The 60948-nt window shown below is 39.0% G+C and overlaps 2 protein-coding genes across 4 annotated transcripts; one reads left to right on the top strand and one right to left on the bottom strand.

Annotated features, from left to right (window-relative positions):
* Positions 1 to 4823: 4823 nt before the first annotated feature.
* On the bottom strand, positions 4824 to 29752 carry CRYZ (crystallin zeta). The gene is made up of 9 exons (XM_061186444.1): positions 29644 to 29752; positions 24646 to 24769; positions 22866 to 23018; positions 18676 to 18839; positions 14303 to 14354; positions 9803 to 9952; positions 6547 to 6648; positions 6352 to 6447; positions 4824 to 5913 (listed from the first exon to the last, which is right to left on the bottom strand). Exons 2-9 carry the CDS (start codon positions 24754 to 24756, stop codon positions 5749 to 5751), a joined length of 993 nt encoding a protein of 330 aa, XP_061042427.1. The 5' UTR covers positions 24757 to 24769; positions 29644 to 29752; the 3' UTR covers positions 4824 to 5748.
* Positions 29753 to 29814: 62 nt separating this feature from the next.
* On the top strand, positions 29815 to 54715 carry TYW3 (tRNA-yW synthesizing protein 3 homolog). Of its 3 annotated transcripts, XM_061186441.1 has the most exons (6): positions 29815 to 30045; positions 32590 to 32670; positions 33764 to 33862; positions 34080 to 34151; positions 36729 to 36862; positions 54367 to 54715. In XM_061186441.1, the coding sequence occupies exons 1-6, from the start codon at positions 29872 to 29874 to the stop codon at positions 54593 to 54595; spliced, it is 789 nt and encodes a 262-aa protein (XP_061042424.1). In that variant the 5' UTR covers positions 29815 to 29871; the 3' UTR covers positions 54596 to 54715. The 3 variants fall into 3 exon arrangements, with proteins under 3 accessions (XP_061042424.1, XP_061042426.1, XP_061042425.1); XM_061186443.1 differs by lacking the exon at positions 33764 to 33862; XM_061186442.1 differs by lacking the exon at positions 34080 to 34151.
* The last annotated feature ends 6233 nt before the right edge of the window (positions 54716 to 60948 follow it).

Here is a 60948-nt window from a genome sequence, read left to right as displayed (position 1 = left end):
GTATGAATTACTTTGACTTTCCAGAGTATGAGGGGAAGGAAAATCTTCACATGAATCTGACCAAGAATTCTTTCCTTGAGTGTTCTTCTATGTCACCCAGGAGAGTTTTATAGTTTTTTTATTTTAAGATCCTGTACATTTCTTGTAAATTTGGTCACTTATATTTTACCATTTTTGAATTAGTAATAGTTGTACTGCCATTGTGAATGAGATCTTTTCCCATTACATTTTCTAACTGATCAACTGGTTCTTATTAATTTTTTGTATATTTATTATGCAATTAGCCACCTCTCTGAACTCATAGTTTTTCTATCTGTTCTCTTGCATTCTCCAGGTTTTAAATAACAGAACTGTAAATAATGATTCTTCTGCACACTCCCTTCCAATATCTGATTATGTAAAATTTTAAAAATTTAAAGGATATGCTTATTACTAGTACTTTTCATTAATTTTGCATAGACATAATATATACTATCAGTGAATAAACTTAGCTCTTTTGGTTAGCTCAGTAAAGATTTCCCTAACTACTATTTTTTTCCTGGGTTTTTTGGAGGGGGCACACATAATTCAAAAGTTGCATTTATATTTGTTTTTTGTTTGCTCTATCTTATTTTTTTTTTTCTCATCCCGTTTCTTTACATTTTTGGAGAGGGATACAATTTATCCATATGACCAATGAAGTTTTCCGTAGTCAGTAATGCTGACCTGTACCTCCTATTTGTGAATAGAGAATTTGTGTTTGGGGTTTCCTTTTATTTTCTGCATATTTCAGGATGCTCCCTCTTCATTCCTCCCCTTTTTCTCAACTTACTCTTTATGGCTAATAAAAATGAAAGAATAATTATTTAGACACATCTTTGTGTAAGACAGAGTGCTAATAAGTACTTCATAGACATTAGCTTGTTTAATTTGTACAAACTCTGAGGTAGATGTTACTACCATGTTACATGTAAGGAAACTGAGACTCCAAATCACTAGGTAACTTGCCCAGGACTCCACAGCTAGTCAGTAGTAGAGCCAGGATTTAAAGCCAGGTCTTTTGCCTCCATAACCCATGCTTTTAACCCTACCAGAGGGTTTCATGTGCCCTGCTCTCCTCCCTGCTCATGAGGGAGCTCAGTTCTTTTCAGATATACACCTGGAGTGAGGTGGTCTCCTAAGTGCCTGTGCCAGTTCCAGTGCCTGCTCAACTAGGGCATGAGCATCTTCTGCTGTCACCTACAAATTGGCACTTGCCATCTACCTCTACAAGGATCAAATTATGAGCCACTGCAGCTGCTGACCTTCAACACCCACTGAAAGGAGTTCAGGGTGGGGATCAGGAATGAGGCACTCTGTGCTCTGGGAAAAACTGGCAGAACAGGTCTTCAGATAATTATTTTCAGGAGAAGATTTTATGAGCCCAATTCTTGCATCTCCTCGTATTTAGAAAAGCACTAAAATCCTTCATGGTGACATCTGCTCCTCGTGACTAGCAGTAATCTTCATGAGATTAGCAGCAACCTTCTGCAAAAAATGTGTGCTTGATTGCATGTACTCCCCCTTCACCAAAATCACATATATACTGACATCGCCCCCCTTACCTCTTTGGAGCAGTTTCTCAGAGCTATCTCGTCTCCCAGGCTATAGTCTTCATTCTGTCCCAAATAAAAAACTTAACTCGCAACTCTCACATTGTGCTTTTTCAGTCAACAGCTCCACAATTCTTAGTCTGGTTTTGCTACAGTCAGACAAATGTTCTTTGCATGAGTGCTGTATACTCTCCAGCATTTGCTGCAATCTGAGAGTCGGCTACTCTCCATCCATCTACAAGGCCGTCTCTGGGGTGACTGTACATCCGAGAGTGCAAAGTTCTCCCTCCTGAATCTGCAGTTGTACCAAAAATTGAATCCTGTAGTCTCTAAAGGAGATGAGGGATCCTGAGGGCTGGGCATACGTCCCTAACTGGCTCAGATAATTTCTGTGTAATAAGGGGTTTGATTCTCTAGGCAGTGTATCTCTTGTGGCCTGCGTTAGAGGCAGTGACTGAGTGAAGGCTTTTTCTTACCTACTCTGCAGCTAATCTGGGTCAATAAATCAAATGATTGACACTGAAGTTAGTATAAATTCCCAACGGATTTTGGTACAGGGTTTCCTCTTATCTTTAGTTATTAGTACTGTTGCAGTCTTTGTGGGTATTTTTACATGAAGCTAGCAAAGGATAAAATCCAAGACTGCTAATCTGTGGCCACATTTAACACACAATTAATGAGCATCTGTATCATGCAATCAGTTTGGGATCAGTGTTAGACTCCCTCTTAAAGAACATATGTGGACTGTCCCCATCAACACCGAGTGGTCATTGACACAGGCCAAAGTGGATCTAGATTTCTTTCTATGATACATTTCCTAGGCTCTTTCCTTGGATGGAGGAAGCTCCCACAATATGAGCTATTCCTAAGCCCTATGGATTAGCTAAATTGTCTTATGACAATTTTAAATGATATTTTAAAAAAAATCGCTCTACCAAAAGAAATGGTAGTGTTGGAAAGAGAATTAAGGATTGAGCTAAGGTGTTTTCCTATCTGTGAGACATGGTTGAGGAGGCTGAGAGAGCCAGGTGAAAGTGACCTGATAGGTCTTGCTGTTCTTGAGTTATCTTCTGCAGAGAAAAAGCTTTTACATTGTGAATTGTGGAGGTCCCTTGGAACACATAGGATTTCTTGTCTCAGTAAAGCTGAGCTAAGGACATTATACAATGCTACCTGATTTTTTTTCCCTTTCAGAAGCATCCAAGTTATTTTGGTACTTCTATGGCCAAAGCTACTTTGGATAGCAGGAGGTAACAAATGCATTGAAATATTAAAAGTGTAACTGGAAATCCCAAGCTACACTAGGTGCCCCTCATCTGTGTCCCCATGTCACCCCTTTGTGATGGTCAGTTTTGTGTCAACATAATGTCATGTTTTATGTGTTTACAAAGAGTCACCTGATGATTTTAAGTAGATTACCCTCAATAACGCAGGTGGGTCTCATTCAATCAGTTGAAAGCATTGAACAAAAACTGAGGTTTCCCAGAGAAAGAATTCTACCTAATACTGCAATATAAAAACTCTGCTAGTCTACCTCATAGATTTAGACTTGTCGGGCTCCATAATTGTAAGAGAAAATTCCTTAAATTAAATCTCTTTATACATACACATGTTTTACTCAGCTCTCATCCCTACTCAGCTCTAAGCTCAAGGATGTTGACTATGTCTTATACATCTTTGTATCCTCAAATTCCAGCATGGTGCCTTCTGAAACTCTAAGTATTCAATAAATACTTTGAAATAATGGATAAATGGATAAACCTTTGGCATGACAGTTTGCCTTCTTAGGCTCAGGGTGGCTGATCCATTTGATCTTTTAACACATTATATGATCCTAAGCAAATACAATTCTAAGGTCAAAGCAAATAGGAACAGAAATTCAGATGGTTGAAACGCAAAATAATGTTTGTTGATTCTACAAGTTATTCTCTACTTTGTATCAGGGATAGCACTGATGAATGGGGTAGTAGCCCTTGGTCTATAAGCACCAACAGTGCAGTGAACATAGTTCACTGAAAATTAGGACAAGACCAGAACTAGAACGACGAGGAGATTTGTACAGGGAACATGTCCAACGCTACATAGCCATAAATATGGTAGTTAATGCATGAACTTTGGCTAGTTTTGCCTTTGAAATTAACTGAACTGTATCAATGGATTGTGCAGTGTTAAGCGAGCAGTATGCCTTAGCTTATTCTATAGATGAGGCAAATGTGAAAACAGATTAAATTGACTTTTACGGAATAATTATTCCTTTACCTTTTTGAATGGGAAGGAATCTTCCATTTTGAAATGTATATAAAATGCTAATCTCTAGATTCATGACATTGCTTTTTTTTTTTTTTAAAACTTTGGGTTTATTTATTTATTTATTTATTTATGGCTGTGTTGGGTCTTCGTTTCTGTGCGAGGGCTTTCTCTAGTTGCGGCAAGTGGGGGCCACCCTTTATCGCGGTGCGCGGGCCTCTCACTATCGCGGCCTCTCTTGTTGCGGAGCACAGGCTCCAGACGCGCAGGCTCAGTAATTGTGGCCCACGGGCCTAGTTGCTCCGCGGCATGTGGGATCCTCCCAGACCAGGGCTCGAACCCGTGTCCCCTGCATTGGCAGGCAGATTCTCAACCACTGCGCCACCAGGGAAGCCCCATGACATTGCTTTTTTAACAATTTTTTCAAATGTATTATTTTTCACTCTACAAGACTCTAACCTGTAAAAGAAATAATAAATAAACTTGGAAAATGCTAACAGTAAAAACACTTCAGCCATGGCACGTAGAACCAGAAGCCAACGGCCCTCAATTATAGAAGTTAGCAGTGCTTTCTGTTCACTATGAAAGCAGGATTCCACATTCAAACAAGAAATTGTCATTCAACAGAACAAACCAGGTCAAGAGAATCAACCATATAATATAATAACAGATAGGAGGCTGTGTTCACATGAAGAAAAACAAGAACAAAAATAACAACTAAATCTCATTTCCTGGAACATAATATTGATGGCAAGATTTCTAGGTAATCATTCCTTAATTTAGTTTAGATAAAAACTTCCAACACAGAACACTGTTAGGAAGTAACAGTGATGTAAAAGTGATGTAAGGTGATGTAAGGCAAGTACTATATGTAAGACAAACTAGAAAAACAGTTTTTAATTTCCCCTAGAATTTACTGTAGTTACCATGTCATAATAACAAAAGCAGATCATTCTTAATATGTAAATTCATTTATTAATTTGAATAAAAATATATGATCCCCACCACACAAACAGGTAACTCTAAATCTACTTTGAAGTTGAATCAATCAATAAGCATCTATTTGGAAACTATGCACCTAGTATCATATTATACCAAAGATAAGGCTCCTGTCCTCACAGAATATATGGATCATTGGTAATCAATCATTAACCTAGTGAATGTCATAATATATTGGGGAATATATTGGAAAACTAACAAATTTCTCTGGACATCATTTATCTTGCCCTTCTGAGAGACTTGTAGATCTAGATGAGATTAGTTTGGAAAAGGTGTCTTGTTTAATCCAGAAAATCTTCACAGTCCAATATAGTTCTGGGCTAATCAGAGACTAAAGAACCTTTATAAGGTTCTTCTTTTGTTGTTTTTTTTTTTAAGATTTTTGGATGTGGACCATTTTTAAAGTTTTTATTGAATTTGTTACAATATTGTTTCTGTTTTCTGTTTTGGTTTTTTTGGCCCCAAGGCATGTGGGATCCTAGCTTCCCAACCAGGGAACAAACCTACACCACCGGCACCGGTAGGCAAAGTCTCAACCACTGGACCACCAGGGACGTCCCTATAAGGTTCTTATAAAGAAGCAGGCTTGGAAATCAAGCAGTCTTACTTTGAATTAGCATGTTTTAGTCAAAGGTATGGAATCAATGATCAAGTATCAGTTAGGAATTTCTGTAATGCCCTCCAATGCCAAGTGACCACTAATATTCTATTTCCTACTATGATGAATCCTTGATGAGAGGCAGAAGGCATAAAGAATATTGCCAGCTATAAAATAAATTGCACTCCAATGTCTATGATCGCTAAAGATAAATCTTTTTTTTTAATATAAGAAACTCACTGAATCAAATGAATGCTAATTAAAGCAAATGTATTGTATGTAAAACTGAGGTAAGAAACCTTTAATTACGCAGGAAATCTGTGGAAGGATTAATCATTTTAAGAGAAGAATCATTTTTCCAGTAGCCCCACTGCTATGAATGATATCTTCATGAGCCTGGGCCACCTTCTCCAATGGATACTGGGGACCTATTACTGGTCTCAACCAACCAATTTCCATTCCAGCTTGAAGGGCTGCTGCAAACTGCTGAAATTCCTCCTGAGGAAAAGAAAAAGTTTTTTCAGTAGAGGAACACATGACTTAATTTTCAGAAGCATTAAAAATTTTCAGAATCTAAGAGAACATTAAGAATTTCTCACAAATATGTGGCTTTTGTCAACTTGTCCAGAACTACAAAAAAAGTAGTTCTCTATAGGTTAACCATTAGTGCAATTTGTCTGTGGCGGTCTCAGTTTACAAAATACCTATCGTCCTGAAGTAATTAGTAATTGCGAATAGTATCTTCTTTCTCTTTCATAAGTGCCTTGGCTTGGAAAATAAAATTATATTGTCACCCTAGTTATCTTCTAGGGATTAATCCTTAACCCACTTAGTCAGATAACTAACTTTAACATCTACTTAAATTTTCAGTCTGCCTGACTAGACAAATTATATCAATGTTTAAGGTACCAAAATCAGAGTCACTTCTTTTCCTACCTTGGTGGATGAATAGAGAGCAACTCCTATTATTCTAGATTCCTTTGCCATGGTGTCCCGTGGGTTTATTTCAATAGGACCCCTGCTGCCAACAACCTAGTATGAAAAACAACATGTCTATAGTTAAAGATGACTGCAAAATAGAGTTAAATTACGATAAAACTACAAAGTGGTAAAAAAAAATGAAATACTTACTATTACTCGTCCTCCACGTGACAAAAGATTCAAATCGTTGCTAAGATTTACATTTGCTAGCATTTCAATAATCACATCAACTCCTTTTTCACCAACAGATTTCTATATAATATAAAAGAATGCAGAGTAGATTAGGAAAAATAACTGTTATCATAGTCCCATATATTACAGAACTGTGTTTCAAATGACATAAGATGCTATATTTTAAAGACTAATAATGCAAATTTTAAGATAATGTAATTATATAGTGATGCTGTAATTCCAAGGTACTAGCCACAACATCTAAAATGATAAAGGTCTGTATTAAATAAATTGCTATAATGAAATAAAATTTGTCCAAAATTTTCAGGCGCTTAGACTCAACTTGACTATAAAGTACTTTTTCCTTAGCTGAAAATTTTCTATCTTCAAAATGTACTTCAATAGAGAAAGAAGGAACAAATCAAAAATCCAAAACTGGACATTGGGTTTCCCATTTTTATTAAAAAACAGAAAACAAAAGAAAAAATCACTGGCTGTTTGCTGTTGCAGGATTTTCTGTGTGTGTGCATTCAGTTTTGTCCTAAGTGGTCTACAATCAGCTTGGCAGACTATTTCTTTTCCTTTGGGCTCTCAGATGTTGGTCCCCAACATCTAAAACTGGCTCTTAAATAAGCTATACATATCTACCTTATATTCATTTATTTTAACAAAAAAATGAATACCTGTGTCAGGCACTGTGACAGGTACTAGAAATGCCAAGATGGACATAAAGAGCTCTAAACAAAGTGAGGAAGATGGAAAACACTACAATCTTCGCTGTGATGTGATGGGCTAAGTACTATATTAGCAGAAATAAACCACAGGTTATGGAGGGAATAAAAGTTACAACTCTGATTATCTGTAAAGGTCAGAGAAAATTCCACAGAGATGATGACCTGGGCCCTGAGGGATGAGTAGGAGTTCCTTAAGTGCAACAGAAGGAAGAGGGGGCAAGAGGAAGTTAGACATGAGGCAGTCGGTCTGGACAAAAGAAACAGAAAAGCAAAGATGTAGGGGCTAAGAGTACAAGTTGGAACTGGAAAGTGGCCCAGCAGAGTGGAGTACGTATTTGGGAAAGAGATGGGGGTGGGGGAAGAGGTGGGAGACAAGAAATTGCAAATTGGTTCAGACTGTGAAAACACATCAAATGCACGTTAAAAGATTTGGACTTTTGGGGGGCAGGTGTTCATGAATTAATTCTTGTGCAGACACTGTTTTAGGCACTGGAGGTGCAGCAGGGAAGAAGAAAGACAAACATTCCTGTTCTCATGGAGCTCTCATTTCAGCTATTTCTGAAGACTTTTTTCTTTCTTTCTTCCTTTTTTTAAACAGAGAACCAAATAACGCTGGAGACAGTAGAGAAGACAGAGGGGAGATTAGCTCAGCTGGGAATAATAGTCAAGGCTGAAGAAGATGAGGACTAAACTAAGTCACAACGATGAATGGAAAAGAGAAACAGAGACATATATGAAAGGCATGTCAGAGATGACACTGATAGAGGAGGTGACCAATTTGATGGGTAGGACGGAGAATGGTGATTAAACAACAGGGACAGGAAATGAAATGTGGGTTTCTGTCCTGAGGGACCAGATGAGTGTCAATATCTAGTAGGCTGATGGCGTGAAGCAATGAAACAGGCCAGAGGTAGTGTTGGAAACCAGCAGTATAAGGGTGTGTATGAGATGAATCAGGATGCAGGTGCAGCACCAGAGATTAGAGAGCAAGGGGAAAGACCTAAGGAATACCAACATTTAAGTAAAATGAAGAGAAAGGAGACTGAAAATGAAGTCAGAGAAGTAAGAAGAGAGCCAGCTTCTAGGAGGTGTGGTCAGGGTCGAACAGGATGAGGACTGAGCCAAGAGCAGCTGCCTGGTAACTAGGGGCTTACCAGCAGCCCTGACAAGCCGTGTAAGTAGCTGGGGTGGAAGCAAAACTGCAGTGGGAGGTAAGGAAGTAAGATCAGTCAGTACCCCTGACTTTTTCAAGAAATGTGGTGGTAAAGGAGGGGGGAGGGGAGATAAAAGGTTAAGAGAATGTTTTTGGAGAATGAGAGAGACTTAAGCAGAAGGAACCAGTAGAAAAGATGGAATTAGACTGCAACACAAAAACATATTCTTAAAATAACTGACAATTTTTCATCTCTGATACTGGTATCATGAGTGCATACTCAATCAATTTTAGGTTCCCTCAACATATAACAAAGGAGTGCCTTTACTCAGTTTTTTGGCAAGATGATTCAGTGGTAATAAACTCTCGCTCATATTTTTCCTCAGTTTGTAATGACCTTGTTTACACAGTAATCAGTACCTGGAATATACCACTTCTTTCTCAACGTGAGCAAGTAGTTTGGGGATTAGCAAAGTAATAGGTGTTTAATAAACTGCTACTATAGCACAAATGGAGAACTTCAGAATCTGTTTGAATTCTGTTGCAGCAATGGAATGGATGCAATAATAACTAAATTCTTGTTTGAATTCTGTTGCAGCAATGGAATGGATGCAATAATAACTAAATTCTATCTCTCGCTTTGGATGAGGTAGTGCCTACTCCTCCAAAGTATCCAGTAAACAAATAAACTTTACTCCCTAGGCTAAACAGATCCAGTTTTTAATCTGTGGTAACTTCTCTTCTATGGAAAATTTACACCAATAGAAATTATATTAAGACTACCTTTTTGTGGCCAGAGGTGGGGTGGGGGTGGGGGACGGGTGACAGGGGTAAAGGTGGGATCAGAAGGTACAAACTTCCAGTTGTAAAATAAGTAAGTCATGGGGGTGTAATGCATAGCATAGTGCCTACAGTTAATAACACTGTATTATATATTTGAAAGTTGCTAAAAGAATAGATCTTAAAAGTTCTCATCACAAGAAAAAAAAATTGTATAACTATGTATGGGGACAGATGTTAACTAGACTTGTGGTGATCATTTCACAATACTCACAATATATATTAAAAAAAAACAAAAAAAACTGCCTCACAGCTGCAAATACAAAGCTGTGGTGGCTTTACTTAAAATGTGATTTGCATTAAAGAGTACCAGTTTTTATAGCTATAAGCCTCTAGAGAGGCTATATTTTACTTAGTAAAAATAAACAAGACAGAAATGATAGTGAAGGTTTGAAAACTAGACATCTCTGTTAAATGAAAGAGTAGTTGATAAAAGAACTTACAAAAAAAAAGTTAAGCCTCCCATGAAACAAAATTTTACTTTTATAAAATTATAGAACAATTTTACCTTAATTTTATCAATGTAATTAGCTTCTTTGTGATTAAACACTTCGTGGGCTCCACTTTGCAAAACAATCTTTTGTCCTTCCTCAGTACCAGCTGTGCCCAAAACCTTTAAGCCATAAGCTCTAGCAATTTGGCATGCTGCTATTCCAACCTGAAAAACAAAATATGGCCCAACATTTTAGATTCTTTGCATCCCTGCAAACATTTATTAAATACATATAATGAACTTTAGGTTCCTCTAGGTTCTAGCCTATTGTCAAGAAGTTTAAGAGCCTAAACAAAGAAATAAGAACAACAACAGCTAACTATTACTGAGCATTTATAATATGCCAGGTATTACACTCAATACTTTCGATGTATTGCTTCATTTCATCCTCACAAGAAGCCTATGAAGTAGATATTGCTATTGTCCCTGGTCCATGGATGAGAAAATTGAAGCTTATATATATGGAAACAGGAGCTGGACCAAATCAGATTGCAGAGCTTGAGTTTGTAACAACTGCACAAAATGTTCATTTAGCATCTGCTTTGTGCAAAAGATACAGGGTTTAAAGATGATGAAAATGTGCTCACTGACTTCATACTTTAATTGTACATATAAAATATTACATAACAAAGGTAAGGCCTCTACCACTTAAGTGGAGGAGACAGGTACATACATGAGCAAATTAATTTATTCATTAATATGATGAACGTTTATTATTTACTATGTGCAAGACATGATTCTTCATGCAAGAAACTTATGTTCTAAGGTAGGGGGAAGATAATAAACACATGAACAAATAAATGAATAAAGTAAACTCAGAAAATGAAAAGTACTTGAAAAAAATAAAATAGCCTATTGGGTTATAAAAAGATAGGGAAAGGGACCAGTTAGGTCATCAGGAAAGGCTGCTCTGAAGAGGTGAGACCTGAATGAAGTGAGGGACAAGCACGTGACGGTCTGGGAAGCCTGCTGGAGATGTTGTAGGCAGAACGGTCATGGCTGAACCAGGAATGAGCTTGGGACCTTCAAAGGTCAGAAAGAGGGTCAATGTGGGACTTCCCTGGTGGCGCAGTGGTTGGGAATCCGCCTGCCAGCGCAGGGGACACGGGTTTGATCCCTTGCCGGGGAAGATCCCACATGCCCCGGAGCAGCTAGGCCCGTGCGCCACAACTGCTGAGCCTGCGCTCTGGAGCCCGCTGGCCACAACTACTGAGGCCCGCATGCCTGGAGCCCGTGCTCTGCAACGGGAGAGGTCGACGTGGTGAGAGGTCCGCGTGCCGCAACGAGAAGTGGCCCCCGATCGCTGCAACTAGGGAAAGCCCACGTGCAGCGGCAAAGACCCAATGCAGCCAAAAATAATAAATAAATAAATAAATAAATTTATTAAAAAAAAAAAAAATGAAAGAGGGTCAATGTGGCTTGAGGGCGGGACATGTGGGACAGCAGAAGATGAGGCCAGAGGGGCACAGAGAGGCCAAGGCACACAGGGCCTTGGAGGTAAAGGCTTTGGATTACATTTAAGAGCCATGCAGAACTACTGGAGAGTTTAAGCAGGAGAGGGATATGATCCAAATTAGGCTTTTAAAAGAAATTCCAATTATATGAGAGGCAAAAAGAAGGTAGGGGGAAGTGGGAGTAGGAAGACCAGGCCTTCCTCATAGATTGAAGGTGGAAGGTGAGGAAAAGAGAAAAATTAAGGATGTCTCCCAGGTCTTTGGCCAAATTAACTGGGTAGATTGACTGGGATAAGGAAGGTTAGAGAGGATCAAGTTTGTGAGGGCATCAAGAATTCAGTTTGAACATGCTGAGCTGTATATTGCTCACCTAACTGAAGATGTAAAGTCATCAGCTGAATATGGGTATGGGCTAGAAAGAATTCAGAATTGGAAACATAAATTTGAGATTCATCAGTTTACAGATGGTATTTAAAGCCACGGGACTTGATGAAATCAGTAGAGCACTAGATAAATGTGTTTAGTATAAAGGAGAAATAAAATTATTTTAGGAATATAGATAAAAGCAATTATGTAAATTGCAATACTAGGAAATACGTTTGATCACATGCCAAATGAATGGCACAGATAAGGGTCACATACATTTAGAGCAAGCTTTCTCAAACTTGACACTGTTGGGCCGGGTAATTCTTTGCAGTGGGGACTATCCTGTGTAGTGAAGGATGTTTAGCAGCATGCCTAGTTTCTATCCACTGGATGCCAGACCCCTTCACCCAGTTGTAGCAACCAAAAATGTCCCCAGACACTGCCAAATGTCCCCAAGGGGGAGAAGAGATGATATAAAATCACCCCTTATTGATAACCACCGATTTAAAGGAAGGTAAAATGATTATAGATTGGGCATGATAGAAAAGAATTAAGGTGAAAAATGATGATAGAAACTAATTAAAATTGTAACAGAATCACAGACTCCCAGGCCTGAAACAGACCTTAAAGACTGTACGGCATATGGGAGTGATGAGCCTGAGCCCACTTGGGTTATGGTGAGGATCTGTCTGATTTAACCAAAACAAACACTGGGAACTCACTGTCTACTGAGTGCAACAGACATTCAATTCCATGAAATAACAATACACTATGTGGTTAGCATGACTGATTTTTGCTACTTTAATTTTCAATTAAAAAAACAGGGGGCTTCTAATAAAACCACATTTTAACCTAAGAGTTAATGTAAATATACCTCCTTATGCTCTAACTACTTCAAAAGGGCACTCAGTAGCTATTTTAAAGGTGCTGTTTATTCTGTTCTTGTCAACAATTATACTAACAATATTCCTTCAATAGATTATATACCATTATGTGTCAACTATTTTTTATTCTATTTATTTTGCTGACACTAAAATAGGGCACTCCCCACCAACATATCTGGATAATAGCTGTGTTCATACATTCTACACCATTTTAAATACACAGCATAATCCCAAAGGAATTTGATTTAAATGAGGACAGAAAGTACAAACAGAAGCAAGACAAAGCCCAGCACTGGTTCCCTCTGATAGGGCAGGCAGGATCTGAAGTGCTTCACACACCAGGTCGCCAGCCTATCCCCGCCAGCCAAGGATTTAACAAACTCAGCCAGCACAGAGAACAGTGCGGACTCTGCCTTTTAAAAAAAATCATGGTGAAGCAACCTGGCTTTTTACAAGAGAGTAAAGGGAATAAAAAGAGATTTTCTTTAAACTCTTCTCTCCCCTTCCTACTGAAATCTCTCCCTTTGATACAGAGCACAAGGTTAGCTCTCTGAAAGCCAAAGCAATTTAAATACATGAATGTTTGACAGATCCTTTAGTTATTTAGGGTTAAATTTAATTTAACTCCAAAACAGCCTCTTCGCTGAAGCTAAACAAGGGGCGTTTTTTGACAAGGTATATCTGTCATATTTTCTCAAGCCCCAGAAAGACAATCTTGGTGTTTTTTGGTAAATAGTCTGATCTGTGAAATCCTTCAGAATTAATCTATTGAAGGTACACAGGAAGCTGGGTGTGAAACCTGGTGATACATTCACGTTAAGTAACAGATATGCAGAGGTCTGAATTCTCTGTTTGTATTATCTGGCCACTTTTAGAGGTAAATTCACATTTTCAGGATGCCTCTCATTATTCTGGGAACAATGTGCCATTAATAGGTTACTTCTTTCCATCTACTCTCTGGAATACACAGTGCCCTGAAAGGGTTAACCAGCTTCCTCAAGGTGAGCCATCCAGCCCCAGGCCCTGTATTTTAAAAATACGAAATCTTGTCTCCAAAATTTCTAAAGCCTTTACGTGCCGGATAGAGGTCATGTGGATTTCTTGTTAAATTCCAACCTCAGAGCTCTAACTTTTCCTCTAAGCTCTTCGGAGGCAGATTGACAGCCAGTATCTTGAAGAGGTTTCTGACAGCCTTGCGTTGAATGATTTCACTGCAGGGCTGATTTTATAAGTTCTGAGTCCCCCCCAGCCCCATTAGCATTTTAAGCCATGGGTTGTGGTGTGGACACAGCTGTATACTGTGCACCCCACGAATGTCATCAAAGCGCAGCAGGCGAGGAGGAAGGGAGCTAGAAAGGACGAAGAAGACTCGCAGTGTGGCTTTGCAGTGCTGTCTGGGGCAACAGCGGTAAAGCTTTAATGAGCCTTAGTTTCCTTATCTAAGGGAATGTGGAATTTACATTAACCTTAAAGAACTGTTTAAAATTCTAAATAAATATTCTTATAACATTCACTACTTGAAGAGAAAAACAAAGCCAGTTTATCTTGGTCCCTACCCAACACAGGTGGAAAACCTAACGCATACGTTTTTGACCGGGTAATCTATTGAATTTATTAACCAAGAAATGCTAAACTAATGACAGGGAATCACCTTCAGAAGACGGAATTTAAAGAAGCCTCGCTACAAAAAGAAAAAAAGCACCCTTGACTATATTTACAAATTTGGCTTTTAAAAACAACTTAAAGAAATACAACGTGAAACGCACAAACGTAAGCTCTTTTAAAAATAAACTTAAAGAACAAATACTTACCCCTCCACTAGCCCCATGAACCAGAACACTTTCTCCAGCTTTCACACGGGCACTGAAAAAGAAAGCATAGCTTCATCGCCTTACTCTGGAGCTAATTAAGCTCAATGCTTGTCAAAATTCTTAAGAGAACTCTACCCTCAGTTCAACTAACACTTACCCAAAGAGGAAACTCATCCTGATATATAACCCAAGATATTCTCCAAGCTCCACAGGATCAAACAGTGGTTCTTCAGAGCCACAGAGAAAAGTAAACCTTCAATTCACTTATTCATTCAACAAATGTTTATTGGGAGCCTATCACGTGCCAGGCACCGTTGGGATGCCGGGATCATGTTATTGGGCTACCTTCTCAGAGGCCTGTTGGTGTGTTAAGTGAAATTGCTTCACCTAGAGGAACTGGAGTCTGCCATTCATTCCCGCAGAAAGTGTCTCAAAACAGGGTCGTTACAGCTCAGTCTTTATTCCACGGTAAACACAGTAATACCCAAGTAAACATAGCAGCTACTGCCTTCCTTCTCCATGCCTCTGAACATCTGGCTGCACAGCCTCTAAGCCCTCGTTTCAGGAAGCAATGCTGAGTCAGCGATGGTAAGAGTATGAAATACAATAAATCCTGTCACACAGGTTCCCCTGTCAGCCCCTAAAATGTCCAGACCCTCTGGTGAAATGACATATTCTTTTTACTTCTGGTTCATACCACTGTTTTTCTATTACACTGAAAACACGGAACGTGGAACGTGCAGCAAGACAGAGAGGGATGCCTTATCATTTCAGATGGACAAGTGCTGATGTCACAAGCCAGCAACCAATGTGTGATCCAGATCTGACGCCCAGCAAGGATCCTTTACTTACCAGGACAATAGGGCGTGGCCACCCTGTACAGACATTATGTTCAACCTGGGAGTGAGAACACGGTAGCCTGGAGTCCTGCTCAAGCCCCCGTGCCAACAGCTGACAAATGACAATTGTGAGTCAGTAAATGAAGTTTCTCCAACATGCTTGCTTGGAGATGGGGGGTTGAGGGCAGTGAGTTAAACTGAGGGTTTGCAATGATAAACTGAGATAGGTATTACCAAAACACTTGACATTTTAAAAAGTAAAATACAAATGTAAGGGAATAGGATTACTAATATTATGCTATGGGTCATGAAATACTTCCCAATGATTTTTTTTAAATCTTATAAACAACTCCTCACACACTAAGCACATTCTCCTAAACCTCTGGGCCTGCAGTGGGCGGAGAAAAAGCTGGCTAACCTTCTCCTGGATCCCCATGGCTACGATCCTGCTATCCTTGTGTAGGGTCACGGTGGTGGTTAATTTTATGTGTCAGCTTGGCTGGGCCATGGTGCCAGATATGGGTCAAACATTCTGGATGTTTCTGTGAAGGTGCTTTTTTGGATGAGATTAACATTTAAGTCAGTAGACTCTGAATAAAGCAGATTATCTTCCATGATGTGCATGGGCCTCGCCCAATCAGTTGAAGGCCTTAATAGAACAAAGACTTCTCCCAGAGCAAGAAGGGATGCTGTCAGCAGACTGCCTTTGGATTTGAACTGCTACTCTTGTCGGGCTCTAGAGCTCGCCAGTCTCCCCATCAGCTTTTAGACTCGCCAAGCCTCCACAAACCCATCTATCAATATACACATTCTCCTGGTTCTGCTTCTCTGGAGAACCCTAACTAACAGTCCTCTGCCCCTGGGGCCCACGGCAGGCCCGGAGCACGTGGCCTGGCCTTCTGTGCTGCTGTAGTTCCCCATCGTAGTTACTGAAGACTAGGGCCTGGCACATAGGCTTCCTCCTCCACCCCAAATCCAGCCCCAATCTGGGAGATTTCAACATTCACGGGAGGAAAACCGCAAATCACAATTCCTGAATTCTCCTCTGCTTTTACCACTCTCTCCCTACACCTGGTAGCCACCCCTAACCATTCCACCTGAGGAATATCAGACACTAATAAGCGATATTAACCTCCTGTCCTGATTCTGTAAGTCCGTATTCTCTCAAAACTTCTTCTTCAGCTTCACAGATCGCTGTCTCTCAGTTGCTCCTTTTCTGCCCTCGTGCTGCTCCTGGCCTCACTTCCGTCCCTAGTCAGCCTGGACCCCATGGTACATTGCCCCAACTTCTCTCAGTCTTTCTCCTTCAACGTCCCACCTCCCTGCCCACAGACTTTCCATAATTACACCACTACCTCTTCCAGGCTTTACAGATGAGTTCTCCTTTTGATCTGAAGCCCATCTCTCTATCTCTGTCCTAAGTCCTCTCCTTCTTGCCTTGCTCAGGATCTTGTCCCATCTGCCACCCCACCCTCTCTTCCAAGCCTTCCATCTCTGCCTCTCTGACAGATCCTATCTCAGCTACAAACATGTCCAAGTCCTGTCCATCCTTAAAAAAAACCTTTTGTTCCCACACTCTCCTCAAGTACTCTTCTACCCCTTCCTGCCTGTCTCCCCCGCTTTTTAAGAGTAGTCTCCATTCAAGAATCGATTTCTTTTTTCCTTCCTCAACCCACTCAATCAAGCTTCTGTCCACCACTCTACTGAAAATGAACTGACGAAAGCCACCAATGACCTCCTAATTGCTAAGCCCAGCTGCTATTTTTTCCCAAATAGCCCTCACTGCTGCATTTGACAACTAGCTTAACTCCTTGGTAGCAACATCAACTACTACCCCTAACACTACCCACACTGACTGTACTACTCGCATACTAAGAGCTTTACATGCATTAATTACCTCATTTAATTCTCACCACACCCCATGAGGTACATGCTATTACTATCCATGTTTTTCAAGTCAGTAAACTACAGTTGAGACAGGAAAGCAACTTGACCAGTAGTAGGTGGAGACAATACTATAACCTAGGTCTTCCTGTCTTCAACACCTACGAGCTTAACAGATGTTTACCAGACATGGTGACTCTGGACTCTCTTGCCCTTGGGATACACTCCCTTTGGTTCCTTTAGGACTCTGTTCCCTACGTTTGACCACACTCTTCAATGCTAATGCTCACTAAGGTTCTGGTCTCACTCCACTGTTCTTCTCACTCCCTGACGGATTTCAATGACTTTCATTTTGTCAGCTCTCACCACATGCTGACAGCCCCAAATTTATACCTCCAAGCTTCAAGCTTCAGACTCTTTCATCCAACAGACCGCTGGACTTCTCCATGACGATGTCTGTCTTAGTTTCACATCCAAAACTGAACTCAGTTTCCCTTTGAAACTTTTTCTTCCTTCTCTTTGTCAAGGTAAACATTACCCAAGTTTAAAGCTGTAAGTATTCTTAAGCTCTTTCTCTCCCTCATTCTCCACATGCAGTCACCAAATATTTCTGATTTTACCCCCTAAACAGTTGTCCTTTCCTCTCCATCTCTACCACGACCCTTGCTCTAGCCCTTAAGTATTGTTCCTAGAGGGTATTTCTATAAGACCCTCCCATCTCTTTCTCCATTCTTGTCATCAAATCCATCCTTCGCATAGCAAATAGGTGATCTTAATGAAACACAAATATGACAATATCACTCTCCTGAAAAAAACACTGTATGACCCCCCAATCCCTTACAGAACAATGTGTGAGCGCTATAATCTAGCTTTTTATTATCTGAATCCCGCCTATTTGGTAATGGCAGCTAACATTTATTGAGAGATTACTATGTTCCAACCTTATTCTTCAGCACTCTTTGCCTTGAAATCTTCTATCTAACAAAAGCAAACTGCTATAGCTCTTTCTCCCCAGATACCATGATGTTCGCCCCCCACACCGACTCTTCCCATTGTCTAGGACGCCCTCCCCACTCCCAGCTACCCTTCCCCAGGATAAGTCCCTCTGATCCTTTTCAAATATCTAGGGAATTTAATTACAATATAGATTCTCAGGTGTCATCCATGGAAACTGACCAGTGGGTCTAGGGTAGAGCCCTTTTAAGTTGCAGCAATTAGTTTCTGGAGCTGGATAACAAGATGTTTGAACCATGGCTTTAAAATAATCCAAGTCTTACATCTTGCCAGGAAGCCCTACCTCATCACCTCAGGCACATCCCTTGTGATCCCATAAATCCCTATGCACATCTCTACCACCGTCCTTTCCACATTATACATCGATATTATTACTCTTACGTCTCCCTCCCTTACTAGACTGTGAGCATGTTGAAGACAAAGACAGTGTTTTGCTCTTCTTTGTTTTCTTCAGTGATTAGAACAGTCTCCCAAATTACCAGTTTCCGCTCCATAAATCTTAATGGGAACCAAATGGGAACCAAAAAGGACTGACAGTGGACGGGTGGTAGGAAGCATAAATTATATATTATCCTCCTCCAGTTAATGTCACCCTCCTCTAGTGCTGATTATAAAGCTGACAGAGTGTGTTATTACCTGTGAAGCAGAGCTCGATAAGCAGTAAAATACGGGATCCCGATGGCAGCTCCTTGTTTAAAGTCCAGTTTTTCTGGCAGTGTGTAAACAGTGTGATCGGCTGCCAGAGCGTACTCTGCGTAGCCCCCAGAGATTGTGCTGGTAGTGAAAACTCTGTCACCTTTCTGGGGAAAGCAATAAATTAATATAAGCTTTAGGGATTAAAAATGATGTCAAAATGGGTACGATCCTTTATAATGCAACCTTTATAACAAGAAATAAATGAGTATTTATATATTGTTTTCTACATCCTAAGGTCTCATAAAAATAACTTCAAAATACTGAACATTTTTAAATGTTTTATTAATGGGAACTAGTAAGAAGTAAAATCAAGGGAAAGAGGAAAAATAAAAGAAAGAATGTCCAGCATGGTCTAATAATAATGATGAAAACTAACTTTTATTGAGAGCTTGCTGTGCTAGGCACTGCATTAAGTGTCTAATGAGTATTATCTAACTTGATCTTCATGACGGCCTATGAGGAAAGTACTTTCATTATCTCCCTTTAGATAATCCCACTACACAGATGAGGAAATTGAGGCACATACAAGTCCAGTAATTAGCTCAGATCAAGCAGTTAGTAAATGGCAGTTAATATAAACCTTTTTTTTCTTTTTTTGTTTTTTGGTCCAAAATACTAGGGAGAAGAAACAAATAAAATGTAAGGTTTCTTCCACACACCAAACACCTGTTCTAAATCTTTTCCATAGATTTGTTTCTGTATTTCCCTCATTTTTCATGCATACACCAAAAAGCAGGCAACTCTGCCTGGATCCTGACAGCAAAGATGAGCCAGGACAGATGTCTTCAGCTGTCACAGCACCAGAAACATAAAAACTCTCAACAAACATCTGCTGGGTCCTTGCTACTGGAAAGCAGATGCATGACTGAGGGTAAGGTAAGGCACCACACAAGCACTACAGGCCTGCCCAAAGTAACCTGCACACTAGGGAAATTAGACTGCCCAGTACAAGCACCTCTCCTAACTCCTATTTCTATTCTTTCTCCATAATACATGGAAATCTTATAAGATTTCTTTTTAACTGAGCATGAAACAGGCAACAGATTTGTTGCCACCTATGTAGAATTACAGATTCAAGAATAAATATATATGATAGTGTACACACACATATACAATAGTTTACAAAGATACAGGAAAATAAAAAACACCTGTAGAAAATATTTTTCATGTTACTTGTTATGCAGGTCAGCCTAAAACCAAACTTAGTGGCCAAGTTTGAGAAAGAACGGTCTTCCATTCCTTTCAGTAATATAAGAGTATACTGTACAATGATGAAAATCATTATCATTTTTTGCCTCTTCTCATTATTGTCCCCCTGCAACACACACACCCAAGATAAAGTAAGAGAATACAGTTTTTCATAATCTATTTCACAGGTCTATTAAAGAACTAGCCTCAACAATCTCAATGTAGTAGAGAGAATATGAACATTAGAGTCTGCCATACCTACATTCAAATCCCAGCTCAGTCATTTATTAGCTGAATTCTATGTCAGCTATGAATTACAATAAAAGCTAACTCCTATTTCTTGAAGAGAAAAAAAAGTAAATATTCTTTGCAATAAGCAAAACAGTAAGGCAATAATTCTCAATATACTTAAATTTGCCCTATAATAAAGCACTACGTGGTGAGGTAGAGATAAAAAAGGTTCAAAAGGCATCTAGGAGTCAAAGACAAGCATCACTGCTTAACAGTGTTGCCTGCAAATGGTCAAGTATGACTAATTTAAGATTAATTCTGTTTCTACAGCTTAAAAACACATTGCATTGATTTCAATATAATTCAAACCCGTTCTGAGAATCCACTATGGAAAGTAGTACTTCAAGTTCTGTGATGGATATTAATAGCAAGACACTCTCCCTAATCTCAAGCTTCTTAAATGCTAGGAAGAGGGAAAAAAAAAGGATAGAAATAATTACAAAGCAAGGCAAATATGATGCGCCATCAGAGATAGAAATAATTCCTTTCTTTTTCTTGTACCTAAGTTGAAGGACTCAAGAACAGCTTCACTGAGAAACTAGTATTTGAGGTAGGCTTTGAAGGACAGAATAAGATCTTGAATTGAAAACCCGACCTGGGAAAAGACATTATGGGTGAAGGAAACAAAGTACATCAAGGAACAGTGGCAGGAATAGGTGCTGCGAAATCACCAGCATTCATTCCCAGTGAATAAGTAGTTTAATGTGTGGAAAGTAACAGTTTCAGGAGATAAAATGAAAAGAAATGAAAGCTGGAGGGTAAAAGCCCTTGAACCCATGTTTATAAGTTTCAGTTTAGTTCTGCCACACAGAAGAGCTAATATGAACAAAGACACAGAGATGAAAGAGCATGGGATATGCAGGGAAGAACAAACAGATATTACTAAAGAATAAACTACAGGGTGAGAAGGAATGGGAGATAAGAATGGAAAAAGATAGGTGGGGGAGAGAGCACGAAACAGTCTTCTTTCATAACGTAAGCAGTTCCAGCAGTACCTTGAAATCTACAGAGAATTAATGCAAGAATTAAAACAGAGGTGTATAACAATCATAAGTACATTTTAGAAAATTACTTCTTATAGAGCAAGGATAGATTCTCGGGGGAAGAAGGGAGGGTGGTAAGTTGTATCTATTATAGAAATCCAGGTAAAGGACCATGTAAGATAACCGGAACTACACTACAGGCAGTGGGGAGGAAAAGAGGAGAGAAGAAACAGTTCCAGTAAGGGAGAGCTGAGTGAGGGAGAGTGAATGGAGAGGTAAGCCTCAAACCCCAGATGTCACCGAGACAGTCACACGAGAGAGCAGCAGATCTGCTGTGAGAAAAGATGAGCTCCCTTTTAGACACAGTGAGTAAGAGGTTCCTGGAGGCTGCCGACGCGGGTCCTGTGCCCTGCAACACAACCTTCTGTGAGGATGTAAATGCTCTGCATCTGCACTGTCCAATAGGGTAGCCACTAGACATCTGGGTCTATTAAGCATGTGAGTAAATGAACTTTTAATTATAATTGAATCTGAATTTTAGATAGCCATGTGTGGCTAGTGGCTACTGTATTTGGACAGCACGGGTCCAGAGCTTATTAGAAGATTCTAAGCTAAAGATATCACATGTGATAATGGAAACCAAGGGCGTGTATGAGACCATCATGAGGGAGAAAATACAAAAAGCAGAGTCTAAGTAGGGACGGTGAGCGCTGGGCAACACCAAGATGTGAGGAGCATGCAGAGAAAAAGGAGCTTGAGAAAGGATGCCCAGAGAGGAAGGGCAAGAGAGGATGTCACAGAAGCTGAAGAAGAAGTTTTTTTTAAGAAAAAGTAAGTGGCTGAGAGTGTCAAATGTCACAGAGAAGTCAAGAGAGATAATGACATAAAAGGGCCCATTAGCTCCAGCAATATAGAGGCCATTAGTGACATGAGCAAGCATCGTTTCAGTGGAGCGGTTGGGGGCAGAAGCCAGAGTGCCACAGGCGGAGGAGTGGAAAGCTGTAGGAATCTGCCCGGCTTCCTGGGCCCGGGCCACGTTAATCTTCGCTGCCTCAGTTCAGTTTTGGTAAATGCGCTGCCATAGTTGAGCAGGTCAAGGAATCATGAGGAAAGATGAAAGAACACGAATATACTATGTTTTTTATGTCTTTTGGCACATAAATAACGAAAGCCCTGATCATAACATTTTCATTGACTCGGTCACCTTGGTCTGAGTCACAGCTCTAAAAATGTAGAGCTGACCTTGCATTTTTTCATCTTTTACTTATTATTCAAAAGAATTAGCCTTCCCTTTATTCTGTGAAACTAATTTTATAGAAGGAATAAAAAACTATGTTGGCTGTGTATTACCAAGAGTTAGGAAATAGTATAATTTCCTTGCTTCTTTTCTTTCTTTACGTATCTCTGTTAAATCAAAGGATCACAGTTCAATTCTGCGGGGATATGGAAACACAGAAATGACCTAGCACTTATTCCCAACAATCAGACAAGCAAGGTCTCTGGATAAAAGGTAATTTCTTTTTTGACTAGAGGAGTCCCCCAAGTGGCAGAAATTGTGTAATGGGGCCTTTTAAAGACTTAAACACAGACACATTTTAAAGCTATGTTAAAATGTTAAAAAAATATATACATATTAAGCTAAAATAGAAATAATTAAAAATGTAATACCTTGAAAGCAGATACACTCTCCCCGACAGCTTCTATTATTCCAGCCACATCTAAGCCAGGAGTATAGGGTAGAAGTGGTTTTCTACTGTAAGTACCAGAGCGAATATATGTGTCCACTGGGTTTACACCACATGCTTGGACTTTAATTAGAACCTGCAATAACAATGTACTTTAGTTCAAACAGAGCATTTAGGCATTCATTCAGCATTACGCTAGGACTGTAGTGATTATGGGAGCTATAAAAATGGTGAGGAAAACCCTGCCTTCAATGAGCTCACGTTCCAGTTTTACAAACCAACATATACACACACTATAATATATAAAATAACTAATAAGAACCTGCTGTCTAGCACAAGGAACTCTACTTAGTACTCTGTAATGGTCTATATGGGAAAAGAATCTAAAAAAAAAAAGAGTGGAGATATATATATGTATAACTGATTCTCTTTGCTGTACACCTGAAACTAACACTACATTGTAAATCAACTATATTCCAATAAAAATTTTAAAAATAAAAATCTGAGTGCACTCATAAAAAGAAAAAAAAAGATACGACAGAATGGTTTATGTGCTATATTATAAACATTTGGGAAAAACAGTGGTGGAAATATGAGCGGATGTGTGGCAGAGACCACTATGTGCTCATCAAACCTATTTCCTCCTCCTCCTAGGCAGGTAGGAAGAATATTCCTTCCTGGCTCCTTCACAGTTACGAGTAGCCAAATGGAATGTGAACAAAAGTGACGAGAGCTACTTTCAGGCCTGGCCCACAAAGACCTTCCTAGGCAATTCACATAGTGTCTCCACACTTTCATAGAAACCTCAGAAGAAAGGTGTTGAAGGTGGCAGGGCCACATGATGGAAGAAATCCAGGTCCCTAAATCACTTTGGAGGAGAACTCTATCCACCAACATTTTAGAATTGTGGAATTTAGTGAATGAGACATCATTTTCTATTGTTGAACCCTTGACGTTTTGAGGCTACATCAACAATAGAAGCTAATTTTACCTTAACTGATACAGAATGATTACTTCTGCTATAAAAGTAAGGAAAGGTCTTACAAAGGAAGTGTATTTGAGCTAGGTCTTAAAGAATGAGTAGAAATTCTTTCAGAATGGGAGAAAAAGGCTATTTCAGGTTAAAGGAATAGTATGTGCAAAGACAGAAGGAATGACAGGACCTCTTGGGGAAACCAGATAAAGCTTGTGTTGTTACAGCAGTCTGTTGAGAAGGAATGATAAGAAATAAATCTTTGCCAAATTATGGCCACACTGTAAAAACTCTCATAAGGCTTGCTAAGGAAATTAGACTTGAGAGCCATGGAAGGTGCAATAATAAAAATACACAATTTTTATTGAAAAAGTATACTGTTGAAGTCACTGGAAATGATTAAACTCTGCATTTAAATTTTCTTATATGTGAATAAGCATGTATGCAGAAGAAAATTATTTTCCCCATGCATAAAACAAAGATCATGACTGAAAGTCTGTAATAGAATAACTTGTTCAAACCTACTTATGACTCCATTCAGAAAAATCCAATTACACAGATGATTCTCAACTTTAAAACTTTTCTTATGTTATTCCTTTTCATACATTTACTTCACTAGTTAGAATTATGTTAGCTTTGTCAGAGCTTATATATGCAAACAGTGTAAACTCTGTCCTAATTCAATGTCTTTATAAAGCATTGTGAGTTTGCTTCTTTCGAACATTAGCTTGATGTGCTAGAGACACACACTCAGTGTAATTATTGCCTGTTTTTAAGTAATGATTTCCACCTGATGGTCTTTCGGAATTGGTATGGCAACATTCGACTGGAGTTTTAGCACTTCTGGTCCACCAAATTCAAAAACTCTAATAGCTCTCATCAACTTCTGTCCAGTCGCCATGGTGACCTAGATACTAAGGAAAAAAATTAACATATTGTCATATTGTATCTAGGCTATCACTACGTTCTTTCCCCTGAAGGGAGAAGATCAAACAATTTTTCAAACAACAGTTTAAATCATGAGCTTACCACTGATCTCATTTCATGTTTGAGGACCTTTCATCTTACAAATCCTTCAGCTATGAAGCAAAGTACTTCATATTACTTCCTGTAGGGATTTAGTGCCTTCAACAAGGGAATCAAACATACAAACAAAAACATCTGGATAGGTGAAGCATGATACAATATCTTAGGTTTCCTTTGCTGTAAGCTTGGGCTGCAACATCTTGGAATTCTAGGAGCTAATTTAAGTTTTCTTAATATTAGATAAATAGATCTCCTTTTGTTAGATTATGTAATATTTCAAATATAGAAAGAAATATAAAGAATATAGTAAACATTTACCTGCCACCCAGCTTTAACAAATCTTAACATTGTAAAAACCTAAAACATGTAGATGTAACCGAAGCCTCCTGTACCCGTCCCCAATCCCATTTCTGTCCCACAGTTTTAAGAGATGACTATTCCCATAAACTCAGGGCTCATCCTTCTCAGGCATGATGTAATACCACTGCCACATGTATTTGCATTGGTAAACAATATGTGCTACTGTTATTGTTTTGCATGTTTTCAAACTTAATTTAGATTGGATCATATTGTACTGAATTCTGAAACTTGCTTTTTCCTCTCAGCATTAAGTTTTTGAGATTTATCAATGTTGAAACATTTAGTTTTATGAAGTTCATTCATCTTAACAAAGAAGAATAAACATTAAAAACTAAAAACACTGCTTTGTATGTAATCTTTTAATCACGAGGGTAAATTATAGTTAACCTTTCTCTGCTACCACTGTTAATATTGAAAAGAAAACTCAAGAGTTAAAATAAGTTTAGAAAAGGTAAAGAACATTTATATATAGAATTGGATAACTTTGAAAATCTTATAGAGATGCAATGAAAGGGCTTTGACTGATCTCCATAATTTTATTTGTGTGCTATGACAATTTCTTGAAATTAACCATATCAAATATCGTTAGACTCTGCCACCACCGGGAACATCTTTGCTAACTTCTGGAATAATCATATTCACTAACCACGAGCCACTGAAACATCAAAAAGAGTTGCAGAAACTAGGGCTTGAGATGAAAGATCTTTACTGTACTGCAGTTCAACACAGGACTCCTCAGAAAGGAGCCCATGCTAACTATAAAGTAGCCTTCCATGTGTGAAGGGAATCAAAGCACTTTGATGGTATTAATGGGAAGTTCTTGATATAATTAATCAAAAGTTGTGTCATTTTAAAACCCTTTATTTAAAATGATTTAATATAGTACCTAGCACAGAGGAGAAAGTAAACTCTCCATTGCTAAAAGGCTGTTTAACAATGACATATCCTGAAGGGCAGCCCTCTTATAAAAAAAAAGGGGGCAGAAGCAGGCATAAGCCTCACTGCACTGTAGAGCACCAAGCAGTCCTAGGGTGAGAAGTCCTGTGCAGGGAGCTAGGACCAGGAAAAGGCAGCTCATGCCATACCGACCTAGCAGTCTCACTACTGCATTTTTATTTGGGTCTTCACTCAAGCTGAGTATTTCTTAGAGAAGAAAGTGAAATATATACATAAAGAAAATAAAACAGAAAAAGAAAAGGTTGCACAGATCAGACTTTTCCACTCTGGAAATAAGATAGTTTTTTTGGTTTTTTTTATTCTCCTTTTTGTTTTCAGCATGGTGTTGTGGAAACAGTGTGGGCTGTGGAAACTGACAGCTCACAGTACGAATCCCAGATCTATCCTATACTAGCTGTGTGGTCTTGGGCAAGGCAGTCACTTTTTTTGAGCTTCTTCATCTGAAAACTGAGTTCCACTCAGGGTTACTATGCAAGAGACAGCAAACATCAAGCACAGAACCTGACAAATGTTTACTCCTATATATAGAGATATCACAGTTCCTTTCCCATCTATTTTCTCCTTTCCAATTTCTTATTCGTTAAAATATCTTTGGTTCTATAATTCTATAGTCATCTTTGATTTAATCTGACAATATTTACAGTACTCTTTTTGTAAAATCAAGTCCTTAGCCTCAAAGGGTTCACAGTCCAGAGAATCATTTAAACAAAACACTAATACCAAACACTGGTTGTTATTCATTCAACATGTATTTTTTGAACGTTAACTGTAAGCGAGGCACTGTACCAAACTCAGAGAGCACAGAGGGCAAAGAGAACAAGCCCCACCCCTCCCCAGCGCCTGCTCACTCTGCCCTCATCTCCCCCCAATGCGCACACACACCACGTTAAGAGGAGTAGCTCTTTTACCTACTTCCTACCTATTTATTTCTTTCAAGCTCTCGCATCTATCTTTTCACCAACAGACATCACTGGTACCCTCAAAAAGCTGTAGCAATAATAAAAGCAAAATTACCCTGAAATAGGATCTGTCAAAAATATCTAGCACATACATTTTTTCCCTCACTTTTGGACATTTGCTAAGTTGGAAGAAAAGAACAAAGGAAGGAGGAGACTCATCCTTAATCCTGGATTTAGAAGACCCCCCCTGCTTTGCCCAGTACTACACCTTATCCTATGGAGCTCGTAAGGAAACAGGGCATGACCTTGACAGCTCTGACTTCTACTTTGTTTCTGGCGATCTTACTTCCCCCTGAACCTTTGCCACCATGATTGATCAGGCTCCAATCTGCACTCATTGCCTTTGAACCCCCTCAACTACCCACAGGATCATCATCTGCTTCATAATATAGGTACTATGCTAAAAAAAATAATAAAAAGAATAAAATAACACAACACGCTAACGGTAATTACAATTCTTGCGATACCTGATTTCTTCTAAAAAGCACATCTTTCACACCCATTGATATAATTTTCACAATAGGTAGAAAAGCAACAGTTATTAAAACCACCATTTAATTGTAGGCAGAAGTGGAAATAAAATCACCATCCATGTTATGGATGAGAAAACATTCAAGGGGTTAAGGGACTCACCAGGGTCACACTGAAGCACAGCTGGAACCCAACACCCTAAACGTTGTTAGGTGTTTTTTCCCCTTACTGTAAAATCCTTTTCATCTCACCTTTTGAAAAACTGGCATATAGGACCTTTAATTTCTTAGAGATTGCAGGTAGCATTACGTATTTTATGATTAAGGTATCTGCTCTGAGTCTGAAAATTTTCAAATGCCCATAAGTTAAGGGCTCTACTAGAGATACACAGGATGTGATTCTATTAGGAAAACTAATAATTTCCCTATCTGTAAAATGGGGCCAGTACTCCCTAGCATAGGATCCTTGTGAAGATGAACTGCAACAGCACATGGTGAGTGCTTCAGAGCACGCCTGACATGCTGTAAGCTCTATTATTCAGCGTAAATCATTTGCAGTCAGCAGCAGGCTTGTAACACTGCTTGTGTTTTTTAATTAAGCCTATACTTCAAACAGGTTTTTCTATTTATCAAATATAAACTTTAAAGAACTAGAGCACCTCGGTTTAATGTTGGTTTTACTTTTTACCTCTGAAAGGTTGCCAACCATACTTTGCAAATGGAGGAAATACAGAATTTAAAATTCTTCCTCAAACAGTGATCTTTTCCAAGCTATACTTGAATCTATTTGGCTTAAATGAAAATTAAAGAGATAGGGAAAATGTTGGAAATATATTTTCACACAAAATGAACAGATCAATTCACAAAGCCAAAGCAAAGGCATATAATAAAAGCAAACAGAAAATTCTTAAATAATTCTTAAGTAAGAATTTCTGGCAAGAAAAAACACTTGGAAAGAGAATCCAACATTACAAAATGTGCTGCTTTTGATCAAGAATGACTCATGTCAGCATATTATTTATTATTCTTAACCCAGAAAAAATTTTAACAATTAAAAGTAGCCACAGAAAAGTCTCTTCCTGGCCATGTGACCTTGTCAGTTAACTTCAGCGGCCTGGATCTCAGTACCCACTTCTGATAAGAAGGGGTGGAGGAGGAGTTGAATAGATAATAAATTCTAAACCCCTCCAGGTATTCTGAGGAAAAGACTGGATGCAGCAGAGCTCGGTGGGATTTACTACTGCTGACCAGACACTCATGGAGCATCCCAGTGGCTTCAGTGGGAATCACACCGCCATTTCTACTAGTTGCGCACTAACAGTCCAAACCTTAGCCTTTCAGTGGTTCAATCATTAACACACCTTTCTTGGTCACTGAGATAAGTTTCCTCTAGGAACTGCGTAAATATCCCACGATGTGTTCACAGGGTGTTTTGTTAATTTTCTTTCTTTTGAAGATTCTTGTAGGTGGGAGCCATGGCGGGGGGCGGGGGCGGGGGATGAAAATAATCTACATATTTCTCTCCAAAAGTAAGACGGCAACTCTGATGGCAAAGCAGGAGGAAAGGCCGGACAGAAAGAGCCCTGGGAAACAGGAGCCTGAAAGGAGAAATTGGCTCCTCCGGCTGCCTGTGGCGGGGGTCACAGCAAACGCGCGCGGCCGCAGGAATCCAGATCCCAGGCCGGGCCGAGGGGAAATCTAGCGGGAGGACAGGCAGGGGGAGCGGGGTGCGGGGAGTACCAACGGGCGCCCCGCCGTGGGCCCCGAAACGCTCACCCTGCCAGAACGCAAAGCCGGGCTCTCAGGACGAGCAAGTAAAACTGCCCTGGTAATTTTCGGAAGACCACCTTGCAGCCCCTGGAGGGGAATAACTTCGGCCACGAACACCTTATTCACTGGTTCTAGGGGAGGACGGAACGCAGGACAGGAGCGCAGCCAAAATCCGGCTCGGTTCCTTTTGGACGAGCGCGGGGGAGGTCCGCAGCCTGAACTAAGGGGGCTTTTTAAGCCACTTACCCGGTTCTAGAGTGGGAAATCAAAATCTGTGAGCGTTCCCTCAGGTTCCACGGAAAAAAGGCACAGGCCGGGTCGTCCGCGGCGCCTTCAGGCTCCGCCTCGCCCCGCCCCCAGGGGCGGGCCCGAGGAAGGAGTTTGGACCTTCCCGGCCACCACTGGCTTCAATATGGCTGCCCCCAGGGAAAGCCGAGGCTACCGTGAAAGCGCAGACCCTGACTCCCTCGTCGCATGGATCGTAGCGCAGAGTTCAGAAAATGGAAGGCGCAGTGTCTGAGCAAAGCGGACCTCAGCCGGAAAGGCAGTGTGGACGAGGATGTGGTAGAGCTTGTGCAGCTCCTAAATGGGCGAGAACAGTTTTTCACCACCAGTTCCTGCGCTGGCCGCATCATCCTCCTAGACCAGGTGAGCAGGACCCTTTGTGCCCTTCCAGCGCCTGCCCTGTAATGTGCAACACCAGGAGCCTTGTGCTCACCCAATGTAACACCCCGTCTGTGTTTGTTCTTCTGACCGGTGGTCTCGGTTTCTTTATCAAGGAAACTGAGAGGGTGACTTAAACCAATGCTTCTAAAATTTTAATGTGTCTGTTGATCACTTGGAGATATTTTAAAATACAGATTCTGATTCTGTAGGTCTAGAGTAGGGTCTGATCTGTATTTCTGACAAGCCCCCAAGTGATGCTGAAACTACTGGCCTGGGAATGATCTTGAGTTGCAAGGGTTAGAGAATTTTATTTTTTTAATACTAAGGAAATTTAAAGATTTCACAGCCTGGCGAGGCGGCTGTCTTCTCGTTAACCGCTCTACCAAATCGTTGTTAACCACTTGATTGAAGATCGCTATGGTTAAGAAGCTCACTGTCTCCTAGTGGCTCACTCCGTTATTACAACGCTGGTAATTTTTACATTACCTGAGAAAGTACATTAGTATGTAGTCTGTGATAGTGGTCAGTCCCTCAGGCTTTGGAGTGATACTGCTTAGATTCTAAACCAGTTTGGGGTATTATTGGCTATGTGACTTTAGGGAAGTTATCTAAACTTAGCCCCTTCTTGTTCCATGAACTAAGGATAATAAAGAGTATCCACTGCACAGGGATTCTATGTAGAGGAAATGGGATAATTTATTTGAAACCTTTAGCCCCGTGCCTGGCATATTAAGTGCACTGTAAAAGTTAGCTGTGTGTTCATTTCAACATTAGGACTGAATTCAGAGCATGAAAGACAGCACACTCATAAATTCATTCTTTAGCTCCTCACTGACAGACCATTTGCCGGTCTCCCAGGTTAGCAGGGCCTGCTCGTTCTTATATTGCTTCCATTGCCCCCTGAGCACTGGCACTCTTGCTTGTCTTGATCTCTCTCCCTTCCTCCATTTCTCCTGCCCTGTCTTACCTGGATTTCTGCAGTGGTTTCCTAACAGGTCACTGAACTCTACCTGTTCACTGAACTCTACCAGTCTTTCTACCCCAAACCATGTTACACACTGTTAATAGATTCCCCTTTCTAAAGCACAACTCTGTGCATGTCACTCATCTATGCTGAAATACTCTAGTATACCTTTCAGCTCTACTTTCTACTGTTACTCTTCATCTTAATCTGTTTACTGAAACACCTATTCTCTTTTTCCTCTTATATTTATCTGCCTTTGCCTTTGCTCATGTTTATTTTTCCTAAAATGTCTTCCCCCATTTCTGCGTATCTGAGACGCACCTCCCCAAACTCCCCTTTTCTATCTGAATACACACACACACATCCATTTGGAAGCCATGACTATTTCTTCTGAACTGCCTTAGGACTTTTTCTGAACCTCTTTTCATTTTATGTATTATCTTATAGCTTGTATTTATTTTCACTTTGCCTTATTTCTGGAAGAATTTGGATCAACTTACAAATAGGCAATACAAAAAGAAAAAAAGTGGGAAAATCTGCATAAAGGGAGTATAGATAAGATAAAGCAGAGATGGCATTAGTTTTCAAAATATACCACTAGACTCTGTAAATTTGCTAGAGGTGGGCCACACGTTTGGCTGTAAGATTTAGAGCAGCCAGCATAAGATCAGAAACATAAGTCACTGAGGTCATTCAGTGAAAACAAATCAGTTATTTAGGACAAGCACAGCTCTTCTCCTTTCCAAAGCCAGACAGCAAAGTCTCCTGTGTACCCACTGTATAAAAGTTACATTGTAAAAAAAAGAAAGAGAAAATGCATAACTTTAAGGAAAAAAAAAGAAGTTACCTTGTAGAAGTATAGTGATTTAAAAGTGCATGTGTTTCCTGCATCCTCTTTCCAGTGTCCTTGAGGGTAGGATCTGTTTATATCTAAAGTACCTAATAGAACTTAGCAAATAAACATTTTTCCAGTTAATAAGCAAAAAGTTACGTTAAAATATTTGCCCTCTTGAAATTTTGATCTTTCAATCCTAGCTCTGCCCTTTGGGACTACACATAAGGTCTAATCCAGAGGTCACAAATTTATGCCTATAGCGACTAGGGACATAGGAAGGTATGAACAGATCAGGTGTCAGTAAAAAGTGGTAGGTCCTGTGTGGGACTGGAACAGTGCTTTCTTACAAAAGGAATTCAAAAAAAATTTTTTTTAATATTGTGCTAATCATATAAAACAGCTAGAGTACAATTTAGGGGCTACTCGTGTACAACCCCTTGTGATAATCCCTTTGCTCCTGCCAAAATCATGACCGTATTTCAGAAAATATTTATTAAGTTCTTTTACCTTAATAAACAAATTACTTTCTTTCTATCTCAAATAATTTGGTTTCATTTTTGTTAACATTTACGTTAACTTTACCCAAAAGCCTGTTGAATTGTTCTCAGTAATACTTAACATCACGTCGGATTATTAATTTAAGAAAGCCTAAAATATGCTATACATTGTACTTATTATTTTGTAAATATTATATGATAAATTAAATTATGTTATTTTTTCATTTTAGGGTATAAATGGTTCTGAGGTTCAGAAACAAAACTGTTGCTGGCTACTGGTTACACACAAACCCTGTGTGAAAGATGATGTGGTAAGTTTTTATATATAAATTTAGAAATAAACTTTAATTCACAGTCACTTTAAATACATATGAAAAGAATAGAAAATTCAAGGTGGTTTATGTGCAGAATCATAATGACTGTAGATTATAAAGCCTAAAGAGAATTCATTACAATGGCTTTTTTTTTAGTTGTGGGAGATTATTATCTGTGCTGGATTATTTAGTTTCCTAAATTAAAATGTTTAGATGAGTTCATATAAGTTTGCATTAGTCAGGCATTTTACGTTACTGGCTCAGGTGCTTAAATGTTGTCTTCAAAGCTCACTCAAGCTCCATCTCCTTTGGGTACTGGTTCTCTCTGTATGTTTGCCCTTCTCCTCTTCTGTGGCAGATAATCTTTGTGTCAGGAAAGATAGCTGCCAGCAACCCCAGCAGAAAAAGATTTACTTTTTAAGATCCATGTATCATTTCCAAAGGACACTGAGTCATCCTTCCTGGTTAGGTGTTCTCCCCCCTGAGATCAGCTATTTTTGCCAGTAGAATGGAATGCTATCCTTGATCACACCTAGGCACTTGGCATCTCTGATATTATGATAGTGGGAGTGATGAGTGACAGGGTCACACTTGACAGTCCCACCAGAATCAAATGATGTGAAGGAGGGAGGATGGTGCAGGGAGACTAGGCAGACAGAAGTAACAACTGCCTTATATAGCTTCTAGCTGAGAATAATAGTATATGTGCCTCAAACCTCAATCTAACAGCAAAACATTTAGACAGAACTTCTAGTACCTTCTAGACCTTCTAGTCTTTATATACCATATTCCTTAATGAAAAATCTGCTATGGAATTAAATAGAGTAGTAGTTTACTTTTTTGAGGTATGGTTGGAAAGAATGACACAGAAGGTTTATGGGAGAATTAGAAATCAGGTCTCTTAAAAGAATAAGCGGATCAATAAGTTTTGGAGAAAGAGGACCAAGAAAACAGAGTGAAAAGTTACTGTGGAAGGATGCAGAATGAGTCTGAAAGTTCTTTGGAAGAATTGAAGTTACGTAGGATAAAGGGTCACCAAAGAACAGGATCATGTATTTGTGTCTGATCCTAACATTTTCCGTTTATTTAGATTGTAGCCCTAAAGAAAGCGAATGGCGATGCCATTTTGAAATTTGAACCACTTGTTCTTCATGTGCAGTGTCGACAGTTGCAGGATGCACAGATTCTGGTAAAATTTTGTGATTATACTTGAATTTATAGGTATGTGAGTAGATTTAATTTTAAACTTTAAATTTTCTACCAAAATTAATGCAATGCTAGTTTAATCAACTAGTGTTTTATTTAATTCTAGATTTGGGATTATAAATGTTTCTGCAGTTTGTAGGGCTGAAGTGTTTATTTGATTAGCCAGATGGTCCAAATTTAACAAATTTATTTTCTTACAGCATTCAGTGGCAATAGATTCTGGTTTCAGGAACTCCGGCATAACAGTGGGAAAGAGAGGAAAGACTATGTTGGTACGACACCTTTTGTTTGGCAAAAAGCAATTTTTTGATCATGAAGTAATCCAGATTATTGAATAACCTTCTACTCAAATCTTCTTGTCATTCCCTTGCTCAGAAGCCTTCAGTGACTGACTTTTCTGTACAGGGCGAAGTCCAGAGTTGTTAGATTTACATTTGAGGTCTTATTTTACAGTATTCCCCTCCACTTACTTTTAACTTGATTCTCTCCGTCCTCCTCATCCTAAATAGTCAGGGCCCAATTTAATCAGCACCATGATGTAGTGGAAAGAATCACAGACAGGGGGTCTAAAGTCTTCTGCCTGGATCCATCAGGGACTGAACTTTCTCAGCTATATCAGGAATCTATCGAACTACTGCCCTAGGGCCACATTCAGCCCCCAGGCGGGCAGTTCCAGTACACCCATTTGATTAATTACTGTCTAAGGTTGCTTTTGTGCTACGATGGCAGAATTGAGTAGTAGTGACAGATATTATATGGCCTGCAAAGTTGAAAATATTTATTATCTATCCTTTCACAGAAAAGGTTTGCCGACCCCTGGACCAGAAGATCTTTAAGGTTCCTTCTAAGTCCCACAGCCTCTCTGAGTCCTTTCCTGGCCAAGCCAACCCCTAGTGATTTTGCCCTATTCTCTCTGATCACACGTGGTAGCTACTGTTTGTGTTTACTGTTTGGCATGGTGTACCTTGTTTGCTTCTGAACTACTTCAGATCGTCTTCCATTCTAGCTCCCTAGACTTTCCTTTTTTCTATCTATTTTTAACAAATAGCCTATTTTCCAAAAAGAGGTGGCTTAAAAAGAAGACATCTGTAAAGCATGGCTAAATAGAAAATGAAAGCTCACGGTACTGACTTGCATCCCCATCTCAGTCCCCACTGTGAGTGGTGGCCCAGGCAAGAACAGAGCCACTCTTTCACCTTCTCTCCTTTGTCTTCCATATTCAATTAGCGACAAGTCCTGTCCCATCTACCTATGATTTCTCACTCCTGACTCCACCTCTCCAAGCCCTTTGCCACTGCGCCTGCTTGAGCCATCATCGTCCCTCACCTCTATCTTTATAGTGGTCTCCTGACTGGTCTTCCTCCTACCCATCTTCTCCTTCAGTCCCTCTAGCCAATACTGTCAGAATCCCCCTTTTAAAGAAGTCAAGGTCTACTGGTGTTTTCTCAGGCCTTATATAAACTGTTTTTCATCTACCTTATTTATGCTCATGTTCCGCCAGCGTACTTCCACCCCAGCCAGATAGAATATTATTGGTTGTTTCCCAAATGTATTATGCTTTTCATGTTCCCATGACTATAGAAAAGTTAATCCTCTGGCTGGAATGCTCCCCTTCTCCCATTTTTACATCTGGTGAAATTACACTTACCCTTTAAAATTCCAATTCAGATGCCACCTTTCCCATAAAACCACAACCTGTCTCAGTTAGTTGCTCCTCTTCTACATTTCCTTAGCATTTTGTGTGCACATGTACATGCATGCATGCACATGTACACGTGTTTCTTCTGTCATAGCACCATGATGTATTGTGATTCTCTGTTCACTTGTTTGTTTCCTGTTCAGAAGTGTTAGCTCTTTTTTTTTTTTTTTAAATAAATTTATTTATTTATTTATTTATGGCTGTGTTGGGTCTTCGTTTCTGTGCGAGGGCTTTCTCTAGTTGTGGCAAGCAGGGGCCACTCTTCCATCGCGGTGCGCGGCCCTCTCACCGTCGCGGCCTCTCCCGTTGCGGAGCACAGGCTCCAGACGTGCAAGCTCAGCAGTTGTGGCTCACAGGCCCAGCCGCTCCGCGGCATGTGGGAATCCTCCCAGACCAGGGCTCGAACCCATGTGCCCTGCATTGGCAGGCGGATTCTTAACCACTGCTCCACCAGGGAATCCCCAGAAGTGTTAGCTCTTTTAAGGGCAGGGACCATGTTATATTCATCCTGTACCTTCATACCTTACATGGGGCCTAGAACATTGCAGATGCCTAGTACAGGCTTGAATGAATTTTTATGCCTCATAATAGTTTTTGTTGTTTCTTAACCTATATCCAGTGTTTGGACTTACTTGGAATATGTTGACTGTTTCATCAACAGGGTTAGTAACATTGGCAACCCTAAAGCATTGAGAAAGCAGCCACTTTGTGAGATAGAAAAGGCATGGTTTATCTTGTAACAACCCTGCTCAAGCAGTGCTAAGAGGCCCCTTAGCATCCAGTCCATTTTGATTTTCCCTTGAAGCTTCTGTTGAGGTTTCATTTATTTCTTTTCTTTAAATAGTGTATTAAAGCTTTCTTAGCTTTAGTGAGAGTGATACTGTTAAATTCATTGGATTCTTTGATAATATGTGCTTCTCTGAAAGACAATGTATAGAATGACTTGCTTTACAAATGATTTTATACGATGGGAAAATCTATTTGAATCTCCTTTGATTCAACTGTATTTAACAAAATTATATCAAAGCACAAACTTAAATGTTGTAATGGAGCTAAACTATATATAAGCACAGCCCTGACTGGGACTTTTCTTTAGTTATCTTCAGTTTCTCTAGTACATAAGTCATCGTATCTAAATTGCTCCTTGCAGGCTGTCCGGAGCACACATGGCTTAGAAGTTCCATTAACCCATAAAGGAAAACTGATGGTGACAGAGGAATATATCAACTTCCTGATAAAGATAGCAAATCAAAAAATGGAGGAAAACAAGAAGAGAATTGAAAGGTATAGTCTTACATGCCTAGGTCTTCTTTGAAAATATTAATATACACCATCTTCAGTTTATACTCCCAACTGCTTTTATATTTGTAGCCTTATCACGAATAATTAAGATGATGAAAGTAATTGATGAGAGTAGGCCAGACTGCAATGGGTACTAAATGGAGCATAAAGGGGAGGAAGCTCCATGGAGGATAGTGGGACACGTGACTGCCAGCAACAGGTATAAAGGAGAAAGTCACTCAGGTAAGAGCCCAGGGACCATAACTGATCCAGCTGAAGGCAGCCAGGGAGGAGGTACACTCTGCCTCCTGGATGTGACCTACTGAAGACTACCTAGAATCTCCTTTTGAGGAGAACAGCCTGGTTAATTTTAGTCTGATAAATACTTTATACCTCTGGCTAGTTCAGAACCCAGCTCCTGTCATGCATTAGATTTGAATTGGCATAATTGTACCAGTCAGAAGGATTATGGCTGTCAGTTCACATCTTTATATCTCTCTTGTTCTTAAACTTCACCTCCTGGTAGATTAATTTTACATGACTTTCTTTTTCAACTTTTTCCCAAGAATAGAATCTTTGGTGTAAAGAAGTGACTATTATGCTGCCTTTTATATATGAAGATAAATGCCACTGACCTACCATCAGTAAGATGTAAATTTCTGAGTTATTTAAGGACTGATGGTCATCTTGTTGTCATTTATAATTTTCTTTTTGCTTTTTCCCCCACCCCTTTGGTCACCTCACAACTAGCCAATCACTGCCTAAATAACTCCTGAGTCATTCTTCTCTCCCCACCCTTCCTGCCATGTTCTTTATTTAGGACCATTGCAGTAACCTTATTAGCTGGTCTTATAGTAGAATGCTTCCAGTATGTCTCTCTGCTAAGCCATTCTCCGTATCACCATCAGAATCCTGTCTGAAATGAAAAGGAATCCTATTGCTTAATTTGCCTGCTTAAATTTCTTTAATACCTAGAACTTTTTATGAAGCAGCTAAGGCCAGAAGTGCCAATGGCAGCAGTGTGGCATGGTGGAAAGGGGTAGAAATGGGCTCCAGAGGCAGAACTGAGTTCAAATCCTGCTTCCCCACAACTTACTCAACTCTCTTGGCTTCATTTTTCTTGTACCTACTTATCTTAAAGAACAATTTTAGTATACACTAGACAGCATATGTATAATGACAGGCCCTGTCCATGTCACGTCATGGATTCTTAGGATAGGATAGCCTCTCTCCTTCTTCACTGACTCATACAGAGAATAAATCTATAATCACATCAGTACCACCATCCAGGCTTTCTTAACCAGGGCTCCTTATTAGAACCACAGAATTAACATAATTATTCAAGTGACTATTTCTCAGTTCTCCCAACAGTGGTATATAACTTGTACTAGTCTAGATACATTGGAGAGAAGCAATTCATGACATACAATGGATGTCTGCAGGCATTAGGGCTGAATTTTTTAGCGGAAGCCTGGCTGAAAAAAGCTGAGCGGTAACCTGGCCACAAGGTTCTTTGAGCAAACATTCTAGATAAAGTGATGATTTCAGGTAAGCAACTGAAGGTACCCAGCCACTCCACCAGACTACAGAGTTTGAACTGTATGTAGGTACTTACTGGTACCATTCCAAAAGTTGACTACAGTTGTTAGATAGTATTCTAGTGAGACTGTTTGCGAAAATGTACGAGGTAGCAAATCAGTTTCTCTGTTTCCTTACTTGAATTTCAATAAGATTATAAATATAGCCCAAGATCAACTAACTATACACCTGGTGAAGTTAATTGAGTCACGTTCACCAACTATAAAATCAAATTATGCTTTAAATCCATTGACTCAAACATACGTTTTGAGATTATGGTGTGCATGCTGCTATCAGGAGAGTCATGCTCATCATGTAAAATCAGTGAAAAATTAAAGAAGGGTAAAAAGTTTCTTAAGATACTGATTAGAAGATTACATGTGAATTCAGAGAGGGTGAACAAATTAGGGAGCTCCTTTGGGAACAGCTGTATATTCAACCAAATGCAGAGAAAGAGTTACTCTTCTGCTGTGGAAAAGAGAAAAAATAAACACTGGAGGTGATGAGTTCTGCAATCAGACGTTGAGTACTAAAATTGGACCAAAGTTTCATAATTCAAACAACTATAATAAGAGAATTTTTAAAAGTTAAAATCCTAATGTGTAACATTCCAGCAGTAAGAAATATTCTTGAGATATGAAAATCAAAAGGTAAAATAATTTTAATAGAAAAAAAGCCTCTTCTGTAAAAAACAATTCCTAAGCCCACTTCTTAGTGGGAAGAGTAAGATAATTTCATACATAATGATTTCCAGGTAAAAAATATGAAGTTTGGAGATCTATTTACCCATTACAAGCAGAGGGCTATCTTTGTAGCTATTAATAAGAGATCAGGACTGACTTGGGTTGGATGGAATTAGCCATGTTCTTCTCACCAACTGTGTAATAAGACAATAAATGTTAAATAAAATGTAGAATAAACAGAAATAGAGTTACAGATGTAGAAAACAATCTTATGGTTACCAGGGCGGAAGGGGGTGGTGGGAGGGATAAACTGGGAGGTAAGGATTGACATATACACACTACTATCTATAAAATAGGTAACTAATAAGGACCTACTGTATAGCACAGGGAACCCTACTCAATACTATGTAATGACCTATATGGGAGAAGAGTCTAAAAAAAGTGGATATATGTGTATTTATAACTGATTCACTTCGCTGTACACCTGAAACTAACACTACATTGTAAGTCAACTATACTCCAATTTAAAAAAGCATGACATATTAAAAAAAAATTTTTTTTAAATATAGAGTAGAAGGACCAAATATATTGGCATATAATATTGATAAAAATAAAGCAAATAAGACTGAAAAAGTAAATGAATATTTCCAATGGTTGGTTTTTTCGTGGTAAAATATACACAACTAAAATTTATAATTTTAACCATTATACAGTTCATTGGCATTAGGTACATTCACATTGCTATGCAACCACCACTATCACTGCTATTTATCTCCAGACCCTTTTCATTATCCCAAACTGAAACTCCATGCCCATTAAACAATAATTCTCCACTCCCCAAACTCCCAGCCCCTGGTAACCACTCTTCTGTTTTCTGTCTCTTATGATTTTGACTATTCCAGGTACCTCATACAAGTGGAATCATACAATATTTGTCCTTTTGTGTTTGGCTTATTTCACTTAGCATAATGTTGTCAAGGTTTATCCATGTTGTAGTGTGATCAGAAGTTTACTTTTTTTTTTTCTTTCTTCTTTTTTTTAATTTTAATTTTATATTGGACTATAGTTGATTTACAATGTTGTGTTAGTTTTAGGTGTACAGCAAAGTGATTCAGTTATGCATATACATATATCTATTCTTTTTCAAATTCTTTTCCCATTTAGGTTATTACAGAATATTGAGCAGAGTTCCCTGTGCTATACAGTAGATCCTTGTTGGTTATCTGTTTTTTTTTTTTTTTTTTTTTTTTAAACATCTTTATTGAAGTATAATTGCTTTACAATGGTGTGCTAGCTTCTGCTTTACAACAAAGTGAATCAGTTACACATATACATATGTTGCCATATCTCTTCCCTCTTGCATCTCCCTCCCTCCCACCCTCCCTATCCCACCCCTCTAGGTGGTCACAAAGCACCGAGCTGATCTCCCTGTGCTATACGGCTGCTTCCCACTAGTTATCTATTTTACATTTGGTAGTGTATATATGTCCATGACACTCTCTCACCCTGTCACATCTCACCCCTCCCCCTCCCCATATCCTCAAGTCCATTCTCTAGGAGGTCTGTGTCTTTATTCCCATCTTGCCACTAGGTTCTTCATGACCTCTTTTTTTTTTTTTTTTTTTCCCTTAGATTCCATATATATGTGTTAGCATACTGTATTTGTTTTTCTCTTTCTGACTTACTTCACTCTGTATGACAGACTCTAACTCCATCCACCTCATTACAAACACCTCCATTTCATTTCTTTTTATGGCTGAGTAATATTCCATTGTATATATGTGCCACATCTTCTTTATCCATTCATCCGATGATGGACACCTAGGTTGCTTCCATGTCCTGGCTATTGTAAACAGAGCTGCAATGAATATTTTGGTACATGACTCTTTCTGAATTATGGTTTTCTCAGGGTATATGCCCAGTAGTGGGATTGCTGGGTCATATGGTAGTTCTATTTTTAGTTTTTTAAGGAACCTCCATACTGTTCTCCATAGTGGCTGTATCAATTTACATTCCCACCCACAGTGCAAGAGTGTTCCCTTTTCTCCACACCCTCTCCAGCATTTATTGTTTCTAGATTTTTTGATGATGGCCATTCTGACCGGTGTGAGATGATACCTCATTGTAGTTTTGATTTGCATTTCTCTAATGATTAATCATGTTGAGCATTCTTTCATGTGTCTGTTGGCAATCTGTATCTCTTCTTTGGAGAAATGTCTATTTAGGTCTTCTGCCCATTTTTGGATTGGGTTGTTTGTTTTTTTGTTATTGAGCTGCATGAGCTGCTTGTAAATCTTGGAGATTAATCCTTTGTCAGTTGCTTCATTTGCAAATATTTTCTCCCATTCTGAGGGTTGTCTTTTGGTCTTGTTTATGGTTTCCTTTGCTGTGCAAAAGCTTTTAAGTTTCATTAGGTCCCATTTGTTTATTTGTGTTTTTATTTCCATTTCTCTAGGACCTGGGTCAAAAAGGATCTTGCTGTGACTTATGTCATACAGTGTTCTGCCTATGTTTTCCTCTAAGAGTTTGATAGTGTCTGGCCTTACACTTAGGTCTTTAATCCATTTTGAGTTTATTTTTGTGTATGGTGTTAGGGAGTGTTCTAATTTCATACTTTTACATGTACCTGTCCAATTTTCCCAGCACCACTTATTGAAGAGGCTGTCTTTTCTCCACTGTATATGCTTGCCTCCTTTATCAAAGATAAGGTGACCATATGTGCGTGGGCTTATCTCTGGGCTTTCTATCCTGTTCCATTGATCTATATTTCTGTTTTTGTGCCAGTACCAAACTGTCTTGATTACTGTAGCTTTGTAATATAGTCTGAAGTCAGGGAGCCTGATTCCTCCAGCTCCATTTTTCGTTCTCAAGATTGCTTTGGCTATTCGGGGTATTTTGTGTTTCCATACGAATTGTGAAATTTTTTGTTCTAGTTCTGTGAAAAATGCCAGTGGTAGTTTGATAGGGATTGCATTGAATCTGTAGATTGCTTTGGGTAGCAGAGTCATTTTCACAATGTTTATTCTTCCAATCCAAGAACATGGTATATCTCTCCATCTGTTTGTATCATCTTTAATTTCTTTCATCAGTGTCCTATAATTTTCTGCATACAGGTCTTTTGTCTCCTTAGGTAGGTTTATTCCTAGGTATTTTATTCTTTTTGTTGCAATGGTAAACGGGAGTGTTTTCTTAATTTCACTTTCAGATTTTTCATCATTAGTATACAGGAATGCAAGAGATTTCTGTGCATTAATTTTGTATCCTGCTACTTTACCAAATTCATTGATTAGCTCTAGTAGTTTTCTGGTAGCATCTTTTGGATTCTCTATGTATAGTATCATGTCATCTGCAAACAGTGACAGCTTTACTTCTTCTTTTCCGATTTGGATTCCTTTTATTTCTTTTTCTTCTCTGATTGCTGTGGCTAACACTTCCAAAACTATGTTGAATAATAGTGGTGAGAGTGGGCAACCTTGTCTTGTTCCTGATCTTAGTGGAAATGGTTTCAGTTGTTCACCATTGAGGACAATGTTGGCTGTGGGTTTGTCATATACGGCCTTTATTATGTTGAGGAAAGTTCCCTCTATGCCTACTTTCTGCAGGACTTTTATCATAAATGGGTGTTGAATTTTGTCGAAAGCTTTCTCTGCATCTATTGAGATGATCATATGGTTTTTCTCCTTCAATTTGTTAATATGATGTATCACGTTGATTGATTTGCGTATATTGAAGAATCCTTGCATTCCTGGAATAAACCCCACTTGATCATGGTGTATGATCCTGTTAATGTGCTGTTGGATTCTGTTTGCTAGTATTTTGTTGAGGATTTTTGCATCTATGTTCATCAGTGATATTGGCCTGTAGTTTTCTTTCTTTGTGACATCTTTGCCTGGTTTTGGTATCAGGGTGATGGTGGCCTCGTAGAATGAGTTGGGGAGTGTTCCTCCCTCTGCAATATTTTGGAAGAGTTTGAGAAGGATAGGTGTTAGCTCTTCTCTAAATGTTTGATAGAATTCGCCTGTGAAGCCATCTGGTCCTGGGCTTTTGTGTGTTGGAAGATTTTTAATCACAGTTTCAATTTCAGTGCTTGTGATTGGTCTGTTCATATTTTCTATTTCTTCCTGGTTCAGTCTCGGCAGGTTGTGCATTTCTAAGAATCTGTCCATTTCTTCCAGGTTGTCCATTTTATTAGCATAGAGTTGCTTGTAGTAATCTCTTATGATCGTTTGTATTTCTGCAGTGTCAGTGGTTACTTCTCCTTTTTCATTTCTAATTCTATTAATTTGAGTCTTCTCCTTTTTTCTCTTGATGAGTCTGGCTAATGGTTTATCAATTTTGTTTATCTTCTCAAAGAACCAGCTTTTAGTTTCATTGATTTTTGCTATTGTTTCCTTCATTTCTTTTTCATTTATTTCTGATCTGATCTTTATGATTTCTTTCCTTCTGCTAGCTTTGGGGTTTTTTTGTTCTTCTTTCTCTAATTGCTTTAGGTGCAAGGTTAGGTTGTTTATTCGAGATGTTTCCTTTTTCTTGATGTAGGCTTGTATTGCTATAAACTTCCCTCTTAGAACTGCTTTTGCTGCATCCCATAGGTTTTGGATCGTCGTGTCTCCATTGTCATTTGTTTCTAGGTATTTTTTGATTTCCCCTTTGATTTCTTCAGTGATCACTTCGTTATTAAGTAGTGTATTGTGTAGCCTCCATGTGTTTGTATTTTTTACAGATCTTTTCCTGTAATTGATATCTAGTCTCATAGCGTTGTGGTCGGAAAAGATACTTGATACGATTTCAATTTTTTAAAATTTACCAAGGCTTGATTTGTGACCCAAGATATGATCTATCCTGGAGAATGTTCCATGAGCACTTGAGAAAAATGTGTATTCTGTTGTTTTTGGGTGGAATGTCCTATAAATATCAATTAAGTCCATCTTGTTTAATGTATCATTTAAAGCTTGTGTTTCCTTATTTATTTTCATTTTGGATGATCTGTCCATTGGTGAAAGTGGGGTGTTAAAGTCCCCTACTATGATTGTGTTACTGTCGATTTCCCCTTTTATGTTAAAGTCCCCTACTATGATTGTGTTACTGTCGATTTCCCCTTTTATGGCTGTTAATATTTGCCTTATGTATTGAGGTGCTCCTATGTTGGGTGCATAAATATTTACAATTGTTATACCTTCCTCTTGGATCGATCCCTTGATCATTATATAGTGTCCGTCTTTGTCTCTTGTAATTGTCTTTATTTTAAAGTCTATTTTGTCTGATATGAGAATTGCTACTCCAGCTTTCTTTTGATTTCCATTTGCATGGAATATCTTTTTCCATCCCCTCACTTTCAGTCTGTATGTGTCTCTCGGTCTGAAGTGGGTCTCTTGTAGACAGCATATATATGGGTCTTGTTTTTGTATCCATTCAGCCAGTCTGTGTCTTTTGGTGGGAGCATTTAATCCATTTACATTTAAGGTAATTATCGATATGTATGTTCCTATTCCCATTTTCTTAAATGTTTTGGGTTTGTTATTGTAGGTGTTTTCCTTCTCTTGTGTTTCTTGCCTAGAGAAGTTCCTTTAGCATTTGTTGTAAAGCTGGTTTGGTGGTGCTGAACTCTCTCAGCTTTTGCTTGTCTGTAAAGGTTTTAATTTCTCCATCAAATCTGAATGAGATCCTTGCTGGGTAGAGTAATCTTGGCTGTAGGTTTTTCTCCTTCATCACTTTAAGTATATCCTGCCACTCCCTTCTGGCTTGCAGCGTTTCTGCTGAAAGATCAGCTGTTAACCTTATGGGGATGCCCTTGTGTGTTATCTGTTGTTTTTCCCTGGCTGCTTTTAATATGTTTTCTTTATATTTAATTTTTGATAGTTTGATTAATATGTGTCTTGGTGTGTTTCTCCTTGGATTTATCCTGTATGGGACTCTCTGTGCTTCCAGGACTTGATTAACTATTTCCTTTCCCATATTAGGGAAGTTTTCAACTATAATCTCTTCAAATATTTTCTCAGTCCCTTTCTTTTTCTCTTCTTCTTCTGGGACCCCTATAATTCGAATGTTGGTGCGTTTAATGTTGTCCCAGAGGTCTCTGAGACTGTCCTCAGTTCTTTTCATTCTTTTTTCTTTATTCTGCTCTGCAGTAGTTATTTCCACCATTTTATCTTCCAGGTCACTTATCCGTTCTTCTGCCTCAGTTATTCTGCTATTGATCCCATCTAGAGTATTTTTAATTTCATTTATTGTGCTTGTCATCGTTTCTTGATTCCTCTTTAGTTCTTCTACGTCCTTGTTAAATGTTTCTTGCATTTTGTCTATTCTATTTCCAAGACTTTGGACCATCCTTACTATCATTAGTCTGAATTCTTTTTCAGGTAGACTACCTATTTCCTCTTCATTTGTTAGGTCTGGTGTGTTTTGACCCTGCTCCTTCATCTGCTGTGTGTTTTTCTGTCTTCTCATTTTGCTTATCTTACTGTGTTTGGGGTCTCCTTTTCACAGGCTGCAGGTTCGTAGTTCCCGTTGTTTTTGGTATCTGTCCCCAGTGGCTAAGGTTGGTTCAGTGGGTTGTGTAGGTTTCCTGGTGGAGGGAACTAGTGCCTGTGTTCTGGTGGATGAGGCTGGATGTTGTCTTTCTGGTGGGCTCGTCCACGTCTGGTGGTGTGTTTTGGGGTGTCTGTGGCCTTATTATGATTTTAGGCAGCCTCTCTGTTAATGGATGGGGCTGTGTTCCTCTCTTGCTAGTTGTTTGGCATAGGGTGTCCAGCACTGTAGCTTGCTGGTCGTTGAGTGAAGCTGGGTCTTGATGTTGAGATGGAGATCTGTGAGAGATTTTCGCCGTTTGGTATTACGTGGAGCTGGGAGGTCTCTTGTGGACCAGTGTCCTGAAGTTGGCTCTCCCACCTCAGAGGCACAGCCCTGATGCCTGGCTGGAGCACCAAGAGCCTTTCATCCACACGGCTCAGAATAAAAGGGAGAAAAAATGGAAAGAAAGAAAAAAAGAGGATAAAATAAAATAAAAAAAAGCAATTATAATAAAAAAAAGAAAAAAATTATTAAGAGTAAATTTATTAAGAAAAAAAATTTTTTTAATTTTTAAAAATAGATTTATTAATTTTTTATACTAAAAATAAGAAAAAAATTATTTACAAAAATTTATTAAGAAAAAAAATTTTTTAATTTTTTAAAATAAAAAATATGAAAAAACTTATTAAAAATTTTTTTAAAAATAGAAAATAAGGAAAAAATTATTAAGAAAACATTTATTAGGGGAAAAAAAAATTTTTAAGCCAAAAAAAAAAAAAAAAAAAAAACGGACGGACCTAACCCTAGGACTAACGGTGAGAGCAAAGCTATACAGACAAAATCTCACCCAGAAGCATACACATCTACACTCACAAAAAAAAGGAAAAGGGGAAAAGTTAATATATCCTGCTCCCAAAGTCCATCTCCTAAATTTGGGATGATTCGTTGTCTATTCAGGTATTCAACAGATGCAGGCACATCAAGTTGTTTGTGGAGCTTTAATCCGCTGCTTCTGAGGCTGCTGGGAGAGATTTCCCTTTCTCTTCTTTGTTCGTACAGCTCCCGGGGTTCAGCATTGGATTTGGACCCGCCTCTGCATGTAGGTCCCCTGAGGGCGTCTGTTCCCCGCCCAGACAGAACGGGGTTAAAGGAGCAGCTGATTCGGGGGCTCTGGCTCAGTCAGGCCGGGGGGAGGGAGCGGTACGGAGGAGGCGGGGTGAGCCTGCGGCGGCAGAAGCCGGCGTGACGTTGCAGCAGCCTGAGGCGCGCCGCGCGCTCTCCCGGGGAAGTTGTCCCCGGATTACGGGAGCCTGGCCGTGGCGGGCTGCACAGGCTCCCGGGAGGGGCGGTGTGGAGAATGACCTGTGCTCGCCCACAGGCTGTTTGGTGGCGGCAGCAGCAGCCTTAGCGTCTCATGCCCGTCTCTGGGGTCCGCGCTGATAGCCGCGGCTCGCGCCCGTCTCTGGAGTTCGTTTAAGTGGCGCTCTGAATCCCCTCTCCTTGCACGCCGCGAAACAAAGAGGCAAGAAAAAGTCTCCTGCCTCTTCGGCAGCTGCAGACTTTTTCTCGTGCACCCTCCCGGCTAGTTGTGGTGCGCTAGACCCTTCAGGCTGTGTTCACGCAGCCAACCCCAGTCCTCTCCCTGGGATCCGACCGAAGCCCGCGCCTCAGCTCCCAGCCCCCGCCCGCCCCGGCGGGTGAGCAGACAAGCCTCTCGGGCTGGTGAGTGCTGCTCGGCGCCGAGCCTCTGTGCGGGGATCTCTCCGTTTTTCCCTCTGCGTCCCTGTTGCTGTGGGATCCGCGCTGATAGCCGCGGCTCGCGCCCGTCTCTGGAGCTCGTTTAGGCGGCGCTCTGAATCCCCTCTCCTTGCGCGCCGCGAAACAAAGAGGCAAGAAAAATTCTCTTGCCTCTTTGGCAGCTGCAGTCTTTTTCCCGGACTCCCTCCCGGCTAGCACCGAAGCCCGAGCCCCAGCTCCCAGGCCCCGCCCGCCCCGGCGGCTGAGCAGACAAGCCTCTCGGGCTGGTGAGTGCTGGTCGGCACCGCTCCTCTGTGCGGGAATCTCCGCTTTGCCCTCCGCACCAATGTGGGTGCGCTCTCCTCCGTGGCTCCGAAGCTTCCCCCCTCTGCTACCCGCAGTCTCTGCCCACGAAGGGGCTTCCTAGTGTGTGGAAACCTTTCCTCCTTCACAGCTCCCTCCCACTGGTGCAGGTCCCGTCCCTATTCTTTTGTCTCTGTTATTTCTTTTTTCTTTTGCCCTACCCAAGTACGTGGGGATTTTCTTGCCTTTTGGGAGGTCTGACGTCTTCTGCCAGCGTTCAGTGGGTGTTCTGTAGGAGCAGTTCCACGTGTAGATGTATTTCTCATGTATCTGTGGGGAGGAAGGTGATCTCCGCGTCTTACTCTTCCGCCATCTTGCCCCTCCCTCCGGTTATCTGTTTTAAATATACTAGTGTGTATATGTCAATCCCAGACTCCCAATTTATCCCTCCCCCCACCTTTCCCCTTTGGTAACCATAAGTTTGTTTTCTAAGTCTGTGAATCTGTTTCTGTTTTGTAAATAAGTTCACTTATATTTTTTAGATTCCACACGTAAGTGATATCATATGATATTTGTCTTTCTCTGTCTGACTTACTTCACTTAGTATAATAATCTCCAGGTCCATCTATGTTGCTACAGATGGCATTATTTCATTCTTTTTAATGGCTGAGTAATATTCCATTGTATATATGTACCACATCTTCTTTATCCATTCATTTACGATGGACATTTAGGTTGCTTCCACATCTTGGCTATTGTAAACAGTGCTGCAATGAACATTGGGGTGCATATATCCTTTCCAACCATGGTTTTCTCCGGAGAGATGCCCAGGAGTGGGATTGCTGGATCATATGGTAGCTCTATTTTTAGTTTTTTAAGGAACCTCCATACTGTTTTCCACAGTGGCTGCACCAATTTACATTCCCACAAATAGTGTAGGAGGGTTCCTTTTCTACACACCCTCTCCGGGATTTATTGTTTGTAGACTTTTTGATGATGGCCATTCTCACTGGTGTAAAGTGGTATCTCATTGTAGTTTTGATTTGCATTTCTCTAGTAATTAGCAATGTTGAGCATCTTTTCATGTGCCTCTTGGCCATCTGTATGTCTTCTTTAGAGAAATGTCTGTTTAGGTCTTCTGCCCATTTTTTGATTGGGTTGTTTGTTTTATTGATATTGAGCCATGTGAGCTGTTTGTAAATTTTGGAGATTAATCCCTTGTTGGTCACGTTGTTTGCAAATATTTTCTCCCATTCGGAGGATTGTCTATTTGTTTTGTTTACGGTTTCCTTTGCTGTGCAAAAGCTTTTGAGTTTAGTTAGGTCCCATTTGTTTACTTTTGTTTTTATTTCCATTACTCTAGGAGACGGATCAAAAAAGATACTGCTGCGATTTATGTCAGTGTTCTGCTTGTGTTTTCCTCTAAGAGTTTTATAGTGTCTGGTCTTACATTTAGGTCTTTCATCCATTTTGAGTTTATTTTTGTGTATGGTGTTAGAGAATGTTCTAATTTCATTCTTTTACATGTAGCTGTCCAGTTTTCCCAGCACCATTTATTGAAGAGACTGTCTTTTCTCCATTGTATAGTCTTGCCTCCTTTGCAGAAGTTTACTTCTTTTTAAGGCTGAATAATATTCCATTGTATTTAATATATATTGTTTATCCATTCATTCATCAATGGATGTTTGAGTTTTTTCTACCTTTTAGCTATTGTGAATAATGATGCTGTGAACATGGGTATACAAATATCTGTTTGAGTGTCTGCTTTCAGTTATTTTGGATATTTACCCAGAAATGGAATTGCTAGATGATATGGTAATTTTATGTTTAATTTTTTGAAGAACCTCCGTACTCTTTTCCACAGGAACTGCACCATTTTACATTCCCACCGACAGTATACAAGGGTTTCCTTTTCTCAACATCCTTGCCAACACTTGTTGTCTTTTGTTTTTTTGATAATTGGCGTTCTGACAGGTGTGAGGTGATATCTCATTGTGGTTTTGATTTTCATTTCCCTGATAATTAGTGACATTGAGCATTATTTCATATACCTGTCGGTAAGAATTTCTGTTACATCACTGCTGCTTTCCTTCCTGTTTGTGGTGCTTTTTCTTAGCTTCCTTCTGGATTTCTCGTGTTATTCTATCTGTTGGTTAAATGCTATCATTCTCCAGGATTCCTTTCCTGGCCCATTGCTTCAGCAACTTCCCCAGATACTGGTAGATCTTCCAAATCTCTCCTGAGTCCTGGGCCCATATGCCTAATAACCTATTGAATATATCTAACCAAAATATCCCATCAGCCTTTCCTTAATATCTTTCTTATCTTAATCTCAACCTCATTTACCCATTTCCTTGGTTCAAATTCTTATTATCATTTACCGGCATTATTACAATTTATGCCTAAGTGAAAACAGAAATGTGAACCATATTAAATTACAGTTATTTAATTGCACATATGTCTTTTTTTCCCCAGTACAACTTGGTCATATTGTGTATAGGACTGACTTTCCCCTCCCACCAACCACATACCCATACATACACACACTTCAAATATCTCTCATCCTAAAACCTTATAGAGTGTCTGGCTCACAGTAGAAACCCAATAAATGTTTATTGAGTTTATCCTAAACAATAAAGGAACTTAAAAGTTAACACATTATATTGAGTTCACCAAAGGCAAAAGACAGTTTCTTATTATTTTCTGAGTGTCTGACAGGAGAATAGTGGTCAATAAATATTTGCTCAATTTAGCTGACAGACTTTTTCTAGCAGTAGTACTACTTTTATGGCTTCAAAGCCTTAGGGTGATTATTCTGGAAGATGTAAGATGGCTTACTCATGGGGCAAGCAGGAGTAGGCTCTTGCTACACAGTCCAGGCAAGAAGTAACAGGACCCCGAGTAACAAAATGAATGGGAGAGATACTGCAGAACATAACCCGAATGTGGCAGCAGATAGAAACGGGGGGAGAAGAGGAGTCAAGTCTTATTTTTTAAAATGGAACTAAAGCTGGTAAATAAATAACTCACACACTTCCCTGTATACTTAAGATCAGAGAAGTAGATAATGAAGATCAGAGAAGTAAATAGTGAAAACACATATTTTCTGATCGCTCCTCCTTGGATGTCCCCTCCCTTCAATTTTTCCTCTCATAATTCCTCTCCCTTTACCTAGCCAGCTTCCACTCATCCTTGCAATTCAGCCCAGGCATTGGGTTTTTTTCCAAGGAACATTTCATGATCTTACTTAGAGCAAAGTGCCCCCAGTGCCCCCAGTGTGCTCCTACTTTATCTTAGCTTTTTCATGGCATGTTGAATGTATCTTTATGGCTCTGCAGCCCCCATTAAACCCTGAGCTCCCTGAGGGCACAGACCACATTTCTTACCTGTTTCTAGCACTGGCACAGGCCCTGTCACATACATGCTTTTTAATAAAAAATGCTAGAGCTTAAAATCAGTTAAAAATCCAAATACATGATATATGAGAATAGCCTTCTTTTGTTTTTTGTGAATAATGGAAGCCTTAAAAGAGTATGAAATTGTGCCTAGATTTCATTAATTTTATGTTCCTATTTCGGAAGTCAACGAAATACCAGCTTTTTATTGCACATGGTCCTCTAACTGATCCGAGAAACAAGAATTCATTTTCCCAGCACTGGTCTGAAAAGTTCTCTCATGAAGAGAACTGTATACAGGTTGCCCTATGTCATGATAATCTTGACTGTGGAGGTAGAAAAACTGAAGATAATTTGATTTTCTTTTGAGGGGGGAACAAAACAGTTACCTGAGCATACATTTCGTTTTATACTCCAAGCTCATTTTGTTGCCTTTGAGAGCTGAGAAAATTACACTTTGAGAATTGGGCTTTAGAATGCTGTGTAAAGGGTCATATCATGAGAAGAGAACATGTAATTGGAAAACAAATTTCTGACTTAGTAAGACAGTTTACCAAAGGACATTTTAAAAGTTCCCTTAACCAAGGAAAACAAAAAAGTAGTTGAAGTTTTATTCTTGGCTTTCAACATGGAAAGGTCTTTGTTCCATTTTACCAGTTGTTTTTTTGGTACCCCAAGGATATAGCTTTGAATTCTTAGGTTGTTTGATGGAAGATTAAAGTAAGGCACCTGTTCCTCTTTAATTACCTTTTTAATGTAATTGACAAGGTATTTTACACAGCTGTTAATTTTCTGTGATCATAAAAGAGGAATTTAGTCTTATCTTTAATTTTCTAGGAATGCAGTAGAATCCAGAGAAAAGACTTGGTTACCTAAGTTTAAAGAGCAGGGTTGGGTAGAGAATGATAGAATATAAAGTTGCACATCATGAATAACCTCTTATTATCAGATAAGGGTGATACCCTTTTGTAGCATGCTTGGATTTGTTTTAGATAAAATGAGTTATGCTACTGGGTCATTTTTTAAAACCATTCTAAATAGGCATTGTGGAAGATGAGAAGAAAACTAGTCATTGAAGTCACCCAGGATGATGGCAAGACCTGGAGACAAAGATCAAGCCAAGTGTAGAAGTTTCCATGAACGTAAAGGACTGAACACAATATTGTTAGATAACCAGAGGAGCACATGAAGGAGTTTAGTCTGGCAAACTGTTGGTGAGGCAGGTGAATTCTGACCTTATCGCTCAACTCTGAGGCAGGATATGGAAAGAATAAGCAGTCTCCACTTAAGAGGAATGCAGGGCAGTGGTGTCCTTGTGGGAAACCAGGTTTCAGTAAAGTAAGGATATAAGGAATGCATTAAATGAAAAGGTTGTTACCATGTTATGGGGTCTAAAAAATTAAACATCAGTTAATATTTTTCAAAGCCTTTTGCTATAACTCTTAAAATACTGTTTTCCCTTTTACTGTACCTCCCTCTTTGAGACTGATTTATTCATTTTAGAAATATCAATTAGCCCTTATTATCTGCCAGGCATGGTGCTGGATATCAAGGTGTACAGTGATGAGTATATAAGTTCTTGAAATATGGATAGGATATTAGTAATCATGTTAGGTATATATTAGCATTGTGTGGAGTATTTGGGAAGAGGTGATTATCTTGGGTTTTTTAGGGCAGTTTTAGAGCTTTTGCAGGCAGAACTTAGCCTGTTCATTGAATTAAAGAAAGAAGAAAATTGGTCCAAATAGCAGTCTCTTCTGTAGATGTCAGAAATTTCCTGTCATAGCTTCCCATTATAATAGGATATTAAAGCATGATGAGATCCCTGCAGTGGCAAAGGAGTTCTCAACTTTCAGATCATTTTATTTGGGACCTAAGATAATACATCCATATTTACCTTTTTTGTTCAGTAGTTATTTATTCACTTATTTGGCATATTTTTACCCAAGTGTGGCTGTACTGTACTCCATGCTAAGAATATAACAGAAGACAAGATAGATGGAGTCCTTGGTCTCATGGAGTTTATATTCCATAACAATAGTCGTTTTTGAGAACTTACTCAGTGCCAGGCACTGTGCTAGGTACTTACATATATATCCCTCCGACAGCCCTGCTAGGTACAGGATAATAGCTAGTATTATAAATGAGGAAATCGAGACTCAGTGAGGTTGGAATTAGCCAACCTCAGCTTTCCCAGGGGACCACTCGTGTGAAGCACACACAGCATACCAAGTCATCCTGCTGCTTTCCAGCGTATGCTGAAAACTAACACAAAAACTCCAGCAGGAAAATGAGTAAAGGAAAAGAATAATTTACATTAAAAAATTAAAATAGCTAATAAAAAATGTTCAATTTCACTTTCAAACAAAGAAGTGAAAATATAAATAATGAGAGACCGTAATCACCTATAAGTAAAGCGTGTTTTTTGATGTAATATTCACTGTATGAGTGAAGTGGTCTCTCAAGTTCTGCCCTTAGAAGTGTATTTTTTGAATACCCATTCTGGAAAACAGGTAGTACTTATCAAGAGCCTTAAATATTTATAACCTTTAACCATGTAGTTACATTTCTAGGTATCTATCCTAAATAGCTAGAAACTCAGATCACATTATTTCCAAAATGTTTATCACATTGTTGTTTGTATTGGGAAAATTTGAAAGTAAATTAAGGCTAGTCTAAGTGGCATAATGTTATACTACCATTAAGAAGTATTATTTTGTAGTTCATTTAGTGATATGGAAAGTGTTTTCAATAAATATTAAATTTGAAAAAACAATGTAAAACTTTATATGTAATATCACCATTGTATAAAAGACAGTAGGTATATGTATACACGTACAGATGTATTAATTCAGAAAACACTAATAAACTGGAAAGAATAAAAATATGAGAGTCATTATTTTTAGGTAGTTATGTAAAGGTGATCTGTATTTGTAACTTCACATATTTTGCAAATTCTCTAAAATGAGCCTCTATTACATTTATGATTCTTTTTAAAGAAATATATTTTTTTCTTATTTTTAATCTTTGTTTGATTCCTGTATCTGGAATAGAAATTAAGGTAGGATAGAGGTTATCAAGAGGTGATTCCAATCCAGTTTTCAGGACTGTTCTTAAAGAACTGAAACATTCCTTTTCCTAAGTAAAAAATCATAAAAGCAAGAAGCACGTTATTTCTGTGATTTATTCTATATCTTGAGGTTAATATGAGACATTGGTTTATGTAATTTATAAATTCTAGGTGTATTTCATTTTGTTTCAGAACACACAGATATAACAGTAATACTTTATTTCTTTACAGGTTTTACAACTGCCTACAACATGCTTTGGAAAAAGAAACTATTTCTACGACCTCATTTCCCAAAGAGAAAATCAGAGAAAAAAATAACTCATCATATACTCACAAGAAAAAAAGAAACCCAGAAAAAGCATGTGGCAAATATATTACTGAAGAAAATAATAAAGAACTTGAAAATGATGATCATGATGATCCAGGAATCAGTGTTACTATCTTCCCTGAAGATTACTGAGATTTGGTTCTGAAGTGTCTTGGTACAATAATGTTTCTAATAGATATTATAAAGCTGCTCTTTATAGGAGTATTTTAGTTTGTTGAGTGTATCAGCCTTTCAGAAAAACAAGATTTAATTTTTCTCTATATTTTAGGGAAACCCTTAGCTTTTAAAAATAGCTGTGTATAATATCAATATTTGCTCTTAAATACCATCTTTTTTAGTCACACAGTCATTGCAAAAATAAAATTATGATTTTTAATGCTTCTCTCTCCTTAAGTTTCAGTTTCTACTTCTATAAAACAGGAGAACTATAATACCCTTTCAAGAGAGCCTTAACATTAGGAATATTAGAGTAAAAATCATGACAACATTTTACTTATTTTTAACTTTGAAATCTCCAGCCTTCAAGGGGGTCACTTTGCTGCTTGTTGCCATGGAGTCCAAGGACAAGTTTTTTCCTCTCTTTAGCCATTGTTGATAAAACAACTGATATCCTTTTTGTTCAGGACAAAATATTATACTTGAACCCTCTTCTTTCCCCATTATTTCTCACAAACCAGAGCTTGCCACTGGCACATCCTCCATGAAGCAGGTGGGCATAGTTTTTCACTACGCCTGGTCAGAAATGATAACTTATGACACAGGAATCTCTAGAACAAATGTGCTATGAAAAATTGCAAAAAATCAGAAGCCTCGGGTTTGAGTTCTGACTGCTACAGAGAAGTTGGTGGTCCTTAAGCGAATCACTTAATTTCCAAGGGCTTCCATTTCCTCTTCCGCATAATAGTAATTCTGATCCCTCCCATGTTTACACCAGAGGAGTGTTGACAGGATCAAGTTAAATAAAAATGTGAAAGCACTTAATAGACCATTTTGCATATATGTTACTATTTACTTTGCTATTTATTTTCATTATAAATTGAAGATTTTTCACAATGTATTTTCAGATATCAAATCATAGAAGTATACATTTAAAGAGAAATTTCTAGTTAGTCATAGAACTAATAAATTGAAAGACAAAAACACCAGAACATCAAGTAAGAAAAATTATAGGAGGTAGTCAACATTGAGTTGTGATTTTGGCATTTCCTAATATTTTTATAATTTGCTTAAGTCTTTATATAAATTATTTTTAGATTTGTATCCCAGATGCTTGTCTTCTGACAGACACCATTTTGTATTCATTTTTTAAAGTCAATCGACTTTATAGCTATCTGTTGTCCTCTAAGCAAATTTATCAGGGATGGGGTCCAGGAAGCTCCAAAATTACTGTGAGATTTTTCTTTGCTTCTTTTTTCGTTCTTTTTTTAAACTATTATTATTTTTAAAAATTTTATTGAAGTACAATTGATTTACAATGTTGTGTTAATTTCTGCCATACAACAAAATGATTCAGTTATACATATGTATATATTCTTTTTCATATTCTTTTCCATTATGATCTTATCACAGGATATTGAATATAGTTCCCCGTGCTATACAGTAGGACCTTGTTTATCCATTCTATATATAATAGTTTGCCTCTGCTAATCCCAAACTCCCAATCCTTTCCTCCTCTGCCCCCCTCCCCCTTGACAACCACAAGTCTGTTCTCTATGTCTGTGAGTCTATTTCTGTTTCATAGAAAAGTTCATTTGTGTCATATTTTAGATTCCACATATAAGTGATATCATATGTTATTTGTCTTTCTAGGTCCATCCATGTTGCTGCAAATGGCATTATTTCATTCTTTTTATGGCTGGGTAATATTCCATCGTGTATATGTACCACATCTTTATCCATTCATCTGTTGATGGACATTTAGGTTGTTTCCATGTCTTGGCTACTATAAATAGTGCTGTTATGAACATAGGGGTGCATGTATGTTTTCGAATTATAGTTTTGTCTGGATATATGCCCAGGTTTACTCCTTTTTTCTATCATGGCTCTGAACTCTCTTTGGCCTTTAGAGTAAGATACTAATATTTCCCTTACTCATTTTGAGTCCTTCATCTTCTTGCCATTCTGCAACATTTGGCCCCGTTAACACTCTTACACCCCTGAATCTGCCCTTTCATCGGCATCCTGAATGCTTTCTTCTCAATCATTTCCCTGTTTATAGTGAATCATCAGTTATTTTTCTCTCCAACACTTTAATATTTTTCAACATTTATTGCACCTTAGAATCATCTTTAGAACCTTGAAAAAATGCAGAAAAGACCTGAGAATCTCAAGGGATAAGCACATGTATTTTTTCTTTTAAAGCTCCCAAGTTGTTCTCTAATTGGAAACCAAAGGGTAATAATGCTGTAGGCATTCCCAAGTTTCTGTCTTTGGCCTTCATCTTGCATTCCTGTCTGCACCCCAGCTAACTCATCCATCCCAGTAGCCTTCACCTCTGAGACAATGACTCCCGCCTCTCCTGTCCTGGTCTGTCTCCTATGCTCTGACTAACTGCTGGGCCTCTCCAGTAGAGCTGTTACTTTTCAAAAGTGTTCTCTTGTTTGTTTCCTGGTTCTTTGGCTAGAGAAAGCAGACTTTTGTTGGGGCTTTTTTTTTTTTTTTTTTTGTCTGAGCCCATTGACATTTCCGGGTTGCTGGCTTTTCCAATGCCCAGTCTGGGATATGTGAGGTAAAAAGAAAACCCAGGGAACTCACAATTATGTTGTTCTTTAGGTCCCCAAATCCCTAGCTGGTCTACCTTTCCCTTGTCATCTCTCAGAGTCTTCTTATGTTTGTTCTATACGTAGTGTCCAGTTTTTATTTTTATTTTTGGCTGTGCTGCGTGGCCTGCAGGATCTTAGTTCCCTAACCAGGGACTGAACCCAGGCCCCAGCAGTGAAAGTGCCAGGTCCTAACCACTGGACCGCCAGGGAATTCCCTGTCCAGAGGTTTTAGTTGCACTTAGTGGAAGGAATAGGAAAAAGTATATCTACTCCATCTTCCAGAATCAGAAGTCTAATATATTTTTTAAATTAATAATATTATCACATCATGGGGTATTGTTGAGGATACCTCTGGAACCCATCCAGATGGTCCAGCTCCCTCTCCTTAGTGCTGTGCCCCATCTCCCAGTTTGTATGCTTGGCTGTTCTTGCTTTAGGCTGCTGGAGCCTCTTCATTCTAAGATAGAGGAGAAAAAGCCTGGGAGTCTGTTTCCTGCCCTCTACCCACCCCCACCACACACACACTCACTGTCTCACAGCCAATAATGACAAGTGCAGAGTTTCAAAAGACAGTTCTGTTGCCCAGAAATGGGATAAACTTGGATGTGCAATTGCCATTTAAGCTCCCAGCAGCATCAGGCTAAGGCTGGGACGTCGCCTTAATCCTATCATGTTTTTCCCACTCCATTCCCCATTTCTCCTGGGAGCTCCTGCTTAATAAATCACTTGCACTAGAATGGTGTCTTCTTCTTCAAGAACCTGACCTAAAGTACTGAGTTTATTTTGGCTATATTTGAGAAAGTGATGGCATACGTTTATTATAAAGAGCTGATGTTTTAATGTGCTACAAATTATATCATTGGCAGTGATTTAAACTTATGAGGCAAATAAATTTTTATATTAAGTACAGAGTTTTAAAAATTCTTTTGGGGGAAGTATCTAAACAACGATATTTGAGGATCACTTCTACAATACATACTGTTATAAGAACTTGGCAGGAATAATTGATTCTAGGCAAGGGAGTACTACCATCACAATTCAAGGGGATACCATGTCGTTTAGGTTTTAAAGGCCAAGAAACAAGTTCACTTGACAGAAAAATCCAAGCAAAACTCTTGTAGACAGAGGAATGTGTAATATGAGGCACCAAAGAACATGATGTATTCAGTGATGGTGAATATTCCATTAAAGCTGAAATACAACATGTGGTCTGAAATGAGTCAAGCTGGTTGAAGCACAACTGTGAAGGGCCTTGTGGCCCAGCATGGAGGTAGACCAGTGTTTCCTAAACGGGGCTGTTCAGCAGAATTCCCTGGTGGGAATGGGACTGGGCATGCCAGGCTGCTTTCTAAAACACTGAATCCCAGGCCCTACTCTAGACCTCTCAAGCCAGAATCTTCAACCTGGAGTCTTGGAATCTCTTTTTATTTTTTCCTTTCTCTCTGGGAATCTTTATTTTTTAAACAACTCATCCAAATGGTTCTGATAAAATCAACCCACCCCTTTTAGAAGCCACTGGTAACAGACGTAATCCTGAAGGCACTGGAGAAGAATTAAAGATTTTTTAACGAAAAAGGAAAAAGCAACGATTACAGTTGCAATGTATCTATATCACAGATTTTGTGTATTCATGTTATATTCATGTCATAGCTCCTCCTATAATATAGGAGGAGCTTCCAATATTTTAATTAGTTAAGTCACTGTCCTTATCGTTAGGTCTCAGGCAGCTGCCAGGAGGAACGGCCACATGCATAGCTATGTGTTGGACTCTGTACAACTCTAGGAGAAGGAGACATTCCCACAGATGACAATGTGCATGGCACTCTTTGAAGTCGTGCAGTGCACATTCTTATATACAGTACTGCCAGGAGGGAATTTGGGGAGGAAAAAGTCTTAATCTCAGAATATCTGGAACATTTCTTCTAATTTAATGAGTAGAATATGGAAATACTTGCCAGGCAGGTAGACGGAAAAAGAAGAGAAACAATTTTAGAAAATAAGCCCTAAACACATAAGAATTGTAGGAAAAGCATGTGTGCGTAGAGGACAGCATCCTGTGGTGGAATGACTACACATTCTGTTGTTTAAAAATCTCTCTAAAGGCCTTGTAATCCACTGACTTTCTTTCACTCATCCAAACTGACCCCCAAGGGAACTATGTGTTTCAAAGATTCAGTAAACAACAAGGTCCTACTGTAGATAAACAATAAGGTCCTACGGTGTAGCGCAGGGATAAACCATACTGGAAAAGAATATTAAAAAGGATGTATATATGTGTATAACTGAGTCACTTGGCTGAACAGCAGAAATTAACACAACATTGTAAATTAACTATACTTCAATAAAAAAGAATTCTATAAAGTGAGTATCTGCATGAGACTCCGGAAGAGAGGGGCTGCCCCCTAATCCCTTTGCCTGAGGTAACAGAACCACCCTGGACCTTTTAGGTTAGAGAAGAGTGGCCAGGCGCTGCCAAGAGCCCAAGAAGACACTGAATCCCACTCACTCCTTAGCGTCCCTTAACATGTTATTTTACTTATATATTCTATCCACATGCCTGATCAACAATATTAATAACTGCGGCAGGGATATTTAGTAATAAAATACAAGATAACCTATTGAGAATTGCCTTGTCGTTTGTTTTTATTGTCATTGATCCATCCATAATGAGAGGAAATTTTTTCCCTTCCCCCAGGACGGAGGCAAGCACCTATTGCTAAGTCCCAGATTCTCCATTGTTTAATTTTGTTAACTACCTTTGTTTTCTAAAAGAGAGGGAAAAAAGTTGTCAAGTTTATTGAGAAACAGAGAGGGAAATTAAAAAACATGGTTTTGTTTTTGAAATCTTAGGCCAGACATCATAAACTAGTGGCTGAGTTACAGCCAAGCACATGTGTTTTGTTTGGCCCACACAGAGGATATTTTTCCTAATTGAAACAATATTTTAAAATATGATGACTTTTTTTAAAGTACATAGTTTTTCTTGAAAAATTGGAGGATCTGGCTACACTGAGCCAGCTCTTAGCAGAGCCGAGGACTGGCTCCCCTTTTTGGACGCGCTTGTTTTCCTGCTCACTACAGCTGCAGCACCCCCTACTGGCTCCCTGTCTCACCTGCTGCAATCATTCACACTTCAATGCTTGGTTCCTGTGGGCACCAGGGTTGGCAACACTTGGTTAGAAATTCGGGCGAGTTAAACTATGATGTTAGTGTACTATATAATAAATAAGAGATTAGAGCAGGACAGGCTATATAATTTTCAGAGGACACTGCAAAATGGAAACGTGGGGCCCCTCGTTAAAAATGTTTAAGATAAACAAGAAGGATTCACTGTATAGCACAAGGAACTATATTCAATGTCTTGTATTAACCTATAACGGAAAAGAATCTTAAAATATATATATGTATCAATGAATCACTTTGCTGAACATCTGAAACTAACACAATATCGTCAATCAACTATACTTCCATTGAAAAAAAAAATTCCTTATCCATATACACACACTGAAACAGAATTTTCATGTAAATCCCAAAGAAAAGTTAATGGACTTACAAAAACATCTAATGCTTTCTTAAATAAACCTTCTCATCTCACTGTTTAAAAAAGAAAAGAAAAGAATAAACCTCCATTGTTTTCAGCTAAAAAAATAATGTTTAAGAATTACAGGGGCTTCCCTGGTGGTGCAGTGGTTGAGAATCTGCCTGCCAATGCAGGGGAACATG

Source organism: Eubalaena glacialis, chromosome 3 (genome assembly GCF_028564815.1).
Source record: "Eubalaena glacialis isolate mEubGla1 chromosome 3, mEubGla1.1.hap2.+ XY, whole genome shotgun sequence".
Lineage (NCBI taxonomy): Eukaryota > Metazoa > Chordata > Mammalia > Artiodactyla > Balaenidae > Eubalaena > Eubalaena glacialis.
The sequence above is the reverse complement of the archived record's forward strand: the minus strand, read 5'-3'. Positions and strand labels throughout refer to the sequence as shown.

What these genes read in the sequence shown, in the direction of transcription:
- CRYZ (XM_061186444.1), bottom strand. Translation starts at nt 24,756, where the DNA reads ATGGCGACTGGACAGAAGTTGATGAGAGCTATTAGAGTTTTTGAATTT. An exon ending in ATTACATTGATAAAATTAAG is followed by an intron (nt 6,649 to 9,802) that starts GTAAAATTGTTC and finishes TATATTATATAG; the next exon opens with AAATCTGTTGGTGAAAAAGG. An exon ending in CTCTCTATTCATCCACCAAG is followed by an intron (nt 5,914 to 6,351) that starts GTAGGAAAAGAA and finishes TCTTTTCCTCAG; the next exon opens with GAGGAATTTCAGCAGTTTGC.
- TYW3 (XM_061186441.1), top strand. Translation starts at nt 29,872, where the DNA reads ATGGATCGTAGCGCAGAGTTCAGAAAATGGAAGGCGCAGTGTCTGAGC. An exon ending in GCATCATCCTCCTAGACCAG is followed by an intron (nt 30,046 to 32,589) that starts GTGAGCAGGACC and finishes TTTTCATTTTAG; the next exon opens with GGTATAAATGGTTCTGAGGT. An exon ending in TGCAGGATGCACAGATTCTG is followed by an intron (nt 33,863 to 34,079) that starts GTAAAATTTTGT and finishes ATTTTCTTACAG; the next exon opens with CATTCAGTGGCAATAGATTC.